The sequence below is a fragment of the Oryctolagus cuniculus genome, chromosome 14 (assembly GCF_051225735.1).
Source record: "Oryctolagus cuniculus isolate XC-2025 breed Fujian yellow rabbit chromosome 14, ASM5122573v1, whole genome shotgun sequence".
NCBI lineage: Eukaryota > Metazoa > Chordata > Mammalia > Lagomorpha > Leporidae > Oryctolagus > Oryctolagus cuniculus.
Window position 1 is genome coordinate 84,494,343 of NC_142880.1, and position 72,089 is coordinate 84,566,431.

The 72,089-nt window shown below is 39.7% G+C and overlaps 1 long non-coding RNA gene across 10 annotated transcripts; it reads left to right on the plus strand.

Moving 5' to 3' along the window:
• The first annotated feature begins 11,974 nt into the window (after positions 1 to 11,974).
• Positions 11,975 to 34,853, plus strand: LOC149122417 (uncharacterized). 10 transcript variants are annotated; one of them, XR_016220199.1, is made up of 6 exons: positions 11,975 to 12,604; positions 26,777 to 27,025; positions 28,017 to 28,132; positions 28,674 to 28,835; positions 29,459 to 29,583; positions 33,608 to 34,849. It is a non-coding gene; the product is annotated as an uncharacterized LOC149122417 (long non-coding RNA). The 10 variants fall into 10 exon arrangements; XR_016220198.1 differs by lacking the exons at positions 26,777 to 27,025; positions 33,608 to 34,849 and adding exons at positions 30,141 to 30,241; positions 30,950 to 31,143 and having other exon boundaries at positions 12,108 to 12,604; positions 28,674 to 28,786; XR_016220195.1 differs by lacking the exons at positions 26,777 to 27,025; positions 33,608 to 34,849 and adding exons at positions 30,141 to 30,241; positions 30,950 to 31,140 and having other exon boundaries at positions 12,108 to 12,604.
• The last annotated feature ends 37,236 nt before the right edge of the window (positions 34,854 to 72,089 follow it).

Below are 72,089 nucleotides of genomic sequence, written 5' to 3' on the forward strand. Positions count from 1 at the left end.
TAGATCTCCCAGAATGGGGGAGTTTTTTATGGGCTGCTTCTGATATTAGCCCCCAGAAGCTAAGGTGAATTCTCCTTGCTCATGTAGAGTGTGTGAGCATAGCTGTGGGTTTAATGCTTTAACTTCCTACAGTTGCAGAATGCAGGGGATCTGTCCTTTGCCACACACATTGCCCTGACTATGCCTATGATGCTTTCTGAAAGGGAGGAGTAAGAGATAGCTATTATTTTCTTCTGACATCACTGTTTTAGTGAGTCTCATCCTGTTGCACTAAAGGTTTCATTTTTTTTCCAGAAAATATTTGTAGAATACATTACTAGAGAGAATGCTTTACACAGGGTAAGAAATATTCACATATTTCCACATTTGGTTCTTACCAAAACTTTATGATATGATTGCAGATGTTGAATCAAGTCAAATTGCATGAACTCATCACTGCATTCTATTTAGCTAAGGAGAGAATGTGAGTTTTGCTTCCACATCTTCTCAATGCATAATTACAAAATAATTTGTCATCAATATTGCTTCAGTAAGTCTTTGCTTCATTTGTTTTGTCAAATATAAAGATCTATCCCATTGTTTTATCTTTACTCATTAACTTCCTCTCTAATAAACTTGATTACATGTTACTTCTTTTAAAACAAGCTCCATTAAATTATTGACAGACTCCTCAATATTTACAGTCAGCTGAATAGATGCATAGCAAGTATTTTTTTTTATTTTTGTAAGATTTATTTATTTATTTGAAAGGCAGAGTGTAGTTACAGAGAAGCAGAGGGAGAGAGAGAGAGAGAGGGAGGGGATAGAGAGTTCTCCCATCTGCTGGTCCACGCCCCAGATGGCTGCAATGGCCGGAGCTGTGTCAATCCAAAGCTAGGAGCCAGGAGCTTCCTCCAGGTCTTCCCACGCAGGTGCAGGGGCCCAAAGACTTGGGCCATTCTCTATTGCTTTCCCAGGCCATAGCAGAGAGCTGGTTCAGAAGTGGAGTAGCCAGGACTTGAACCGGTGCCCATACGGGATCCAGCACTGTCAGCAGTGCTTTACCCACTATGCCAAGGCTCTGGCCACCTAGGAAGTATTTTAAATGTTAGTTTCTAAAGATTATAGTTTATATCATTGGCCATTTATTCCATTTTCCCTAGTGGATTGCAGAAGTGCCTTAGAGCTTTTCTTTTGGTTGTATTAACACAGAAATATTTCTCAGACTCCTACTGAAGATTATGCAGTGCTCCATTTTCTCTATTATCACCTACTCAGACACTGTCCTTGGAAAATACAAACTGAAAAAGTGCTGGTGAGAATGGGACTTGGAAAAGAAATTGTAGCTATTGACTGGTGTTTAGCATTCTCACAGGACTTTCAATAGAATAGACTGTTCATAAAATTAGAAAACATCCTTCCATAGTTATTATCCTTTTACATTATAAGTGCTTAACCTCAACAAAACCTTATTTGGGTTCTTTTTTTCTAAAGAATGCCAGGGCAAAAGCAAAGCTTTCAAGCTTACTATGGAGGAAGGATATTTTAATTTTATGACTGATTTTTCCGATCATAAAAAAATAAGATGAACCCCGCTGGATACTTGTTTTAACTGTGAAAATATAAAGAAAACTAAAATCCCCATAGTTTCACCAAGTAGAGATAGTTATTAAAGCTTCCTTTCCCTTTAAGCAGCTCAGTGTCCTGTAGTCCTTCCCTCCCTACTCCTATAAAGCCAGAGCGCCCTTGAGACCTCCCTGAGACTTTGCTCATGCATGCGTAGCCATGACATCTGGTGCCTCATGTTTTCCACTCCATTTGTTCATTTCTTTTTTATTTGTAAAGGCAGAGAGAAGATTCCATCTACTGTCTACTCCCCAAATGCCCACAATAGCCAGAGCTGGGCCAGGCTGAAGGCAGGATTCTGGAACCCAAACCCATTCTTCCACGTGGTTAACAATGGCTTGAGCCATTCACCTGCTTCCTACTCAGTTATAGATTAGAAGGAAGTTGTAATTGTAAGTGAAGCTGGGACTTGAAACATCTTAAGCATCGTGCAAACACCAACCATCCATTCCTTTCTACTTTGCTGTTAGAAAGAAGAGAATGTATGCCTGGCAGTGCTATCAGACTCATGCTGTCTTTGAGTATGGAGCTGAGCAATTGGTGCCTGTAGATCATATTGTAATTGGTCGTTTCTGTTACGTTGTCTCTATGGCTATTCAATTTCACTTTACCTTCTAATCACTGTTCTTTGGGCCCACCCCTAGACTCACCCATGTAGTTTTTAGTGAGTTAATCGCCAGGGTTATTTTGAACACTTGGAAACATTACTAGCCCCAAGACAATATTGATTTAAAAAGAGTGTTTGGGGAATTTTATTTTGTGTATAATACTTTTAAAATTATCTTTTCATTACTTTACTGTTTTCTTATTTTTAAGAAAAAAGATGTATTTATTTATTTGAAGAGTTATAGAGAGTGAGAGAGAGACAAAGAGAAATCTTCCATCCACTGGTACACTCCCCTAATGGCTGCATTGGCTGGGGGTGGACCAAGCTATAGCCAGGAGCCAGGAGCTTCATCTGGGTCTCCTGTGTAGGTACAGGTGCCCACAGACTATGGCCATCTGCTGCTGCTTTCTCAAACATAGTAGTGGGGAGCTGGATCAGAAGTGGAACAGCCAGGATTTGAACCAGCACTCATATAGGATATGGGCTCTGAGGGGAGCTACTTAATCTGCTATGCCAAAGCTCCGGTCCCTGTTTAGTACATTCTTATTCCTAAAAGTGAACGTATGGTTCTATGTTATATGTCTTGACACATCCTGACAAATTACTTTTCTTATTATTTAGTAAGCACTCTAAATATTAATGGTAAAAAATGTGTTTCTCAAGCAAGCACTCGTGTAGTTTATTTCCTTTTAAAAGTCAATTTTTTTCAGATTTCATTGCACTCTAATTCTTTATCTGTTTCTTTGCAATATATTCCATTGCTTTTTTCAACATGGAAGTTCTTCATGTACTGTCAACAGCCTCAATTTTGACTTTTTTTAATATTTTTATGATCCTAAAATGGATTTCCAATTTTCATATGAAGTTATTTATTTACCTCTTTATTTATCTAAAATTTGGTATACTAAGTAAAAATTATTATAGAGTCTACAATGCCAACCGCCCTGGGCCACATAGCTAAAACTTAACTTACCTTAATTTCCCTGAAATGTTAGCTCTAATCATAAACATAATATGAAAGCTAAACTTTTTGTCATTAGCAGCATAAATCAATGAATTTAAATTGGTGAAAGACAAATCAGCTTAAATAGCTGTTTGCCTAAAGTAGAATGTTAATGTGTAACAGCTTATAATGAAAAAGATCAAAATGTTTTCTCCTCTATGCTTTATAAACCATGTTGTGAGGGCCAGCACTGTGGCTTAGTGGTTAAAGCTACCACCTGCAGTGTCGGCATCCCATATGGGCACTGGTTTGAGTCCCAGCTGCTCCACTTCCAATCCAGCTCTCTGCTATGGCCTGGGAAAGCAGAAGATGGACCGAGTCCTTGGGCCCCTGCACCTGTATGGGTGACCTAGAAGAAGCTCCTGGCTCCTGACTTTAGCTTAGCGCAGCTCTGGCTTTTGCAGCCAACTGGGGAGGGAACAAGCAGTGGAAGACCACTTGCTATCTCGCTTGCTTGCTCTCTCTCTCTGCCTCTGCCTCTCTGTAACTATGCCTTTCAAATAAATAGATCTTAAAAAAAATGCTGTGGGTATTGAAGGGGGTTTCCTATCATTTTCTGTTTGAGGTCATTTGATTAGCACACTGTTCATTTATATATATATAATACACTTCTAAAATTAAATTTTGATCTTATTTTTGATATGTATATGTTATAATGGGGATTTCTAACATGATTATTTTAAAATTCCCAAACAGATAATTATTCTAGATTGAATTATTAAAAAACCCAATTAGATTACTTTAAATCATTTGCTTTGTTTATGATATAAACCAGCAAACTTGAGTTCTTTGCATAATTAAGACTACAAATGTTAATACAGTTTGCACACACTTGACAAACACCAACTGGAATTTGAATTATTGCTAAGAAAGGATTGTTAGTCCATGATAGTAATTCAACCCCTTTAATGATTTGATAATTAAAAGTTGTGGCAACCCTGACATTATAGCTGGGAGAATCATAAAACTGCCCTAATTATTACTGGGTGGTAAGGTAATATAAATGAAAATAAATTCAAATGCTTGGATTTCTGTATAAAAACAGAATCCAAAATACTTCCTTTTAGTATCTCAATGAATAGAGTCAAAAAAAAAAAAAAAAAAAAAGAACAGGAGCTGGCACAATAGCATAGCGGGTAAAACTGCCACCTGCAGTGCTGGCATCCCATCTGGGCACTTGTTGGAGTCCCAACTTCTTTGCTTCCGATCCAGCTCTCTGCTATAGCCTGGGAAACCAGTAGAAGATGGCCCAAGTCCTTGGCCCCCTGCAGGGGGCTGTTGCAGCCAATTGGGGAGTGAACCAGCAGATGGAAGACTCTTTCTGCATCTGCCTCTCTGTAACTCTGCCTTTCAAATAAATAAGTAAATCATTTTTTAAAAAAATAACAGATAAAAATTTGTGAGTTTTATAGTCCTATACATTCAAGCATTTCTCTGAAGTCAATTAGATGTGTGAATGCTACAGTCAGGTAGGTGTGATTTCTGAAACATGTATTTGCATATTCATTCACATGTTCTTTTCAGTTCCAAGAGTCTGTGTGCGTGATCTAGCTAGGGATTGCGCCATTAACATTGTGGATTGTTTATTTTCTATGGCATTTTAATTTCCAGGAACTTTGGGCACATGCCAAAGAATAGGACTGGGACCATCTAGAGTCTTGATTTGCAAATTCTGAGGTTGGACCCAGAGATTTGCAGGGTTTCCTAGCTCCCCAGATTATTATGAACTGTGAAGTGTGGTAGGATTCATTTTTAAGAGACATTATTTGTTTCATTGACTGTATCTCATTTCTGATAGCTATTCTTTATATTAATTCTTGTCTTTTTTGGCTGTGCTTTATCTAGTATGGTAAGACTTATTTGAATCCTTTTTATTTCTAATTTCAAAATGTATCTTTTTTGCTTTTTTCTAAATGAATTTTAGAATAATTTTCTCATGCTCAAAATAAAACATCTCACTGAGAGTTTCATTAGAATTTAATTCACTTAGATTGGTACAATTCATCTTTGAACATGTCTGCAAGGTAACTGGTCTCTGTTTTGTCAAAATCATTCTTACTTTTGCAAGTAAGGTTATTTTCTTTGTAAAGAACTGTGATATTCCTGTGTATGTTTTCACTAAAACATATCAGTTAAGATAACATATAAGTTATGTTATATTCTTAGTTGGTGTTGTGAGGGAGATTTTATTATGTATCTTAATTTATGTTGGAATTGGGTATTACTACCTTATGGTAAAATGATTAATATTTGGCTATTTCAAGTCTAAGCATTTAACATTTGGTAAACAATTGGAATTGATTTTCAATTTCATTCCTTTGTGCTTTGTTGGATTTCTACATTCAATAGTTCACATGTGAAAATTCTTTTTTAGTTTATACACACATACTACTTTTCTGGATGCAAAGTCTTGGATACAACTTCATTCCCTGTTCTGGTCTCTTGGATGTGTTCATTTCTAAAAATTCATCAAGCTGTATGTGTAATAACTATGAAACTCTTGGAAGTAAATTTTAAGAAATATCCCTCACCACACTTTGTACTCCTGTGTTTCTGAATACCTGGGAACCCACTAGCAATGCAGACTTCTGTGTCCAATGCTTCCTAGGCTGAGGTTGTGAGTGGAGATTTGAGGGATGAGCACTACACACTTGATTTTGTTGGGTGGTTGGGTTTCAGAGGAGAAACCTGAGATTACTGGCTTTCTGCTTCCTGTGCTGCTCTGACCTGGGCATTGTGCTCTGTGGGTAGCTACAGAAAGAATGGGAGGCACAGACTGTGAGAAGCTAGTGGCAGATGAAACTGAAACTCTTTTTTTAAAAACTTTTATTTAATGAATATAAATTTCCAAAGTACAGCTTATGGATTACAATGGCTTCCCCCTCCCCATAACGTCCCTCCCACCCGCAACCCTCCCCTTTCCCACTCCCTCTCCCCTTCCATTCACATCAAGATTCATTTTCGATTCTCTTTATATACAGAAGATCAGTTTAGCATACATTAAGTAAAGATTTCAACAGTTTTCACCCACATAGAAACATAAAGTGTAAAGTACTGTTTGAGTACTAGTTATAGCATTAAATCTCAATGTACAGCACACTAAGGACAAAGATCCTGCATGAGGAGTAAGTGCACAGTGACTCCTGTTGTTGACTTAACAAATTGACACTCTTGTTTATGGCATCAGTAATCACCCTAGGCTCTTGTCATGAGTTTCCAAGGCTATGGAAGCCCCCTGAGTTCACCAACTCTGATCATATTTAGACAAGACCATGGTCAAAGTGGAAGTTCTCTCCTCCCTTCAGAGAAAGGTACCTCCTTCTTTGATGACCCTTTCTTTCCACTGGGATCTCACTCGCAGAGATCTTTCATTTAGGTTTTGGTTTTTTTTTGTTTTTTTTTTTTTGTTTTTTTTTTTTTTTTCCCCAGAGTGTCTTGGCTTTCCATGCCTGAAATACTCTCATGGGCTTTTCAGTCAGATCCGAATGCCTTTAGGGCTGATTCTGAGGCCAGAGTGCTGTTTAGGACATCTGCCATTCTATGGGTCTGCTGTGTATCTCACTTTCCATGTTGGATCGTTCTCTCCCTTTTTTATTCTATCAGCTAGTATTTGCAGACACTATTCTTGTTTATGTGATCCCTTTGGTTCTTAGTCCTATCATTATGATCAATTGTGAACAGAAATTGATCACTGGGACTAGTGAGATGGCATTGGTACATGCCACCTCGATGGGATTGAATTGGAATCCCCTGGTATGTTTCTAACTCTACCGTTTGAGGTAAGTCAGCTTGAGCATGTCCCAAATTGCACATCTCTTCCCTCTCTTATTCCCACTCTTATATTTAACAGTGATCACTTTTCAGTTAAGTTTCAGCACTTAAGAAGAATTGTGTATTGATTACAGTATTCAACCAAAAGTATTAAGTAGAACAAACAAAAAAAAAAATACTAAGAGGGATAACATATTAAGTTGCTCATCAAAAGTCAGGGTGAGGGCTGATCACGCCACCGTTTCTGAAACTTTTAAGAGTTTTCTCAGCATTAGCTGAACCAGAGGCTACTGTGAGTGGTATAGATCACAAAGGGGACTGAGCCTTTTTCTTCCTACCTCCAGACTGATGTGGTGCTGCTGCTGCTATATTTTCAAATCTGGAGGAAACCTGTGTGGATCATGATTGAATTCCTCAGTGCTAATCTATTTGTGTTGATTGAATGGAAATTCATCATGATCTCTTGCAAATAACTTTCTGTCTTCAGAGCCTCCACCATGCCATGCTCTAATCTGTACTTTATTGAAGCATTGGACAATTGAAGAAATACAACCCTGGCATCAGACTAAATTAGAAATTCCAGAAAATTTTTATAACATCTTTCTAGAAAATGACAGCTTATTAAACATGTCAGAATGGTTAACTTAAATAGAATTTAAAAGAACATGTATAGACATATATGGATACAGATATAAATATATGGTTTTGTATTAGTGAAAAAACACATTAGAGTCCTAATGCTTTCATTTCTCTTTTGTAAGACCATTAATATCTTTCAGCACACGAACTAGAATTAGAAGAAAGGTTTAAGTCAAGTTCCTACCTGCTTTCTGTGTAACCTTGGACAAGCCCCTTAAGCAGTCCCTTTCCTGCAAAATGAAGGTTCTAAACCCTTTAATATCTTTGGATGTTACTGAGATGTGTGATTTTGTTGTATAATGATATCCTGAGGCACTAAGAAATCATTAAGCATAAAAGAAATATAATTACAAAGTCATGCTTCTTGAAGATACAGTGCATTTTAGAAAACTGTCAAAAGACATTTAATAAATGGATTAACTTTGAGTTTCAAGTTCTTTTCAAATAGAATGCATATGCCTGGTTAGAAATTTGATAACACTTTCCTGTTCAGTTTTAGATCATGAGATGGAGACTGGAATTGGACTTCAAAAACATTCATGCTTTTCTTTATGGAAATTATATATCTGTATCTATCTGCATATGTGTGTATATATGAATAAATACTCATTGAAATATTACTCGAATCAACTCCTATTTAGGTCACAAGTTTAGCTCATCTGGAAGTCTCATTTCTCCCCTTGTTGAAAAAAAAAGCTGAATTTGCTATTTTTAATGATACTGAGTTAATAAATGAAGACATTCATTCTAAAATTAGAGGAATACAAAGTGAGTGCTAACCCTTAAGTCCCTGAAAATCACACATTCTAAAATATCCAAGCAAGTGTAGGAAATCAACATTAGTTTAGTGCACTGATTTCTTCAATATCCAAAGAAGCACTCAGAGAGGGGGACAATATGATGTTAAGAGGTGACTGCGGCTTCATGCCATCTCCTAAGGTGATAAGGATGAAAGGGGCCTCATTGGCTGAGAAGAAAGCAGGAAACTAAGAAGTGCTAAAACTGCACTGGGCTGTCTGGTGTTGAATCAGAAACAGAAATACATGTCTAAAAACACTGGAGTTGCTATCCAGTCATACAAAAGGGGTGAGCAACTCTTGAGGATACAAAGACAAGTAAGTCACAGACCTCAAAGGCTTAGGCATTAGATGAAAAAAAAAAAAAGTTAAATAAGAGCAAGGAGATAAATACAAAACTAAGTGCTGCAATAAAGTATTTTTTAAGATTTATTTATTTAATTGAAAGCAGAGTTCCACAGAGAGGAGGGAAGAAGGGAGAGGGGAGAGGGGGGAGAGGAGAGGGAAGAGGTCTCACATCCGCTGGTTCATTCCTCAATTGGCCACAATGACCGGAGCTGTGCAGATCCAAAGCCAGGAGCCAGGAGCTTCCACCAGGTCTCCCACACAGGTGCAGAGACCCAAGGACTTGGGCCATATTCTACTGCTTTCCCAGGCCACAGAAGAGAGCTGGATCGGAAGTGGAGCAGCCAGGACTCAAACCAGTTGCCCATATGGGATGCTGGCACTGCAGGAGGTGGCCCTACCCACTCTGCCACAGTGCCAGCCCCCTAAAGTCTTGATTAGTGAAGAAGTAGTAGTCTCGCTAGACCTTCATTGTTTGTAGAGCTCATTGATGTCAAATTGAAGCCTCAGTATGTCCCCAGTATGTCCCCTCAGTATGACCCCTCAGATTTGGACAGAGGGGTCCCTGACTCCAGCATAATCGGCTGTGCCACAATGCCTTCCCTTGTACTTTGTCTTTAGACAACTGGCGATTCCAATATTTTAATGAAGTTAAAAACAACTCCGCAGGTGGAATTATTGAAGGGAGAATTCAGTACTTACTGCTCCAGAGTGCTGAGGAAAAGAGTAACTCACATTGGCATGATTTTTGTTGACTTCCATCAAGAGATTCGTAGTTTTTCTCCTTGATTCATTTAATTTTCAGAAGATCCTGGGTCCCCCCCCCCCATTTTGTCCTAAATATTCATTTTCTTAAGTAATTTTCAGTTATCACAAATCTGACTGAAACTATCTTTGCAAAGTCTGTTTCATGTGTTGTTAAGAGGCATAAGGTCAGCTGTATGAAGTGAACCTTCAGTGCAGGGGCGGGAATGAGCTCACCACTATCATGAAATGAATATTAAAACCCTCAATGGCTTTCTAAAATAATATCTCCATGTCGGAAACTCTGTATGACTCTCAGCAATCTGAGATCTAATTAGGAACAGATTAAAATTTAAATCTAATAAAATTAATATGGCTGACCAAAACAATACATAACAGATTATTATAAGTCATAACATGCAAATTAACATTTGGTTTTAATTAAAAGGATCTTTGCTAGGGATTTGCCCACTCAGAACTTTAGAACACGCCTCTTAGGCTGTGCTGCTCAGGAAATGAGTCTCTCACTGTATAAGCTGCTGTGATTTTTTCTCAAAAAGTTTTTGTCGGTTCCCTTCCTTGTGAATCTCTGCTCAAGGTTACAAACGCTTCCCCTTATTTTCTCCATAGCATACATATTCTGTAGGGTGTAAATAAGTCTCAGACTTATTATTTCTACCCATCATATACTATGACTTCTCTCTAACCGGGCACACTTAATTTATACATATCATAAGATACTAGTCTATTTTGTGAATACTCCCCTCCGTTTACATCTTAAGTGTGATATCAGGACAGTGAGAGATGAAAGAAAAATTTTAAATGTGAAAGTGGTTTGCCAGTATAGCCCATTGCTAAAAAAAAAAAAATCAGAATTCATCTACAAAAGGCTGTTGTTTTCTGCTCTAAGATGTTTTCAGGCATTTGGAAAGGTGGGGAAATTCTCATTCTCTCTCTCCTCTTTCTCTCTTTCTGTTGCTCTGCCTTTCAAGTCAATGAACAAAAAAATTAAAATAATTAAAAATTAAAGGAAAAATATATGTGGATTCCTAGGAAAGTTCTTCCTAATACCTGCATTTGTCTCGATAGCTCACCCACAACATACACCTGGAGGGAACGAAACTGCCCTTGCCGCCCCCCAGCCAGCATCCGCGAGGCCCCTCTGTCACAGGCCCCTCCATTAAGGCTCTCTTGCCTCCATTTTGGAATTCTCCAGCTAAGTTCTAACCTGTGCTCCTAGAAGGCATTTTCCTCTGAATCTCCATCTTTGATTTATTTTTTCTTTTTAGCAATGGTTCTGGTTCTGTTGGGTTTGCTCCGTGAGAACTTCCCTTTTTTCCTACCAGATGTCTTCCAGCTCCAGTCTTGCTCCATGATAGAAGCCTTGGTAGCCACATAAGTGTCCCCTCCGTCTTCCTTGCCATGTCCCTGCCTGTCATTTAATGAATTAACCTTTCATTTGAGTAGAAACCTCTTTCCCTAGGTCATTGGTTGGGTTCTTTTTTCTCTATCTTTGAACTGGTCTCGATTCACCTGCAAAATCAAAGTGTATTTGCAATATGATGCTTTTCCCCTTTGTCTCTGAACAAGGCTGGTTCCTAGAGAAGGCGTCCCAGAGAGAGACAACCATTTTAAACTTTCTTCCCAACCTTTAGTTCTGAAGTGTCTCCATGAGGTTTGCTCTACTTTAGTTTAGGAAATGATGTCACTGTTTTCTGTTCTGTTGACTGATAAACCATGTGAGTCATGGGTGAACCCGCATTCTGAAGTCCTGAAATCCACAACTCTGATGAGGGTTTATGTGACAAATAATGACACCTGAGTTTAGAGAACAAGTGGTGACCATGTTGGGAGCACTTGAGGGTTCTATCGCTCAAATCTGAGTTAAGTACTAAATCTTCCCCTCCAGTGACTGGCTAATATCTACTCCAGCCCATGAGACTCAAAGTCTGGACTCAAATGCACCAAAGTCCCATTTCCTAATATCTTAAAGCATCTGTAGAGTTCATCTCTGCTGATTTTTGCTTCTAAGAGGCACTTAAATGCTCTTCTAAATAATCAAAAACTCACCACAGCTGTGGCTGCACTAGCAGCTGCGGCCAAGCTACTGAGACTGTACAGGTCAGAAGCCCTCACCTTTCCCTGTGATCCTGGATTCTCAAACGTGAGCCCTTGGGGTTGTTTAGTTTTTCCCTTAAGCTGCTTTCCTGTTCAATGTCCCACGTGATGAAGATTAAGTGGAATCACAGTTATCCCTTCTACCACCCTGGTCCTACCCGGCAAGATACAAGCATAAAGATAGCAAATAGACAGCAAACAATTTTTAACTTATTGTTGATGTTTAGGAAGCATCTCCAAACCTCAGGAAACATGATCAACCACACTGGAATCTGCTAATGGAATTAAATTGCATGCTGGCAGCTTTCTTCTCCTGACCTTTAACTGTAAAGCAATAACGAGGTTCTCTCCAAGCCTGCCAGACACAGAGTCTGTTTTACTCGAGTGGTTTGTAAACTTCACGTGCACCAAATCACCTGGAGGCCTTGCTGCAGTGGACACTGGGCCTCACACCTGGGCTGTGGGCCTGGTAGGTCTGGGGCAGGAATGGCTAATTTGCCCACTTAATGTGTTCTCAGGTGTTCTTATGATCGCACCTCGAGAGGAACTGGTTTTTCAGGAGAAAAACTGGAAGGGTAATGCTGACCGACCACTCTGGGTTACAGCAGCCTAGTGAGAGAGGTAGGTTTGGGTGGCTTTTTCGTTGTGATAAGCCTGGGCCCTGGTAGTGGCCAGCAGATACCCCATGCTATCCATTTCATCAACCTGGAGGTTTACTCGCCCTCAGGGATTGTTGCTGTTTTGAGGACCAGAGAAAAGTCAATTACCAGTTTCTCATGCAAAGTTAAGAGCAGGAATCAAACTTGAACTTGTTGTGCAGGAGCTAAGTGTGGAGGGTAATAGTAGGATATGGATTCCAGAGAAGCCAGAAAACCCTGTGAAGGAGAACATCGGACGACTCCTCCACGTTTGTGAGAGATGAGCACCAGAGATTGCTCCAGGCAGGAAAACTTGGCGACAGCGGGCTACAGTCCGGTGAGTAAATTTCTTGGATTGGAGTTTATTCACCTTGTGGTCTTGGGTGAGTTCTGTGATTTCTTGAAGCTTCTGTTTCCTTATCTAAGGTCTGGGAACAGTCTTCTCTCACAAGGCTCTTGGTCAAAGTTTGCTTTAAAGGGCTGAGTGCTGTGCTGGGGAAATTGCGGGTTCTACTTTGTACTTAGCAAGTGGTAGCTATTTGAATTCAACTATGTAAGGAGTTGGGACAGGTGAGTGACATAGGAGAAATGGGAAAAGAATCTGGAGGAGTCATCTCATTTTCTCTTAACTGCCATTATAAATGACCCAAGCAGCTATATGAACATTTGTTCAAGAAAAACAAAAGGAACAATGCTACATCCACGATACTTCCTAAAAAAAATGAGTTTTATAGTTTAATGCTTTTGCTCATGGAAACACATTGAGGGAAACCCCACTATACAATAAAATTCAGCTACTTATTTCCTTTAGGACTTTTGTTCCAACCTAATCAGTAAGGCAAGATGAAAAGAGATACTATTGTTAGGCCAAAATGTAGTCTAGTTGCTCTGCTTCTATCTAGTTATACTCCATGTACTATATACCCTGCCTGAAATTCAGAGTTGGCTGGGTCCTCATGGTTTCTTTCATTCTCCTTTAGAGACAATAATATTGGCAAAGAGAGTACAAGTCAGCAGTATTAGAACATTTGAGGTTTTGTACGGTATTGAGACCTTCTAGAAAAATGTGCAATTTTCTTTTCATGTGGAAGCACTGAACTAACAAAGGCATTTTGTTGTTAGAAATTTAAGTATAAGGGCTCTCGTACAGTGGAAAATCTGAGATATTATGCATGCTGCATGAGACAAAAAGAATTCTTTGAAACTTTCCTTTCAAAATCTTCAAAACCATGGAGTTGAACATGTTTTCACCTCCTTTCACTTTAGCTCACTTTACTTTGGTAAAGAGAGTATCTCATGCTCTGATTTCGTGACAGCAAGAAAATTAATTATAAAAACTGTAATGTGACTCAGTTTTCTGCCTGAGACAGTGAGGTTGTTTTTCACTTGCTGGTGTATTTGACTTTGTTTCCTATATGAAAATGAAGAGAAAAAAAAAAGTGAAACCTTTTAATGATTTTTTGTTTGTTTTACCTTCTCCCTCCCACCAAAGGCCTGGTTAGGAAATTGTGTAAGAAATGGTTGAATCTTGTTTACTTATTCATCTCTACCTTTATTCTTGTGGATCATGGGTATCTGCATTTCTAACTATGAAAATATGAATGAAATACATGACTTGGGAGCAACTCTTGACTTTGAATATTGACTTTACAATTTGGTGGTATTTAGTTTCCTTGTCAGTAAAATGAGTACTATGAGAGCTCACTAGTTTGTTATTTAAGGATAAAATGAGATAATTATGTGAATATATGTAATAATTCCTGGTGAAAAATATGCTTTTTCTGGGTATGCCTATGAGAGCACTTTTTCTTCAATTTTTTTCTCCCCAATGTTTTAGTACAGACCAATATTATAAATTGAGCTGTGAATGGGTTAATATTTCCAATGCTCAAGCATGGAAAACAAAAGCTGTTCTGAAAATTGCATTGTTATTTTTTGTACCACTAAACAATGAAATTATTTTTCAAATAGTAACAATGTAACCCAGCTTACAATTGGCAAAACTGAGCTCATTTTGAACTCACCTTTGAGACCAAATGAGAAATGTCTCTGAATTAAAATTCACAACATGAAGTGTGAGTTTTTGGTAGTGTCAGTGAGGTCTTCAGGACTGTTTCTGGCAACTAGAGTTATTTAGGTAATAAGATGAGAACTCTGTAAAAATTAGGTGGACTGAGGCCTTTGGTCCTTTTCCTTTTGCAACCACCATTAATCATTTAGTTACATTTTAAACAAAGCTCCATTTGCTTGCAATCCTGATGCAAATGATTATAAACTGCATTCCTGGAGTGAAGAGCTTGCTGCTTCGTAAAAAGAAAACATTTTAAAACAACTGCTGAATTTTCTTAATACCCTTTTCAACATTGCTTTTATTGTCTTTAATACCTGGGAATCAGCAAGCATTGAGGTTCACTTGCCTTCCTCATTTGCCCTGCTTGTTACCTCAAGCCTGGCTCTGGCACTGTGGAGCTGTTGCTATCCCTGTCCCAGCAGCTGCAGCGATTTGCATCAGTTGGCACTAGAGCAGCCAGTTCTGCTTCACAGCCTGGCAGCTGCTACTGGTGTTGTCACCTACAGTCAAGCCCTTTCTTTGTTAGAAATCTTACATAAACTCCGCTCCCAGAATCCTTCAACAAAGCATTTAAAACTTAAACACATAGCACGGCATTAATATATTTATAATTCGCATATTAATTACAAGTAAAGGAGAGAAAGGTGAGATCTGGTTTTTCATCACTTTCTAGTGTGGCCTTTGGACAACTGACTGATTTAACATCTCTCATGCCATGAATCCTTAACTCCCAACCTAAGAGAACACTAAGGACCCCACAGATTTTCTGTAAGGAATAGATAAGACATGTGAAGCACCTGGCATGTTCACAGTTGTTGATATTATGAGGTAGATCTATCATTGGTGACTGGTTTTGTCATCTGAGATGGCAGAGATATCCGTTACCAGGAGCTGGGTGGGGTTGGGGATTAGGGGATGGAAAAGAAGGTGGAAGAAGTTTATCACCCGGAAGTTTGAGAGTGGGGATTGGTGCTCTTGTTGGCTTGTTGGAATGCTCTGGATTAATTCAGCACACATAGGTAGAGAGTACTTCATAGGCTCAACATTGTCTAACAGACTGGGAGTGTATTAGTGGACAAAGCAGTTGAGATTTCTACTGACATGGGCTTATGTTCAATAGCTGGACTATGGCTGCTTAAATCTACTTAAACTAGAACTGTTCAAAGGAAATGGTCAAGGAAAAGTCTATCTCTAGGTATCAGAGAAGGGACCATTGACCCCACTGACAGGTAAGTCGCGGTACAATTCCGTCACAGGGAGGTTAGGGGGAGTGATGAGGAACAAGGAAGAGGAGTAAAGAAAGTTGAAGCCTAGAAAGAGTATTGAGGCTCCCAGTGAGATCTCAGTCCAGCTCTTGGGAAGGATTGCAAGACTGAAGGTAAGTGGGCTCCTGTACCTCTCTGCTCATCATTATGTGGAAGCAGCAAGACATGGCCACACAGAAGGAACTTCCTAGAACACAGAAATTGCACTTGGAATCCAGGTAGGATATTCAGGTAATGTGATGTTTCACAAGCATTCAAGGTCATTATGCTGGAATTTCTCTGACTCCTCTAGACCTTGCTGACTTCCATCTTCCTGGAACACCCACACTGCTGTCTTTAAGGTGTACCTTTACATTTTAGCTGTATTGCATCTCACACTGCTCTGTGTTTCATGATATAAGTTGTGATGCTTCCAGACAATTATAAAATTAATCGGGCAATGGTCCATGCTACATTTTTATACCACATAGAACTTGACCCAGGTGAGCATAGAAAAGACTCTGGGTTAACACTGATGGATGATGGACTAGTGGAACTGTCCTGGTGCTGTAGGTAGAAGTGCCCTTAAACCATCTCTGCCACTTGGGTAGTGCATTGGATTCAAAAGAGCGTCTCGAATGACTTCTTCACTCCCACCAGAGCTTCTTTCCAGCATGTGGAAATGCACTGTGTGCATTTACACTAATATTCTAATGATACCTAATGAGAACGTATGAGCATAGCTTATAATCTAGGCTTTCAAAGATGCAAGGAAGAAAATACACATTGGGGAAGGCATGGGGAAGGTGATGGCAGTTTGAATCATTGCCGTTTGATACTCAGTAAACCAAAATCAGCCTATAACTTGTATTTCTGTCCACAATCTATGATTAGGCAGGAGATATTTTTTTAAAAAAAATGTTTGCAGTTTACATTTATTCTCTTAAACCTTCTGAATGCTTTCCATGCAAATTTTCTTGAAAATTTGCATGAGAGTTCAGAAGGTGTTTGAAAAAATTTGAGTTCAAATACAGTGGCTTCTTTGGTGCTCTTGGAAATGGGGTGGGTCAATACAGCTTTGTGCTACATGTTGTGATGTCACATTCTTACTGTAGTTCTAAGTTTGAACTGCTTAAATAGTATTCTTCCATATTCTATGCTGAATGAGCAGCAGAACATTGATAATTTGATTAATGTGACGTTGAGATACCTTAGATGTAAAAATATTCTCATGCTCCTGGGATGAGGAATGAAGTTATGGGTGACATTTGAGTTTCAACATAGCCTTTCTACTGCTATCTTTCTCACCAAAGTGATGGTTGTATACTCATGTCAGGTTTAGCTTGATTTATGGGGGTACATTTTTCTTTTTCACCAAAACTCTTTGGATTCAAAGATGCTGTGATACATGGGTTTTCTTCATTAATTTATGAGTCCTGCATTAGTTCCCTGCCCCCCCCCCGCCCTGCTTAGTTTTGAATCATGTCAACAAATAAATGCCAGGTGGGAGGTCTCAGTCTTGTATTATCGTGTTTGCTTGAATTTACCCATGGCTCTAACTGGGTTTCCTAAGCATCATTTATCTAACTCTATAAATTAAGAATCTTCCTAACATAGGATGGTGGGCACATCCTTTTTTCCTTTTATTATTGAAAGAAGGCATGTCACCACTATAACTTTAAACAATCATTTAATTCTAGGTTGTTTCACTACCCAGAAGGAAATAAAAATTAACTCGAGTTAAATATTTGACTTCAGGGAACTTGTTACTTTTGGTGAACTCTGCTTTCCAATGCCAGTGCTTTTACTAATTGAGTTTGTGCTTTCACTTCTCTAAACCTTGTTGCATTTTAACAATATTAGGGAGATAGTTCTGAGTATTTTGATCTGGAAACCCTCCTATTCCAGTTTAATATCCCATACCACAAGAACACACCCTAATTAAACAATTTTGCAATTGTAGAACACTTAAAAGTTTGCAAATTTTTTCCCGTTGATTCTTAAAATTGCCTCCCCACCACTTAATGTTTGTGTTATATCCATTTTGAAGATAAGGTAAATGAAGATTTGAATTGACACAAGTCATAAGTGAACAGAACATATCTTTATTGAAATGGAAAAATTGGTATTAATCTGCTATTAACAGTAAAGCTACTATTTGTTGCCTAGGTAGAATACGGATGCTAGTGATAAATTGGGATTGCAATGAAATAGAATGATTGCACTGTTATTTTTATTATATTCTGTGGATTTAAATGGCTTACAATCACTATTTTCTCTTGACAGCATCTCTATATAAGATAATTATTTCCATCACCTTTTTAGTAATAAAGTTTGCTCATTGAGAATTGAATTTAAATGTTTCAAAGCTTAAGGGAGGTGTAATATTTTAGAGAGCACACTCTATGGAGACTTCAGATCTAGTTGTAAACTAAATATCCTTGAGAAAATTACTTGAAGTTGCAAATATTTATAAGAAGAAAAACTGTTTAACTTCAGTGAGAAAAAATGTATTTCAAAAAGAAATATTGCATAAGGCCCTTCATAATGCTCCAGTAAAAGTTATTACAGGCCCATATAATAAAATAAATGGGTACAATTTCATGTCTGTTAGGGTTCTCTAGAGAAACAGAACCAATGGGATGTCTATCTGTATATAAGAGATCTTAAAGAATTAACTCATGTAGTGTGGGATCTAGTTTTAAATTTGTAGAGTTGGCTGGCTCGGTGGATAAAGATTCCAGAAGAGTTGATGTTGTAATAATGAGCTGGAAGTCTGAGGTGAGGCAGAAAGCTGGGAACTTGGGCAGTATTTTAATATTGTGTTGGGGAAGACTTGCTGTTTGGGAAATCTGCCTTTACTCTTAAGGCTTTCAGCGGATTGGATGAGGCCCACTCACACTGTGGACAGTACTTTGCCTTAGGTAAAGTCCATTGATTATAAATATTGATTACATCCATGACTGCCTTACTAGCAACATCTAGACTTGTGTTTGACCAAATAACTGGGTGTCATAACCTAGAGATGACACATAAAGCCACCACACTATAGAATGTGCTTGGTGTCAAGGTCACTGCTACACAGAGTGCTATAGTCACCTGAGTTAATATACTGGGAACCCATTTTATAATCAGTTGAGATTGAAAAATCATAAGTGGAGGGCAAATGATAGGTAAAAGCACAGCATCAGCTAGAACTGGGCATGCTGACCAAGAATAGTTGGTAATTAGACAAGAAGGCTAGCAGACAGGATGATCTGGCAGTCAAGGTGGACAAACATACTGTGATTCCTTCGGAAGTGCTTCAGTGTCTAGTGTCTAGTGCAAATCAGACAGCCTTTGGGGATCAGAGGACTCTTCCTACAGAAACATTACTGTAAGGTGAAAGCATATCTCCCAAATGAGTTCCTTCAACTCAGCGATAACAACAGAATAGTGGAATTCATTCTTCCTCAGCAACTGCTGTATCTGCCTTATTCTCAGGAAACTCGGGCAGCTCAGCTGTGCAAGTGACAGATTATCTTTGCTTATTTCAGCCACATGTGAGATAGGACTGTTGTGTGGAGGGAACTGTGGGAGCGTTCCACTTCCCATTTCCTGTGGAGCATTAAGAGAGCCTTGCCAAGAAGATAATTCCAATACTACATTTGTAAATGAGAGCCTAATGAAGAGCCATATGTTAACTGTTATGAGTATTCATCCCAGATGCTTAGAGGGATCAATGCCATCTCTTTGGTGATATATATTTTAGAAATGAAATAAACATGTACTAGCTACCCAAGCCTTATAGAAAAATGTTCTCAGACATTTGTGAGTATTTATAACTGGCTGTTAGCATTGGAGTCACTCTACTCTGAAATGATGTAGTCTGCAGAGGTGTAAACTGGCTCCAGATTATAATATCATTACATTTTTTATTTTTATTTTTTTAACTTTTCTTTAATAAATATAAATTTACAAAGTAAAGCTTTTGGATTGCAGTGGCTTTCTCCCCCAAAAAGTTCCCTCACACCCGCAACCCCCCCATCTCCCACTCCCTCTCCCATCCCATTAACATCAACATTCACTTTCAATTATCTTTATATACAGAAGATCAATTTAGTATATATTAAGTAAAGCTTTCAAAAGTTTGCACCCACACAGAAACACAAAGTGTAAAGTACTGTTTGAATACTAATTATAGCATTAATTCACAATGTACAGCACATTAAGGACAGAGATCCTACATGGGGAGTAAATACACAGTAACTCCTGTTGTTGATTTAACAATTGACATTCTTGTTTATGGCATCGGTAATCACCCTAGGCACTTCTCATGAGATTCAAAGGCTATGGAAGCCTTTTGAGTTTGACGACTCTGATCTTATTCAGACAAGGTCATAGTCAAAGTGGAAGTTCTCTCCTCTCTTCAGATAAAGGTACCTCCTTCTTTGATGGCCCGTTCTTTCTACTGGGATCTCACAGAGATCTTTCATGTAGTTTTGTTTTGTGTTTGTTTGTTTGTTTGTTTGATTTTTTGCCAGAGTGTCTTGATTTCCATACTAAAATACTCTCATGGGCTCTTCAGCCACATCCAAATGCCTTAAAGGCTGATTCTGAGGCCAGAGTGCTGCTTTGGATATCTGCCATTCAGTGAGTCTGCTGTATATCCTGCTTTCCATGTTGGATCGTTCTCGCCTTTTTAATTATATAGTTAGTATTAGTAAACACTAGTCTTGTTTTTGTGATCCCTTTGACTCTTAATCCTATCATTATAATCAATTGTGACCTGAAACTGCTCAATTTGACTAGTGGGATGGCATTGGTACATGCCACCTTGATGGGACTGAATTGGAATCCCCTGGCACATTTCTAACTCCACCATTTGGGGCAAGTCCAATTGAACATGTCCCAAACTGTACATCTCCGCCCTCTTATTCCCACTCTTATATTGAACAGGGATCACTTTTCAGTTAAATTTAAACACCTAAGAATAATTGTGTGTTAATTACAGAGTTAAACCAAGAGTATTAAGTAGAGAAAAAAAATTAAGAGGAGTTTATCAACAGTCAGGGAAAAGGCTGATCAAGTCACTGTTGCTCAAAGTGTCCATTTCACTTCAACAGATTTCCTTTTTGGTGCTAGGTTAGTTGTCACCGATCAGGGAGAACATATGATTTTTGTGCCTTTGGGACTGGCTTAGTTCACTCAGCATGATGTTTTCCAGATTCCTCCATTTTGTTGCAAATGACTGGATTTCATTGTTTTTTACTGCTGTATACTATATTATAGAGCACATATGCCATAATTTCTTTATCCAGTCTACTGGGCATTTGGGTTGATTCCAGGTCTTAGCTATTGTGAATTGAGCTGCAATAAACATTAAGGTGCAGACGGCTTTTTTGTTTGCCAATTTAATTTCCTTTGGGTAAATTCCAAGGAGTGGGATGGCTGGGTTCTATGGTAGGGTTATATTCAGGTTTCTGAGGAATCTACAGATTGACTTCCATAGTGGCTTAACCAGTTTGCATTCCCACCAACAGTGGGTTAGTGTCGCTTTTTCCCCACATCCTCACCAGCAATCTTGTTGTTAGATTTCTGTATGTGAGCCATTCTAACTGGAGTGAGGTGAAACCTCATTGTGGTTTGATTTGCATTTCTCTGATTGCTAGTGATCTTGAACATGTTTTTATGTGTCAGCCATTTGGATTTCCTCTTTTGAAAAATGTCTATTGAGGTCCTTGGCCCATCTCTTAAGTGGGTTGTTTGTTTTGTTGTTGTGGAGTTTCTTGATCTTTTTGTAGATTCTGGTTATTAACCCTTTGTCTGTTGCATAGTTTGCAAATATTTTTTCCAATTCTTTCGGTTGCCTCTTCACTTTCCTGACTGTTTCTTTTGCAGTGCAGAAACTTCTCAATTTGATGCAACCCCAATTGTTAATTTTGGGTTTAACTGCCTGTGCCTCCAGGGTCTTTTCCAAGAAGTCTTTGCCTGTGCAAATATCTTGCAGGGTTTCTCAAATGTTCTCTAATAATTTGATGGTGTCAGGTTGTAGATTTAGGTCTTTATTTCATGTGGAGTGGATTTTTGTGTAACGTGTAAGGTAGGGGTCTTGCTTCATGCTTCTGCACGTGGAAATCCAGTTTTCCCAGCACCATTTCTTGAATAGACTGTCCTTGCTCCAGGAATTGGTTTTAGATCCTTGATCAAATATAAGTTGGCTGTAGCTATTTGGATTGATTTCTGGTGTTTCTGTTCTGTTCCATTGGTCTATCCATCTGGTTCTGTACCAGTACCATGCTGTTTTGATTACTGCCTGGAGTATGTCCTGAAATCTGGTATTGTGATGCCACCGGCTTTGTTTTTGTTGTGCAAGATTGCTTTAGCTATTGGAGGTCTCCTGTGTCTCCATCTGAATTTCAGCATCATGTTTTCCAGATCTGAGAAGAATGTCTTTGGAATTTTGATTGGTATCACATTGAATCTATACATTACTCTGGGGAGAATGGACATTTTGATGATATTGATTTTTCCAATCCATGAGCATGGAAGGTTTTTCATTTTTTTTTTTGGTATCCTCTTATTTTTCTTTAAGATATTGTAATTTTCATCGTAGAGATCTTTAACGTCCTTGGTTAAGTTTATTCCAAGTTATTTGATTGTTTTTGTGGCTACTGTAAATGGGATTATTCTTAGAAGTTCTTTCTGAGCCATGGCATTGCCTGTCTATACAAAGGCTATTGATTTCTGTGCATTCATTTTGTATCCTGGTACTTTTCCAAACTCTTCTATGAGTTCCAATAGTCTCTTAGAAGAGTTTTTGGATCCCCTAAATAAAGAATCGTATTGTCTGCAAAGAGGGATATTTTGACTTCTTCCTTCCCATTTGTATCCCTTTAATTTCTTTTTCATGCCTAATAGCTCTGGCTAAAACTTCCAGAACTATATTGAATGGCAGTGGTGAAAGTGGGCATCCCTGTCTGGTACCAGATCTCAATGGAAATGCTTCCAACTTTTCCCCATTCAATTGAATTCTGGCCATGGGTTTTTCATAAATTGCTTTGATTATATTCAGGAATGTTCCTTCCTGACCCAATTTGCTTAGAGTTTTCATCATGAAAGGGTGTTGTATTTTATCGAATGTTTTCACTGCATCTATTGAGATAATCATATGGTTTTTCTTCTGCAGTCTGTTAATGTGGTGTATCACATTGATTGATTTGCGAACATTGAACCATCCCTGCATACCAGGGATAAATCCCACTTGGTCTGGGTGGATGATCTTTCTGATGTGTTGTTGCATTCTATTGGCCAGTATTTTATTGAGGATTTTTGCATCTATGTTCATCAGGGATATTGGTCTGTAATTTTCTTTCAATGCTGCATCTTTCTCTGGCTTAGGGATTAAGGTGATGCTGGCTTCATAGAAAGAGTTTGGGAGGATTCCCTCTTTTTCAATTGTTCTGAATAGTTTGTGAGAAGAATTGTAGTTAGTTCTTCTTTAAATGTCTGGTAGAATTCAGCAGTGAGTCCATCCAGTCCTGGGCTTTTCTTTGTTGGGAGGGCCTTCATTACTGATTCAATTCTGTCTGTTTTGGGTCTTTTAATTTTTTCTGTGTCTTCATGGTTCCATTTAGGTAGGTTGTATGTGTCCAGGAATCTATCCATTTCTTATAGATTTCCCTGTTTGCTGGCACACATGTCTTTGTAGTAATTTCTGATGATTCTTTTTATTTCTGCAGTGTATGTTGTTATGTTTCTATTTTCATCTCTGATTTTATTGATTTGGGTCTTTTTTTTAGTTAATTGGGCCAATGGTGTGTCAATTTTGTTTTTTCAAAAAACCAGCTCTTCATTTGGCTGATGTTTTGTAATGGTTTTTTTTTTTGGCTTCAATTCTGTTGATTTCTTCTCAGATTTTAATTATTTCTCTTCTCCTACTCACTTTAGGTCTGGTTTGCTGTAGTTTTTCTAGATCCTTTAGATGCACTGAGCTCATTTATTTGGTGCCTTTCCAATTTCCTGATGTAGGCACCTATGGCACCTATTGCTATAAACTTTCCTCTTAACACTGCTTTTGCTGTATCCCAAAAGTTTTAATATGTTGTGTTGTTATCCTCATTTACTTCCAAAAAGTTTTTGATTTCTCTTGATTTCTTCTATGACCCAGTGTTCATTCAGGAGCATGTTGTTCAGTCTCCATGTGTTTGCATATGCTCTAGGGATGCCTAAGTTGCTAATTTCCAGCTTCATTCCACTGTGGTCTGAGAAGCTGCATTGTGTGATTCCAATTCTTTTGAATTTGCTGAGGCTTGCTTTATGGCCTTTTATGTGGTCAGTCCTTGAGTAGGTTCCATGTACTGCTGAGATGAATGTAAATTCTTTAAGTGTAGGAAGAAAAGTACTGTAGATATCTGTTAGATCCATTTGGGCTATACTGTCTATTAAATCTGCTGCTTCCTTGTTGATCTGTCTGGTTGATCTATTTCTGAGAGTAGAGTACTGAAGCCCTCCAATACTACTGTTTTGGAGTCTAAGTCTCCCTTTAAGTCCCTTAACATATCTTTTAAATAAACTGGTGCCCTGTAATTAGGTGCATATACATTTATAATAGTTATGTCTCCATGTTGAATTGAACCCTTAAACATTATATAGTACCCCTCTGTCTCTCAACATTTTTGTGTTAAATTTTATTTTGTCTGTTATTAAGATGACTACGCCAGCTCCTTTTTGGTTTCTGTTGGCATGGAATATCTTTTTCCAACCTTTCACTTTCAGTCTGTATGCATCTTTGTTGGGAAGATGTGTTTCTTTTAAGCAGCAAATAGATGGGTTTTGTTCCTTGACCCAATCAGCCATTCTGTGTCTTTTAACTGGAGAGTTCAGGCCATTAACATTCAATGTGACTATTGATAAGTAGTAACTTTGCCCTGCCAATTTCCCAAAGATATTTCTAATATATGCTTTGAATGTCCTGTGATCTTTTACTGGGAGGTTTTCTTCCTTTACCTTCTTTCATGTTGATGGCCATGTTTCTGTGTTTCTGTGTATAACACATCTTTAAGCATCTTTTGCAGGGCCGGATGAGTGGTGACAAATTCTTTCAATTTCTGTTTGCTATGAAAGTTCTTTATTTCACCTTCATTCACAAATGAGAGCTTGGCAGGATATAAAATTCTGGGCTGGCAGTTTTTCTCCTATAGTACCTGGGTTATATCTCGCCATTCCCTCCTAGCCTGTAGGGTGTCTGATGAGAAGTCTGCTGTGAGTCTAATTGGCGATCCTCTGAGAGTAATCTGACACTTCTCTCTTGCACATTTTAGAATCTTATCTTTATGTTTCACTGTAGTGAGTTTTATTACAATGTGGCATGGTGAGGATCTCTTTTGGTCCTGTTTATTGGAGGTTCTATGAGCTTCCTGTACTTAGATGCCTCTTTCCTTCTCCAAACCCCGGGAAGTTTTCTGCTAGTATCTCACTAAAAAGGTCTTCTAATCCTTTCTATCTCTCCATGCTTTCAGGAACTCCTAGAACCCGAATGTTGGTTTTTTTAATAGTATCCTATAGATTTCCAACAATATTTTTTAGATTTCTAATTTCCTCTTCTTGTCTTTGATTTGACTGTATACTTTCCTGTGCTCTGTCTTCTAAGTCTGATATTCTCTCTTCTATCTCACTGATTCTGTTTTTAAGGCTTTCAAATGCATTTGTCATTTTATCTATTGAATTCTTCATTTCATTTTAATTTCTCTTCAATATCATGTTCTACCAGATTCCTCATTTCATTTTGATTCCTCCTTAATACTTCATTTTCATGAGAGAGATTTTCTACCCTATCCAGTAAGGATTTCTATAGTTCATAAATTTGTTTTTGATAACTTCTAATTGTTCTTATCATAAATTCTGTGAAATCCTCACCTTGCATGTTTTCTATCTCATCATCTTCATAATCTTGTATTGGAGTGTCATGTTCATTTGGGGGAGTCTTATGTCTTCCTTGTTCTTGTTTCCTCGGTTTCTGAGTTTGTTGCTTGGCATTGTGGAGATATTATTTGCTTTCTTCTTCTTTTTTTTTTTTTCCTCGCTATGGTGGCTTTTCTCATTATTCTGACTGTAGATTAAGTGGACTGTCTGCTTTTGGTGAATCTTTAGAGGCATCTGGTGGGTGTGGCCAGAGCTCTGTTCAGTTCTTCAGAGTTAAGGGTGTGCCAAAGGTGACACACCCAGGTTTGGCATGGTAAATCAATCTCTCTCTCTCTCTCTCTCTCTCTCTCTCTCTTTATTCAGAAGGGAAGTAATTCTGCACAACTGAGCTATTCTCCTTGAAGGCAATCAGTGGCTGAGTGCTAGCCCCTGTGGGTATAATATTCATCTGCTCTGTCCCAAGGACCACACAAAGGATCTGTTCTGTCCTCAGTGTAAGCTCAGATTCCCCTGCAATCTCCCACTGGGTTGCTAAGGTTACCAAGTTTGTGGCATTTCCCAATGAGAGAGTACATCTCAGGCACTCCATAAGTTCTCCCATACACACTCCATTTTTTTTTCATAGTCCCAGTTCATAAACTCCACACATTCACTAGGTCTTAACCTCCTGTTATTTCTCCCCACCAGAGTCAGGTTTTTCTGCTTGGCTGAGGGCAGGCACAGCCCTGAGTGGCATAGCTTTTACGTATGTCCAAAATGGCACCTGCTCTTTGTCTTTCTCACCTTTGTAAGGTGAGTGGAGAGAGAGAATCGTTCTGTACCGGTCCCTTTTATTTTTTTTTTCTCCTCTATAGTTTGCCTGGTGAACTTTCCCCCACAGGGCTTCAAGCCTCGTTCCCTCTAGGCTCTTCCTGCCACTTTTCTGCCAGTGTCTCGGGCTACTGCAGTTTCGCCTCACCTCCCTTTCCAGCACTGGTGCATAGACTCGGCAGCTGGGGTCCTGAACCATGGGTGCCCATGTCCTCCACATAGGTCCACCGTGTCCCATTAGTTCCAGAAGAGTTTCCTCTGCAGTTTTTTTCCCTAACTCTTCCCTTGAAACTACAGTATCTCCACTTTTATTAAACTATCTTTTCCTGGATTATCAGCGTGCTCCCTCCTTATTCCCCCTTCTTGGAGGACTCCTCATTACATTTTTTACAGTAAGTTTTCCATAGACCAGTTACTCTAGGAAACTAGATGTATGTATATACATTTAAAAACTTTTTGAAATATAAACCTCTATCCCTAGGTTGAGAAACAGTGTTTAGACACTGGCATGCTGACATGATGCTGTCCATGTGGGTTATCAATACGCAAAAACCTTTAAGGAAATTATGCTGCTGAGAATTTGTGGGAGAAGTTTTGATTGAAGCCCCTCATCTTCAAATCCATCCAATTGTGTTGAAGGGCAGACAGATGGGCCCCTGGAGAGTTGTATGGACTGGCTTTGAGTACAAAACTTAAAGTTTCATACTGAGAGACATTCTGGATGACATTGGTAAGAGTGTGCAACAGGAAGAGATCACACTGCCAGACAGGAAGCCAGAGAGCAATTCAGAGGATAGGCTCACTGTGGTGTGAGGTTAATTGACCAAAGTCCCAGGGAAAATACCCTAATGCCTTTAGAAGGCAGCATCCACAATACCTAAGAATCTTCCAACAAATCTGAACACAAGCAGACAAAATCTAGAAACCTTTATAACATTCCTACAGATACATATGTGGAGAAGTGGGCATAAAATAGGTGAGAGGAACTGATCGTCTGCTGATAATCGTCTTGCCCTTCTTTGGAAACCTCTGAGTTCTATCAGCAAAGAGGTATGAAATACCAACAGCATGCTACTGATATTAGTTGGTGCTCATTTCTCTGTTCAAAACTCAAGTAGGAGGGAGGAAAATTGTCAAAAGAAAATAATTATATATGTGTATATATACATAATTACATATATAACATATATATTATATACATGGGATAAATATTTACATGTCTATATATAGATAATAAAATCTTCCTTCTTTCACTTGAAAAAAATTCAAAATAGGATAAAGATTTTAGAGGTTCAATATTAAACTGCTCAATGTTTATTTCATTCTATTTTATCTGTGGTATGTAAATCCCAAGTGGGATTCTTTCCACTGCTTCTTGCTTCCACATTCTATGTATCAAAGCTGGAAGCTAGCCCAATGCCAAATTATCTACCTTGCATTTCAATTTATTTTATTGTAGTGAAGTTAAAACAGTAATAGGTAACATTTATTTTACTTTTGTTGTAGCCCTTATATAAACTCTGACATAGCTATTATCATTTTTTTCTGTATGCTTAGGAAATTAATAGTTAAAATTAGATTGAATGTTGTGTTGTAATACCTGAAGCTCTTAGTTTTTGCTGCATAGCTACCATTAAGGTTGTAGATGCACAGGAAGAGGATAAATAGTTGCATTAGTGGATGAATTCCTGTATCCAACTCTAATTTTTTTTTTTTTACAGGCAGAGTGGACAGTGAGAGAGACAGAGAGAAAGGTCTTCCTTTTGCTGTTGGTTCACCCTCCAATGGCCGCCGCGCTGCGGCTGGCGCACCGCACTGATCCGAAGCCAGGATTCAGGTGCTTCTCCTGGTGTCCCATTCGGATGCAGGGCCCAAGCACTTGGGCCATCCTCCACTGCACTCCCTGGCCACAGCAGAGAGCTGTCCTGGAAGAGGGGCAACCAGGACAGAATCCGGTGCCCTGACCAGGACTAGAACCTGGTGTGCCATCGCCGCAGGCGGAAGATTAGCCTAGTGAGCCATGGCGCCGGCCCAACTCTAAATTCTTAACCAATACAATGTACTTGGAACAATTTTTAGTTGGTTGTTGTGATGTTCCTTAAATGATGCTACATTTCATTATTACAATTAAGTGCTCTTCAGTGTGTAACCCAAAGTTGGAGATTAAAATGTAGCAAATTCTAGGGTCTGGTTTATTTTCACCTGTCTATTTCAACCATGCCCAAATGTTCCATGGGGAATTTGAAACTTGGTTTGACAGGACCTATTACCAACCTCTGAACTTGAGTGTGTAGCACTGGTTACTTGCTTTAAATCCTAGAATATTTCTATGCTGACAAAGTCTCTCAAGTAACCTTAGAACTGCTCCCATTCTCCAGATATTTAGAATGAGAACCTTCCAAGGTGTGTAATAAAGTTGGGAAAGATTTGGGTGAGGAGTTTGCTTCTGGGTCTGCGAGCAACGTAACCTTGAACTTCTGGAAGTCAACCAGTAAGTCAAACACAGGGGAGGTCCTGACAGCAAATCAACCCTGGTCACGGTGAGTCCAGTTTCCTTTCCCAACCTCACAAGGCAGTTCTGAGCTTTAGACTGGCATCCATGTACTAACCAGGAAACACGGTTTCAGAGATGTCTGCTTCACCTAGAAACCCCCTTTTCGTCATCCTAGGTCATCTTCATCCTGTTACTTCTCCCCTGGCATGGGAAGAAGCAACTCTGCCCTTGACAAATACCCAGCTCCATAGACATGGGGCATCTGACCCCTCAGACATCATCACCCACTATTCCAAGCCCCAGAGTTTATTGGCTTCTAGGCAAATGTGAAAGCAGGGCTGTGGTCGTTTCTGTCTAACCATTAGGAATAGTCACTAGACACAATCCCTCTGGGGCATTTCCGTGGACTGAATGTGTTCCCCCAAACTTCATGAGTTGGAAACAATCCCCTGTGTCACAGAGGTAGAATACAGGGCCTAAGGGGAGTCATTTAACTCAGGAGGCTCTGCCCCCAAAACACCACCTGGGAAAAGGGCCCAGGAGTGGAGCGGTTCCTTCTGCCTTCTGCCATGTGGGGATGCAGCTAAAAGCCTTCACCAGTTGCTGGTGCCTTGACCTTGGGTTTCCCAGCTGTCAGGCCTGTGAGAACTAAATTTCTATTCTTTACAGATCACCCATCCATGCCTCTCTCTGATAGCATGAGTGACAGGTGAAAACAACCCTGAAGCCATGAGCTTATGAAACATCCCCATTTTCCTCCATTTGAGTCCTTTCCCTCCTGAGGAAAGCAAGGGGTGAGTACTATCTATTTCTGAACAATCATTTCCTATTTCTTAGGAATTCCCCCTCCTTTTTTGAGATTTCTCCAAAAATATTTTTAATAGTTGTTCTCAAACCCTTAAAATCTTAGTCATACTGTTTATTCTCAAATATGCTTTTTCTATGCTAGTTGGAAATTGAACTGACTTGGCACCATGCTGACTTTTCAATTGACTTACTGTGCCCAGTTTAATTATAGCAATTTTTGAATAGGGTCCAATCGTACTGGCTTTAGGAATGACCCTTCCATTCAGTACTTGCTATGTAAACAATGGAAAATGATTCTATTCTTAGTCTACAATTTGGGAAATCCATGAGTATGGTGTGGACTACTTTTATTTGTTTAAAGATTATTAAGCCACTAAAGTGAGAGGCAGTTTGTAACGGCAAATGACAAACTATTATCTTAAAGCAAACCACTTAAATAAGAGTCTACAATAAATCATTAAAAGAGCCCTAAACATTTAAGCAAACAACTGAACAATATGACCATGAAAACTTTTTTTAAAAAAAAGTTTTATTTTTTTGAAAGGGAGAGTTACAGAGAAAGAGAAATCTCTTTCAAATGTCCACAGTGGCCAGGGCTGGACCAGGCTGAAGACAGGAGCCAAGAGCTGCAACTAGGTCTTCCACGTGAGTGCAGGGGCCCAAACACTTGGGTCATCTTCTGTTCCTTTTCCAGATGCGTTAACAGGGAGCTGGATCAGCAGTGGAGCAACCATGACTCAAACCAGCCTCCATTTAGGATTCAGGCGTTATAGACAGCAGCTTAACCTGCGCCACAATGTCAGCCCCAGCAGGAAAACTTTTGATTAACTGGAATGGCCATTATTCAATGATTTTAACAAGACTGATTAAGTACCTAAGTGCTCCATAAGGCATACGTAGGGAATCACGGGAGAAAAATGGGTGCTCCTAAGGAGTGTATCAAGTAGAGACATATGAGTCTTTCATTAATGCCTGTAGCACAAGGTATGACTGCCTTACCTATGGGACAAGCTTTGCTTTGTGAGCACAGGGTAGAGAGGGGTCACTTCTGGTTAGGGAAATACAAAGCTACAATCAGTGACGACATTTGTCTTCAATAGGACATAATGCATGGAGGACTATTGTGAAACGAAAGAAAACATATTGCAGTTCTGTTTTGCAAAATGGAGTGTCTCAAGTCTAGAGCTGGTGAGAGCAATATGTAACAGAAATGGAGGGACAGTGTTGGATGTTGGTTGTATTAGACAGTAAAGGACATTATTTATTCATTCAATAAATACTAATTGAGCAGTTCTTGCAGACCATGTTTGAGAATACAGCAGCAAAAGTAATTAGACATATTTCTATCCCCAGGGAACTGATAGACAAGAAGACAGAAAAAAATATATACAGCAAACAAGGATACGGCTATATGAATAAATGCAAGGATAACAGAAAAGGAATCCTTTGAAAGTGCTATTTTCACCTTGATCTGAAGGATGTGTGACAAAGGAGAGATGGAGAAGGCACAGGGCAAGGCATCCCAGGCTAAGATGAGTATCTGGAAAAGGACTCAGAGCCTAAGAATAATTTGAGATCAAAAATAACATTTAAGATTATACAGATTCAATATTAAAGTAAATGAAACTACCATTAAAACAAACTCATTGGTATAAAGTGAACAAATTTCAAGGGTTTCATATTTCCAAATTCAGAAGCATAGTGATACTTCACACCCTACTATTCACCTTATATGAATAAAAAATTGTTAAAAAACAAATAACAGAAAGCTGCAGAACCAAGTTGATAGTTATAATGGAGATTTTTATGACCATAAAGTACAAAATAGTTTAAAAAAAAAAAGAAATGAACTCATTTAAATCAACATTCTTCACTGAGGAACTTATAAAGAATGGCATTGACATTTCAATATCAGTATATACATTTTATTTTTGTTAATGGTTTTTCCTCCTGGTCCTAGCTATTTGTTTAACAATGTATCTATTTTCAAAGTTTCTGTCAAGTGAATGTGTGGCAACTTGAAACCCAGAAAAAAGAGTGATCTGCCTTATTTGTAAAAAGGTTATAATAGGTCACAGGGCCAACGTTTTGGCATAGCTGGTAAAGCCACCTATGACTCCAGAATCCCATACAGGCACGGATTTGAGTCCTGGCTGCTCCACTCCAATCCTGCTTCCTGCTAATCTGCCTGGGATAGCAGAAGATGGCCCAAGTCCTTGGGGCCCTGCCACCCGTGTGGGAGACTCGAAGAAGCTTTGGACCAGCCCAGGACCCTTTTGCAGAGTTAACCAGAGGATGAAAGATTCTCTCTCTCTCTCTCTCTCTCTCTCTCTCTCTCTCTCTCTCTCTCATTCTGCCTTTCAAATAAATAATATTTTTTTAAAAAAATAGTAGGTCATAAAAGAATCTGGGTTAGTTGTAGAATTTTCTCAGAAAAAAAAAATAAATATGCTGGAAAAGTTGAAATTAGTAAAATCTCCTACTCTGATATAAATTGTGATTTAAATGAGTTATAAATCTGTACCAAAATGTATTTCTCTGAAATAAGAGAAAGGCATATATGATATTGCTATATCATTCAAAGTTCATCCTCAGAATATTTATTGAACACACCTGCTTTTGAACACTGCACTGAACTCTGGAGATACAGTGGTTAAGAATTTAGAAGCAATCTTTTTTTCTAATGGAACTTATATGATCATGGAGGAAACTGATAGTGACCAAACACTTGTAAAAACAAATATAAAATTGTGATTGCGAGAGAGACCATCAAGAAGAGGCACCATAGAACTAATGGAGCATGTAAGGCATTTGATGTTGTCAGAGAGATCAGGAAAGCTTTTCTTCAGGAAGGAATAACTGATTTGAGTGTAAAGTATGAGGATGATATGACTGGGCATAAAGGGGAGGAAGTAGCCTTTACAACACAGTGTTCAGGAGCTGTAAAGGCTCAATGGCAGGATCTAGCATGACAAAGCAGAAGAACAAAAGAAAACCAGGAATAAGCCAGAGGAGACATGGATAGACTATACAGAAAGTACGTAGTCAACACAAGAAGCTGTGGTCACTTGGGCTAGAGTATTGGTCAAGTCAAGATGGAGAGAAGCAGGGAGAAAACAGATAGCTCTTTCCAATCACATCTCAACTTTTGAGTGTGATCCATGTCCCCAGATCATGAACTTGATCAGTCTTCCTGTGCTTCCTCCGTATCCTATATTGCCCTTGTCTAATGGTGGAGAAGCCCATGTCACTATAACCAAATCTAGAACAGCTGGGGTGTGGTGAAGAGAATGGAGATACACATTACCCTTGTCTAATGGTGGAGAAGCCCATGTCACTATAACCAAATCTAGAACAGCTGGGGTGTGGTGAAGAGAATGGAGATACATGGAGTTAGAGTGGAAGTTGGGGCTGACTGTGAAAAACTGAGTTATTTTAGTGCCTTTTGATGTTATTTTGAGGGAAATAGGGAGTCAACAGAAGTTGTTAAACTGGGAAGGCATAGTCACGTTTTATCTTTTAATATATAAAAGTTTTACTTTACTGTTGAACAGTGAGAAGTACTAGTAGCTTTTCACCATGGAAGTCATTTGTTTTCAGGAAAACTACTCTGGCAACAGAAAGCCTGATGGTTTGGAGTTGGAAATAGGGAGGAATCTGGAAACCAGAGATTGAAGTGAAGTGCTCCGTGGATAGTTTAAGAGTGAGGTGACAAGCGATTGAAATTTGGTAGCGATAATGAAAAATAAGGAATGAATATTCAGGGTTAGTTTTCCTTTAGAAGCTTACACAGTTGTTTGGCAGGGTCTTAGAATCAGCTTGCTGAAATGTGATTCTTAAAACTAATGAAGTTTAAGATAATGCATGTAAGTACATGCACTGTGTACTTATACTATATGTTTACGTGCTATGTACTTATAACTACATCAAGTTATCACTGCAAGTCTAATTCTAATGGTATGGAATAAATTCGGCATGTTCACTGTTGTTATCATTGATGTTTTTGCACAGAGAGGTGGGCTGAGATGAGTTAGGATGGAAGATGGAGTTTTGTGGATTCTGCATACCTTCTACTTGTCAGAAAAAATGTGAGTCCAGAATTCAGGAGCAAAAAGACTTAATGAAGTGACTTCATGGGTAAAGACACTTTAATGAAGGAAGACCTGGGATAAGCAGCAAGTGCTTTAGTCTTCAAAAGAACTCACTTCTTTTCATCACAACCAGTGCTCAGAAAACTTCCATCTGGCTCTGAGCTGCACCACTGCACCTGTCCCACTATCCCAGCCAAAGGTTGCCCTTCACATCTGATTAAATGAGAAGTACTTTCAAGTGTCAGTGTTAAGCATGAAGGCTTCCCTGGGCTCTCGAGAGCAGCAGAGACTCCGGGGCTCTTCACAAGGCTCCTCTCTAGCCCTTGCCTGTGCTGTAGGCAAGGGCCAGGAGGAGTCATAGCCCCAGCTTTCCAGCTGGGATTCACCCTCTTTCCCATCGCCAGGGGTCCCCTGCGAGTAACTTTACTGGTATCCCGAGAGCAGAGCAACTAGCTTTTGACAAAGGGTTCCTGAGCAGAAATCCAGTGCTGGGCAGAACATCCCCATAGGCCTTCTGTGGGCTACTGGTCCTATTTCCTATCCACTGCTGCACAGCAAACAAGAATTTGCCTAAGAAGATTACCTTGGCAGGCTTTCTCGTTGTTAGATATTTTTTAAATCTGTTTTAAAAGAAATATAAAATTATGCTTGTATAGGGAAAACTACTTCACAGGCTCAGTAATTGCTATCCATTTACAATGCTGTAATGCCACAGGAACTCACCATCAAAATGATGGGGAATGAATCTCCAGGGGAGAGTCCAGTGAACTTCGTTTGTACTCCTTCTGCCTGAATAGTCCAACAAAGATCATGATGGTAACATTTTAGGTGTAAATTTGGATGCTCCCTTTCAAAGATGGAAAAGAAATTTCAAATGCCTTGAATGGAGACAAATCTTTGTCACAGATTACAATTGCAGAGAAAAATGTGGTTTCCCATAGTCAAGAAAAAAATAAACAAATCCTGAGTTTGAACCCATTCTATTGCAGTAATATTCTAAAATACATTTAGTTAACATAACATACAAAATACATAGTCTTTTCATGACTAAATAGACTATATAAAATATGCTTTCAGAGATATGTAATTAAAATTGAGTTATATATATGAATTGCTACTTCTCCAGGCTCAATCGTATTTTATTCTTGTAGTGGGCACTATTCCAAGAAGATAGAATTTACTCAGAATTTCTCAGGGCTGGACCTTATCTTAATGTTTTCCCTATTAAAAGTGCTTTTTTTATTTTTATTTTTTTATTTTTTGACAGGCAGAGTGGACAGTGAGAGAGAGAGAGACAGAGAGAAAGGTCTTCCTTTGCTGTTGATTCACCCTCCAGTGGCTGCCGCGGCCAGCGTGCTGCGGCCGGCATACCGCGCTAATCTGATGGCAGGAGCCAGGTACTTATCCTGGTCTCCCATGGGGTGCAGGGCCCAAGCACTTGGGCCATTCTCCACTGCACTCCCTGGCCACAGCAGAGAGCTGGCCTGGAAGAGGGGCAACCGGGACAGAATCCAGCACTCCGACTGGGACTAGAACCTGGTGTGCCGGCGCCACAAGGCAGAGGATTAGCCTAGTGAGCCGCGGCGCCGGCCTAAAAGTGCTTTTAAATGGTTCTCTGATGATGTTCCCCACATAGAAAGAACCTGTTTCTAAATGTATACCTATGCAAAATAGATTCATATTTAAATGTATATATATAATTGCACATGATTTAAATTTAACTTTTAACATGTATCAGTGTCAAAATAGTTGATAGACAACTCCATTAGATGAGTGATAGAAATATTATAGTTTGTGTGAGAAACAAATCTAAAAATAACTTCTTATTTGTGATAAAATGATTAAATGCTCATCCACAATAGATCTCCTTAATAAGACTGAAATAAATCAGCTTTGCTTTCTCAATGCAGGGAATTGCTCTTACTTTCCTTATGCAACAATTCCAATTAGAAGAACCTCCCTCAGATACCAGTTGTTCAACAGCCTCCCTCTCATTGCAATCACTTTGATTAAAGGGCTATGGCATCTTCTAGCTTTTATGATCGTAATTTAAAGGAAAACTATATCAAACCTCTTCTAAAACATCGAACATTTTGTATTTATATTCTTGACAAAGATGATATTGGAAGGAAGATTTTATGTTCTTTTATAAAATGTTACTAAAAATAGAACTGAAGACAAAACTTGAACTTTTTTTTTCCTTCCAAAGGGAGGGTAGAAATTATATTTCAGCTTCTTTCTTTGTCAGGTAATGATTAAAAACTTGACAAGAATAATGAGTTTTTGTTAGGTTTTGTGTTAATTTTAATAGGATGATCAAATAAGAATTGTTATTTCCAGCATTCAGAGAAAAATAAAGCTGCTTCATGGCAATAGTATTGCTATAATTCATAGCTCGGGCTTCAGATAGCATTAATTCAAGGTTGTATATGATGCAAACTGCCCAGAAAATAGCAAGCACTGAGAAAAATCCATTCTCGGTCACGAACCGTTGGTTCGTCTGTCCTTTCAAACATTCATGCATTCAGAAGGCTACTCTCCGTTTATCTAAATACAGTAAGAGGCACGAGAAAATTACAGTGGCGATCAGGATGTAGTTTCTCTCCACAACAGCTATGGGACAAGGCTGATGTATTAGTCCACTTGCTGTTACTTTAAGGAAATAGCTGAGAAAGGTAAACTTTACAAAGTGAAGAAGTTTGGGGCCTGCGCTATGGCACAGCGGGTTAAAGCCCTGGCCTGAAGTGCCAGTTCTAGTCCCGGATGCTCCTCTTCCGATGCTATGGCCTGGAAAAGCAGTAAAAGATGCCTCAAGTCCTTGGTCCCTTGCGCCCACATGGGAGACCCAGAAGAAGCTCCTGGCTCGTAGCTTCAGATCAGCGCAGCTCCAGCCATTGTGGCCATCTAGAGAGTGAACCAGAGGATGGAAGACCTCTCTGTCTCTACATCTCTCTGTAACTCTGTTTTTCAAATAAATAAAATCTTTAAAAAACAACAGCCGTCGCTGCGGCTCAATAGGCTAATCCTTCACCTGCGGCGCCTGCTGGGTTCTAGCCCTGGTCGGGGCGCCGGATTCTGTCCCGGTCACCCCTCTTCCTGTCCAGCTCTCTGCAGCACACTGGCCGCAGCGGCCATTGGAGGGTGAACCAACGGAAAAAAGGAAGACCTTTCTCTCTGTCTCTCTCTCTCACTGTCCACTCTGCCTGTGAAAACAACAACAACAACAACAAAGTGAAGAAGTTTATTTAGCCCATAGTTCTGGGAGTTCACAGCATGGCAACAACATCGGCTCAGCTCTAGTGAGGATCTCCTGGTGGATGGTGTCACGATGGCTGCAACATGCGTGGCAAGAACTCACATCTCAAAAGCCCAGAGGTGCAGTGCCCAACAATCCCTTTCAAGGGTATGGCCCCAGTTGATCTAAGGATGTCCCACTAGACCCCACCTGTTAAAGGTCCCTCCTCCCAAAATCAACACATGGAGGACCAACATTCCAACACATGAGACTCTGGACAAACTCAAACCACCTCCAAATCAAAAAAGCAGATTTAGGAAGAAAATAGCAATGCATTGTGAAAAGTGCCTCCATGGAGGTGTGAACAAATGTTGATGTAGGACACAATCATTTACTCAGTGGGAATGTCAGACTTGCAGGGACAATGATTTTAGCTCTTACAGAATTCCTTAGTGTGTGTTATTCTCTCAAAAGCAAACAAAGATATCATCTGCCTTCCCAGAATTTTTATTATTGTGTAGAATTTATGTCTCAACAATATTAGATCTCCCAGTTTTTAAAAGAAGCTTGACACCCAGATTTTATAATATTGGCTGCCAATCAATATTTTTAAAACCTCCATTTCATTTTGATTTATTTTTTAGGTTTTATTTATTTACTCATTTTACCTGAATTGCTGAGCAACAGAGAGATATTCCATCCACTGGTTCACTTCCCAAAAGCCCACAATAGCAAAGGCTGGGCCATTACAGAGCCAGGAGCCTAGAACTCCATCCAGGTCTCCCATGTGAGTGGCCGGTACACAAGAACTTGAGTCATCACCTACTGCATCTCAGATTGCATGTTTGTAGGAAGCTGGAATTGGAAGCAGAGTAGCCAGGACACCCCCATCAGATACTCCCAATTGGAATGCAGGCATCTCAGGTGATGTCTTAATTGTTATACCAAAAGCCCACAACCAAAATCTCATTTCGTAGTTCAGGCAACAACAACAAAGCACCATAACCTGGGTGGTAGGCTTAAGTGATAGGAATTAATTTTTCACAGTTCTGGAAGCTGGAAGATCAGGCTGTGGTGTCAATATGGGCAAGTTCTGGAGAGGGCTGTCTTCTGGTTGCAGATTGCCAGCTTCTTGCTGCATTCTAAAGTGGTGCAAAGAAGATAAGAGAATTCTCTGCTGTGCTGTCCCTTTCACAACGGCATCAGTCCCTTTCATGAGAGTTCCATAATCAGACCTAAACTATCTTTTAAATGCTCCATCTCCTAATCCTGGGAGTAGTACTTCCAGGGATTAGTACTTCAGCAGATAAGTGTTTTGGGGGGACACAAACACTCAGCCACAGCATCCTGTGTTGCACAGAAGAAACACCTATGGACCATGTCTGCCCACTCACAGTGCTGTGCAACCTCTAGCTTTTCAATTCACATTATAGCCCTTGAAGATGATACATGGGTGAGACCTCATCCACTACACTGCATGGGTTGTTTGTAGAATAACAGTCATGAGACATTAACAAATACATTTCTTTTCCATATGTGAGAAGTTGATTGAAAAAAGCCAAGGTGCTCCAGCAATGCAGATTTTGGAAAAATATGGCCTCTGGGAAGATAACGGTTACTCTCATTTGCAGAAGCTTAAAACCTCTGTTAGAATACTATTTCACCTCCCAAAAATAGTGTTTTAGATGCCCTAAATGGACAAAGAGTCAAGGTAATTCCCAAAACTGAACATTTAACTTCTTTCCAAGCTACAGCCAAGGTTCACTGGGAGCTATTCATGGGAGCAGCGGGCCAGGTCTCTGTCAGTCTACACAGCCATCTGATTCATGTTACTTTTCCATTAAATATACACTGTCCTTGGGAACTTAAACACAGCTCCAGCTCGGAAGTAACCAAGAAACATGATATTTAGGATAATACAGCTTCATGAAGAAAAAAAATCATCCAAATTTTCACTAATTGTTATAAGCAAAGTAGATGGAGTGAAAATTCCTAGTCTGATTACTCTTCAGTGCTCAATCACAAGAAAGGTAACAGCTTTGCTGTTTCATCATTATTAATTTCTTAGTCTTTAGAGAGGACACATGAAGGAAAAAGAAAAGCGGAGAATTAGAATCTTATCAAATGAAGCATAATCCTAATAATGTCCTTGGCCCGCTCCTCTGGAACTTAATTCTATGATTTTTGCAGAGTGTTTCAACATCTCACTCAGACAGCTGTTGCTGGAAGTAACAAGTCGAGAAAGTGGGTTCTGAATCACATGATCAGCACAAAATTGTGTTTGTGCAGAGAGAAATTTCAAATCCAGCTATCACGTCTTAGAAAGCTGTAAATATATTCAACGTGGGCAGGACTAGAGAATTATTTTGCTTGCCTCTCCTTTGAAATCTCAGACTTTAAATCTGAAGACTTCAAAAAGTAAGGAAAACAAAAGCAGGATTCCAATTTGTACTATAGAGTTATCTTCTTTCTGATTAAAATCACTGAAAACGAAGCTGAATGTGAATCTTTCTCGGATGATTGATGACTAAGAACTTGGTAGATACATACTATTCACTAAATTTGTGACGATAGTGTGGGGAAAGAGACTCACTTCATTTACTGCTAATGGACCATACTGCCATACAAACCTTAGCAAAGGCGATGTGCTAATGTGCAGCACAAAATCTTTACGTCTATACTTTTGAACACAAGTCCACTTTCAGGAATTTATTCCATAGATGGTATTTAATTATTTATTAGCACTAACAATAAAAAACAATTTGTCATCAGTAGTGAACTGATTAAATAAGTATTGGTGAATCCACACAATGGTGTGCTCTTAAAATAATGTGGAAACTTATATTTTACAATGTGAAGAATTATGATACGTTGTAAAAGTGTCCATAGGATATTGTAAAGTGTGAACAAAGCATCTTTTAGATTAGGATATATATAAAAACAGGAGTAAGGGACAGCATGCCTGCTACCATGTACTGCTTAATATTGCTTTCAATGGTGGACCATGTATAACATCGTGAACCAACAAGATCATATCACCTAGTGAAACATATGGATTGTATGTTTTTAAAAACAAACACTGGAAAGACTAGAAAAATAATACAAACATGTAAAGCATAGCTTTCTAGAGGTTGGAGAGGGAGAAGAGGAGAGCCGGGCAATTTTAGTTTCACTTTACTTAAGGCAATGTTTGAATGTTTTTTAAAGCTTGTGTAGCCAGCTTATGCAAGATGATGGATTTGACCAATGACAACAAGAAGAGAGCAACATTTTTCTTCTATTACTTTCTTCAAAATGACCTGTGGGATTTACCGCCTCATCCCTTAGCAATCGTCAGTTGCTTTTGCCAGCATTATTAGCTATTTGAATGATTTTGTATATCCAATATAGTTCCAAACTTTCGTGTCCCATCCTAATAAATCTTCTTCCTCCCCTGCACAATTCTGATCTCTGGCATAGGAAGCAAAAGAGACAAAGAAGGGACCTACTCTCCTTATACTCCCCTAATTTTACTTTCTTCCTTCTAATCCCTATGCTACTTCTCTTTCCCTCAAGTATCAGCAAAATGGGAAGAGGGCTGAGGCAAAAGGGACAAAGCAGTTTCCCCTGGTTTATACTGTATCCTCTCTCTGGCTCTCCCTGCGGGCATGGCAGCCATCTGAATGCTGCTCCATCACACTGAATGGATTAGACTCTCACAAAGCAAGAACCAACACACCGTCCTTGGCATTGACCCCTCCTGCTGAATCTCTCAGTCACTTCCCTCCCTAGTCTCAGCTTTTGCTCTCAGTGTATACTTAGACAATTTCTGCCATTTTCCCTCAACACCTGCAGGGAATTATCTTGGGTGAGATCTTAACACACCATTCAAGCCTAGAACGACCATTCATCATGATTTCCTTAGCATGATCTCAATTCATATCTGTTGTTCTGGCACAATGGTTAATACTACCCCTTTCATTTCCCAAACTGTCCTGGTTTCAATATTAAATCATATGATCAATTATGAGTTGTATCTAAGTAAAATTTGTCAACAATAGTCCTCTATCAATATTAAAATTCTTGATTTCTATAATTGCATTGTGGCTATATAGATGCATATTCTTGTTCATAAGAATAGTTACTGAAGTAGTAAGGATTAAAGGACATGAAGCCTGCAACACACTCTCAACTGGTTTGGAAAAAACTGATAGTCTAATGGAACACAATGATGCTTCCATCAATGATAGACTGCATATACCATAACAGTCAATAATATAATATCACCTAATGGCATCCTAGCACTCTATAACATTTGCACATTTCTCAGAATGTGTCCTCTCATTGAGTGACACATGACTATAAGGGCTGTATGAAAAGAGAAAAGAAAAGGGCAAAGGTAGTGAAATAAAAAACGACCAAACAAAACAGATAAAGCGTATTTAGCAAAATGTTAGTGATTTTTTTAAATCTCAGTAAAGGAATACAAGAGTTTATAGTCTAGACTGCAATTTTGTGGTAAGTCGTAAATTATTTCCAAATAAGTTTCAAAACACATCTTATGATTACACTGCTCCTGTGCGGCTCTCTCCTACACTACCCATTAGGCACATAGGGAATTCCTACAGCTCACCCCAGGTACCCTCATCTCATTCTGCCATCCAGGACTGCTTTTTAACCTTGCCAGCCAAGAATCATATTATTTCTACTCTTTCTGATCTCAAGGGGACATATGCCAAGCCCTCTCAAGTACCTCTTGGCCAGCAGCAGAAACAAGGTGTAGAATTCTCTTCAGATCACTGAGCAGGCACCAGGAAAGCTTGAGGCCAGTCTCTCTTAATGGATTTGCTTAGATGGCAGGAAGTGTTCAATAGTGGAATATCGAGGCTGGTGCTGTGGCATAGTAGGCTAAGCCTCCACCTATACTGCTGGCATCCCATATGGGTACAGATTCATGTCTCAGTTGCTCCTCTTCTGCTCAGCTCTCTGTTTGTGGCCTGGGAAAGCAGTGGAAGATGGTCCAAGGGCTTGGGTCCCTGCACCTGCATGAGAGACCCAGAAGAGGCTCCTGGCTCCAGGTTTCAGATCAGCTCAGTTCCAGCCATTGCAGCCATTTGGGTAGTGAACCAGCAGATGGAAACCCTTTTTCTTTGTCTCTCCCTCAGTCTGTTACCCTACTTCTCAGATAATAAAATCTTTTTCAAAAAGTAGAATATGACAAGCTGGCGCCATGGCTCACTTGGCTAATCCTCCACCTGCGGCGCCAGTATCCCATATGGGCACCAGGTTCTAGTCCTGGATGTTCCTCTTCCAGTCCAGCTCTCTGCTGTGTATCAAGAGGGCAGTGGAGGATGGCCCAAGTACTTGAGTGCCTGCACCCACATGGGAGACCAGAAGGAAGCACATGGCTTCTGGCTTAGGATTAGCACAGTGCTGGTCATAGTGGCCATTTGGGGGTGAACCAACAGAAGGAAGACCTTTCTCTCTGTCTTTCTCTCTCACTGTCTAACTCTACCTGTCAAATAAGTAAAAAAATAGAATATGACAATATTTTCTCTTTTTAAAAATTCTTCTCTGAGGACTCCTAAATCGTCTTTTGCACAAGCCTGTGGAAATGACGTACCATGGAGCAACTGGGCGCATGTCAGCAAAGACTGTTGGTATGTGTTTACCCTCCTTCCTCGGTTGCAGCTTCAAACAAATGTTCAACTAAAGTCAGCAGAGAAAAGCTCCATTCCATAGCCTATTACACACTTATGATTTCAGTGGCAGAAATGTTGCTAACGATATTTTGTGTTTTCTTTGCAGTGTGGCACAAAACAATGAGTAAAAGCTGTCTGTGTTTTTCTCAATATTTTCTTTGTCCTTGTTTCACAAAGACGGGTAGGTCTTTCCCTTAGCTCAGTGATGTGAATTCCACCTCCCTTTCAGCTCTGTTGGAGAAAAGCTGACTTCACTATTGGGATTCATAAAGAAACAGGAAAGGGAAGTGTATTCTTATATACGTGAAAAGTGACACTCATAATTACAGAACAAAAAAGATGTTTTAAGCAGATAACAAATCATTTGCTGGTACTCAATCATATCAAATAGATTTTTTTACATTTAGATTTGTTTTTTATTTTTCATTGTCAAATAATAATTATTGTGCAACCACTGTGGGTTTCGTTAAAAAAAAAAAAAAACTAGAAATAGACTTGCCATATTATCCAGCAATCCACTACTGTGTATATACCCAAAAGATATGAACACATTGTATCAAAGAGATACCTGCACCACCATGTTTGTAGCAGCACTGTTCACAGTAGGTAAGATATGGAATCAACTATGGTGTCCATCATCAGTTGAACTGGTTAAGAAAATGTGATATGAATACACAATGGAATATTATTCAGCTATTAAAAAGAATGAAATTCTATCATTTAATCAAAATGGATGCAAATGAGGACATCATGTTGAATGAAACAAGAAGCATACAGAAAGACAAATACTACATGATCTCCCTTATATGTGGGAGCTAAAATTTAAAAAGAAAAAAAAAAGAAATGCCTGTATGTATCAGCTCTGACACAAATATAGTTTTGTCAAACTTTCAATTATATCAAACTCAAACAAATGGTTAAGAATTATGTTACATTAGTTTTAGTAATCTGTAATTACTTTAAAACTTCCTGTTTATGAATGAAATTGACATTTTTTCATTTGATTATTTTTATAGCTTTACCTATATTCCTAGCGAACTGTGGTCTTCCTACTTTTTACTTGTTGAACTCTTCATTTAGTCAAGCAGTAGGCCTTTGACTATAATATAAGTTAAAAATATATTATTGGGACCAGGGTTCTAGCAAAGCAGATTAAGCCACTGCATGTGAAACTGGTATCTCATAAAGGCACCAATTTATGTCCCAGTTGCTCCACTTCTGAACCAGCTCCCTGCTAATGGTTTGGGAAAAGCAGCAGAAGATGGACCAAGGGTTTGGGCCCCTGCCCCCAATGTGGCAAATCCAGATGAAGTTCCTAGCTCCTGGTTTCAGCCTGGCCTGGCCCTGAGCTTTGCAGCCATCTGAGGAGTGAACCAGCAGATGGGACACATCACATGTCTCTCCCTCTCTCTCTCTCCCTCTCCCTCTCCCTCCCACCCCATAACTCTGACTTTCAAATAAATAAAGAAAATCTTTATATTTTATATTATATATAAATTTATAAATATAAATATATAATTATTTTGTCTCATGGCTAGCCTTATGGCACAGTTAACTAAGCTGCCGCCTGTAATACCGGCATTCCATATGGGTGCTGGTTCATGTCTCAGGTGTCCCACTTCTGATCAAGGTCTCTGCTAATTTGCCTGGGAAGGCACAGGAGAATGACCCAAATGCCTGGGCCCCTGCACTCATGTGGAAAACCTAGAAGAAGGTCCTGGCCACTGGCACTAGCCCAACCCTTCCCCAGCACTGTAGCCATTTGGGAAGTGAACAAGAGATCAATTTCTCTCTCTCTCTCTCTCTCTCCCTCCCTCCCTCCCTCCCTCCCTCCCTCTCTCCCCTTTCCTCCCTCCTTCCCTCCCTCCCTTTAAAATAAACAAATACATATTTAAAACAAAAAAAATCTCAAAAATTTTTAAAAGAGAAAGGATTGGAGGAAGGGATGAAAGGAGGGAACTATTATTATGTTCTTAGAATTGTATCTATGAAATACATTGAATCTGTTCTGTTTGTATTAATATCACATTACCTGATAATTGATGAATATTTCATTGCAGTAATTATAATGCAGTGACCCTGATAACCTAATGTATTAATAAATTCCTTTTTAAAAAGTATGTTATGTTATTTATGGTATAGAAATTGATGCTATGATACATACATTGTTGAGTGACTAAATCAGGCTAATTGACATGTCCATCAACTCATATACTCATATACATTTCTTTGTGGTGATAACATTTAAAATCCACCTGCCATTATGCTAGCACTGTAATATAAGGTCACCACTCTCTGGGTCTTAAAATTGGTTATGAAAACTATGATTCTCCATATATGAGAATATAATTTTAAATGTGCTTACTCTTGTACTGACTCTGTTTGCCTAGTTGAGAATGGATCAGTCTCCCTTGATATTAGTAATATATTTCATTCCTTACATGGCTTGAATTTTAGTGCCTTAACTTGAATTTGAATACCAACGGCAAGTAGCTTCCAAAGCAACTTGAGTTGGCAGCAGCAGCTTCAACAGCCTAAAAAGCAGCCCCCCTTTTTCTGGACACAAGCAGGATCATCAAGCATTGGTAGTCTGTGCAGACTAAACCAGCATCATCAGCAGAGGTGGACCAGTTGGCTTTAGAGCCTCTGTAAGAGACAGCTGTGACGGAGGATAAACGGCAGGCACCATGTAGAGGATGAATCAAGAGGATTCATTTCAGACACAAGAATTGAGAAGAAGAGAGGGATTTTGAAGTAGTCCTGGAACATCAGTTGTAGGACAAGAAGAGTTAGGAGAGGTGAAAAAGCTGAGAAATGCTGTGTGTGCAATGGATTCTGAGGCTCGACTTTGAACCTTCGGCTATTGAATCTATATATATGCATTGCCTTTATCAAGTGGGATTTTCAAGCATCTTTTGTTTCTTGCCCTAGAAGAAATTTGAAGAAGTTTGTGGCTACAAAAAAAAAAAAAAAAAAAAAAAAAAAAAAAAACCTAGCAACTGCTCCAGTGCTCTCTGCCTGAGGCAGAAATGAAGCAAGAAGCAGAAGGAGCACAGAGAAGTCACTGGATTTGCATCCCTGTTTCAACTCTATGGAGAGAGAGAAAGAGGGAAGTGTTATATTAGAATTGTATCTATAAAGTGGGTTGAATCTGTTCATTAAATGCATTAACTTTGATCAGCTCAATGAGTCACCTCAATTCTGTAAACCTCCATTTTCCCATTAGCGAATGGATATAATAACAATCCTGATGAAAGTACTTCAGTTACTGTTAAACCCACATTAAGTAATTTTGTGATTTACATATGTATATGTGTGTGTTATTTTCCTGTGAATTTCATGCTCAAAAGAGAATCCCAGTAGTTTTCCTAAATAAAACTAACTAGAAGGGGTGTTCCCCACCGCAGTAAGAATATAACAATGCCGCAAAGCCTAGAAATACCATCCACCATTCCTCACCCCACAATGGGTAATGCATAGCTAGGTAGGTTTTAGTCAAGAACAAACACATGGCTATTTTTCCAGGTCAACTCATAGAATACAATCAATAAGACTCCTGACAGCCAATAATACAGCAGAAGAAAATGATTGGAAAATGATGGATAGCTATTTAGAATTCAGTTGTGGAGCAGCATTTGTTGCAGAAATTAGGAAGTTGCATGGGATGCCTGCATCCCATATGGAAGAGCTTGGGATCAAGTCCCAGCTCTGCTCCCTGATTCCAACTTCCTATGAATATGCACCCTAGGAGTTTGCAGGTAATGTTTCAAGCAATTGGGCCTCTTCCACACACATGGGAGACCTGGACTGAGTTCCTGGTTTCTGGCTTCAACCTGACCCAGTTCTTGCTATAATTGGTATTTGAAGAATGATCCAGAGGGGACAACAGAAGATACCTCTTTCTCTCTCCCTCCCCTCCTCCCTCCCTCCCTCCTTCTCCCTCTCCCTATTCCTTTCCCTCTCACTCTAAAATAAATAAGTTTTAAGTCAGTTGAGACTCAGAGGAACTGCTTCCTAAATTCTTGCCAAGTTGTAATATTATGAATAATATCCAGGTCTTTTGCTTTAGAACAAAGATTTCTCTTACATCCCAAAACCCTTTCACATTCACATTGTAACATAGAAGAAGCCGTAAAAATGTGAATGTCCTAAATATTATTTCTTTTGTCAGCATTTGGGGGAAAATGCTATTGAATATCTTTAGCCTCCGTCCATATCTATGCAAAAAAACACAATCAGAGACATGAAATTCCCTCTCAGGGACGCTCTGGAGGGAGATTTCTGCATTTAATATTATTTATCCAGGAGGTGATCATATTGTCACAGGAAAGCCAGCAGATGTTTTCTCCAGTAGTTTATCATTGTCAGTAGGCCTTTGGTGCCAGCAACAAGGACTTTTACTTCTGCTGTCTCTATTTTTTAATACAATTCAACAATACTGTTTCTACCTATGGACTTTTTAGGCAAGTATGCCAATCTTATAGGTGAATCCCAAGATTTCTAACCCCTATTCCATTTTCCAATCTAGGTTTTCAAAAATAAAATGTTTCACCATTAAGAGTAAGCTAGTTGTGGAATTAGGTTAACTAGATTGCATTGAGAAAGGGTAAGTTCACGGGCATTAAACAGGAATAAAACACTTCTTCAAACCTTTCAGACTTCCTCTCCTTCCTGGACTGCTGACACTGCTGGTGTTTCTTTTTGCACCACACTCCTCTCCCTTTTTGTGACAGAGACAAAAAGACGGACAGAGAGTATCCATCTGTTGGTTCAGTCCCCAAGTGTGAGTCAGTAGCTGGGAACCCAATTCAGGTTTCGGGTCTCCAGGTCTCCATGTCTCCACCATGGGAGTCAGAAACCCAATCACTTAAGCCATCACCACTCCCTCCTAGGGTCTACATCAGCAGGAAGCTGGGATCAAAAACAAAGCCAGGACTTAAACCTAGGTACTGAAGTATGGGATATGAGCATCTCAATCAGGTAGGCAAAATGCTCACAAGATAGTATTTTTTAAAGAAATTTATTGTTTATTTATTTGAGAGTCAGAGACAGAGAACACCCATTGTGCTGGCTCACTCCCCAAATGCCCACAACCACTAGTGCTGAGCCAAGTCAAAGCTGGGAGCCTGAAACTCAGTCCAGGTCTCCTACATGGCCAGTAAGCAGCTAACTATTTGAGCCATCACCTGCTGCTTCACAGGGTCTGTAACAGCAGGAAGCTGGAATTGGAAATGGAGCCTGGACTCAAAGCCGGTCACTCTAATATGGGACATGAACACTTCAACCTGTATCTTAGCCACTAGGTCAAATGTCCATCTCCTCGTAGTATTTCTCTACTAATAACTCAGAGCAGCAGCTAGACCAGGACATCATGTTTTTATTACTGTTATCATCTATCCTCATGAGCTTTAATCAAAACTAAATTGCCTTCATTTTATCTTTTACCATTAAGATGTATAATGTCTGTAAGAAGCAGCACAGTTTACAGCTAAAAACACAGACTCTTTAGAGCAGACTGCCTGGACATGTAACTGGTAAAGGGGTACTAGGCATAGGAATAGGTGAGCACAATTTCTGCCAGCCCTGCCTTCTAATTCTACCCCATTACCTATCAATCCAGTAGCCCACCTTCCCTTGATGCATCTGTGTTTCATCTAGGACCAGCAAGTAGGAGATGCCTTGATGGCCACATGGAAGTTAAGCTCCATGTGAAGGCGCCATAAAACTCCTAGAAAACCTCATGCTCACTGAATCCAACTGGACTCCACCCTGCCTGTCCATTCAATTAGATACCACCTGCAACTCCATAAAAGCCAGTGTTCCATGAGGGAATGCCCCTTGTTTTGGCCATTGGCATCTGGCCCTTGCTTTTGGATCCTTCTGTGACCTCCTCCTGCACTCTCTCCTCATGGGCAACTCTGACCCACTCAGGAGAGATCTCTATCCATACGTAGTTGCCCACTCTCTTATATGAATGTATACTTGCTCTTTGACTCTTAAATGATTCTTTTTTGAAGGTTTTTATTTAATGAACAAATTTCATATGTACAGCTTTTAGGGATATAGTGTTTTTTCCGCACATTCCTTCCCTCCCACTCCCTGTCACATCCCACTTCCCACTCCGTCTCCCATTCCATTTTCCATTAAGATTCATTTTTAATTGACTTTATATACAGAAAACAACACTTTACTAAGAGATTTCAACTCTTTGCACCCACACAGATACACAAAGTATAAAGCACAGTTTGAAGACAAGTTTTACCGTTAATTCTCATAATACAACTCATTAAGTTGCTCTCACTTGTACATTCTATTTATGGAAACCTCCGGTTGCAGCCAAGTAACAAAAGTTGTGGGTAATCTGAGGACTCACTATTTATGAATGATGTCTGAAGGGAGCAGGCAGTCCTGTGGCATATGCAATAACTCCAGGGAGATAGAGTCAGAATCAATGTGAATTATGGAATATCCTGCTGGTCACCAAATAGAATCACTTGATATGGGGAAAGCACCAGTACCTTTGGTGTCAGAGTGAAGTAAGGAGGACTGAGTGAGAGTAAAAAAAAAAAATGTTTTGTTCTTCCTATACATAATGATCATCAAGGAGTGTCCCTATCTTACAGTTGCTGTGGGAGGGTACAGCCTAATTTTGGTGGGATGTCTAGCTCCAAGTTGTAAAACACACTTGTAACAAAGATATAGAAGCTTATTTTTCCTTTTGATAAACTTAACTAGCAAATACAAGTGAACACCCAAATTACCAGGTGAATTAGAATAAACTATGTGTAACAGATGGTTCTCTCAAGCCTTCTTATCTGAGGACTATTTTATTTTAAGAACATACATAGTGGCCGACGATGTGGTGCAGCAGGTTAAACCCCAGCCTGAAGCACTGGCATCCCATCCTGGCTGCTCCACTTCCGATCCAGCTCTCTGCTATGACCTGGAAAAGCAGTGGAAGATGGGCCAAGTCTTTGGGCCCCTGCACCCACGTGGAAGACCCAGAAGAAGCTCCTGGCTCCTCAGATAGCCACAGCTCCGGCCGTTGCAGCCAACTGGGGAGTGAGCCAGCGGATGGAAGAAATTCTTTCTGTCTCTTCCTCTTTCTGTAACTCTGTCTTTCAAATAATTAAAAATAAATCTTAAAAAAAAAGAACATACAAAAAATAAGGCACATCTGCTTTGACTATATTGAAAGTTTGATGTTTCTAATGGCCCATGAATCACATGACATTCTAGTATAATAAATCTTTGGTAATAAAACACTGTTCTTTCTCTTCTCTATTGTGGAGAAGTTTTCTGATTTGGCACAAGTTTTGGTTGCTTGTCTGTTTTAAATTATAAGTCTCCAACACATATATGTCACTTCCAATCTCTGTTTTCATTTGTAAAATGATTTTTTATCACAATGTCTTAGATGGAAAAAAAAAGAGTTAAGTATTATCTTTCCCATAATGTATGGTTGTTAAATGAAGATATCAAAAATTCTCAAATGCCATTCTTTTATACTTTATTCATATTTGGCCTTTAATTTTGATAATAGTGAATTTTACCTGAGTTCCAAGGTTCAAGAATTGAGAAATGACTCAGAAATCCCCCCATTCTTTTGTGTCAAAGGAAACAGCTCACTGCAAAGAATTACTCTCTCCTACAGGACTTAGGGATGCCCCTTTTTACTTATAAAAAGGTCAGCCACAGACCCTCCCAATGAACATCTTTTCCCTCATCAACCATTAAGCTGTCCTATTTTGTTCTCAATGGTCAATCAGAACAAAACGCCTTTTTTTTAAAGATTTATTTATTTTGCTTGAAAGTCAGAAATCAGAGTTACCCAGAGAGAGAATGAGAGGCAGAGAGATAGGTCTTCCTTTTGGGTTAACTCCCTAGTTGGCCACAATGGCCAGTGCTGCGCCGATCTGAAGCCAAGAGCCAAGAGCTTCTTCCGGGTCTCCCATGTCGGTACAGGGGCCCAAGGATTTGGACCATTTTCTACTGCTTTTCCAGACCATAGCAGAGAGCTAGATCGGAAGTAGAGCAGCCGGGTCTCGAACCAGCACCCATATGGGATGCCAGCACTGCAGGCAGCAGCTTTACTCGCTATGCCACAGCACCGACCCCAGAACAAAACACTTTTTAACCAAACTTTAGTTAAGTTTCTCTCCTTCCCACAAGCTCCTGCAACTTGACCAATCCTCAGCGTAAGCCAATACAAAACCATCTTTGAATGACCCCTACAGTGAACAGGCTGAACTCAGAATAAAACTCTGACCCCTTCACTACAGTGCTGTGCATTAAGCCACTGTTCATGAAGCACCTACGATGCTGCCACCCCATAAGGATGCCTACTCAAGTCCCATCTGCTTCACTTCTGCCCAGTTCTATAGTAATGTAGCTGGAAAGGCAACAGATGATGGCCTGAGTGCTTGCACCCCTATAACCCATGTGAGACACCTGGATGGCGTTCCCGGCTCCTGGCTTTGGCTTGGCCCAGCCCCTGCCATTGCAGCAAAAACAGTAGGTTAATGGATCTCTCTCTCTCTCTCTCTTCTCTTCCTCTCTTTACATAACATTGACTTTCAAATAAATAATCTTTAATCTACCTTTCAAATAAAAAAATAGAGAAATGTAAATTGTCATTCAACTCTTCAAATTTGTTTTTATTTTGATGACCATGATTATTTTCTTGCCTTCTGAAACAACTGTTTCTTTACAAAAAGATAGATTAGTGAAATGTTTTTTCAGGACATGTTTTATCCAAACTGAAAGTTCCCTCTAGCTATTATTGAGTTTGTCCCATTTCCTGCATAGATGTATTATATTTATTGAGTTAGTTGAACACTAAGTAACAGATAAAATCCATCTTATAAATCAAAAGAAAATAACTAGTTTACTAAGACATTAATTTTTTTATTATTTCAAAAATATAGGTAAGTATCTAGCAACAACAACAAAAAAGCTATGAAACTCAAATTATATAGAAGAGACGCGGGGGTATTTGCAGTACAACAGGAAGTGTGGATGAAGCAGAGAGAGAAAATGTTCTCACTTATTAACATATATCCAAATCACCAGTGGATTTCAACATCAATTGCTAGGTGCCACTTCCACAGTGTCTGATTTAGCAAGTCTAGGTGAGGGCTACAGATTTGCATTTCTGGGGCTGGCATTGTGGTACAGAGGATTAAGCAACCTCCTGCAAGGTGTAATTGATTCCAGTATTAGCTTCTCTGTTTCAGATCCACCTCCCTGCTAATGTCCCCGGGAAAGAGCAGATGATGACCTAGGTGCTTAGGTCCCTAACGTCCACATAGGAGACCTAGATGGAATTCCAAGCTTCTGGCTTTGGCCTAGCTCAGCCCTGGCCATTGTAACCATTTGGGGAGTGAACTAGAAGATGGAAGGGCTCGTTCACTAGCTCGCTCTCTCTTTTTTCTCTTTGTGCAACACTGTCTTTCAAATAAGTAAATAAATCTTTTTAAGACAATTTGCATTTCTGAAAAGTCCCAAGATGCTGGTTTGGCTACCACATCAGTGATTAGAACATTCCCTCTTGTTAATGTGTGAATTCATTCATTCATTTAACAAACATTGAAACATACCTTGGGCTGCTCTAGTGCTGGGGATGTAACATTGAACAAAACAGATTCAAATGTTCACTTAATCATTTTACACTGAGGAAGACCAGCAATAAATAAGTAAAATATATGTCATGTTGGTGATAAGAGTCAAGATGGGAAAATGAAGTAGGGAAGGGAGATGTTAGGCACTGCATTGGGTATGGTGGTGAAACTTAGGGGATCAGGCAGGAAATTCTCCCTGAAAAGAGGCTTTTGTTTAAAATCTGAAAAAAAAGTGAGATTTGTCCATAAAACATCCTGAGGAAAATCATTTAAGGCAAAGGAAAAGGAAACAGGAGGATCAACGTCCTAAGAACAGAGAGCTTGGGAGAGTTGAAAGTTTCTAGGGTGGCTTTGTCAGGTAATAACAAAATGATGAAGGAGAGAATACTATAAAATGAGGCCCCAGGGCCAGTGTTGTAGTATAGTGGGTAGAGCCACCACCTGTGATGCCAGCGTCACATATAGGCACTGGTTCAAGTCCCAGCTGCTCCACTTCTGATCCAACTCCCTGTTAATGCCCTGGGAAAGCAGGCTCAAGTGCTTAGGTCCCTGCACTCATGTGGGAGATCTGGATGAAGCTCCTGGCTCCTGGCTCTGCGCTGGCTGATGTAGCTATCTGGGGAGTGAACCAGCAGAGGATGAGATCTACTTTCTGTTTTCAACACGGTGACACTCACTGTATCTTAAGAACAAAGGAAAGAGGTCAGAACAGAGTCAGAACCACCAAGGCAGAGTCTACTGTGATAAACATCCCACTATCTTCTACTCTCCAGAGACAATGGTCTCAGCTCTGCAACACGTGCAGCGAGACACAGTTAAACCCCTCCACGATGCTCAACACGGGGCCAAAACATCAACTGTACAAAAATATATGATCATGCTTCTGTACATTCATGAAAAAACAAATCACAAAAGTAAGGAAAGCTTATATAATGATTGTACCCAGGATTGGATAGGTTCCAGATTATCACAAGACGATTACTTCCCAAACCTCCTGTGGCTTCCTGCAAAAGGAAAGAACTTCAATTCATCTTCCATACCCTCAACCTGAGGGTGACCCTTAACCCTACTAAGTTGAGTAGAGATCAAAAGTCAAATTACCAGGACGGGTTTTTGGCCTAGCAATTAAGAATTAGTTAAGACACCCACATTCCATATCAAATCACCAAGTCATAGCTCCACTACTGATACAGCTTCCTGCTAATGCAAACCATGGGGGACAGCAGTGAGACCTTACAAAAAGTCACTTCGCAAGTTCTTTTTTCACTTCATATTTGCAAGAAGTGTCTTGGATTTGGTTATTGTGTGGATTCTTCTATTTAAAGCATTTTGTGTATATGGGATGCATCTGTCATAAGATGCAGAGCAATAGAGTTCCCATACCAATTACTTCCAAGAAAGAAAAAGAACCAGTTTGTGTTCTTTAAGGATTCATTTACAAATGCATGTCTTACAGAAACTAAACAGATTCCAACTAGTCTAACAAAGATAAAAGTCAACAATAAGAAGGTATATAGAGAACTTGAATAATAAAGTCAGCAAGCTGTAAAATAGTACATTTTATTAGGTTAATAGGAGTTAAGTGCTGAAACTTCTGAAAAATGACCTATGCAGTTTAAGAAACCCATATCCATATAAGAGCGCCCGGGTTTGAGTCCTAGATCTACTCCATATGCAGGCTTCCTGCTGAAGTGGACCCTAAGAGACAGCAAAGGACTGGTCCAAGTAGTTGGGTTCCTGCCACTCTTGTGGACAACTTGAACTGTGTTGTGGGCTCCTGTCTTCAGCTTGTCCAAACTCTAGGTGTTTGGGGCATTTGTGTGTGTGTCAGGGGGAGAGGGAAGACCAGCATATGAAGTGTGTTCTTTCTCTCTCTACCTCTCTCTCTCTCTTGCTCTCTCGCTCCCTTCCTCATTCTCCCATCTCTTTGCCTCTCACATAACTAAAAATAAATTTTAAAAACAATGACAAAGAAGACTATTCAAAAGCATTAAAATCTGGGAGAGAGATCTTCTTTAAACCTCATTTGCAACAAAAAGCAGGAGAGTTATTAAGTGCTGGAGTGAGCACAGAAAGTAATAGAGGAATTCAGGCAGAAGATTAGTCCAGGCCACCTGTGTTTGCTAACTGGAATTTGTCCAAGTTAGGCTCCTGCACTCTCACAGACACTAGGGAATGGGAATGTTAAATTCTTTGATGATTACATTTCAAATGCTTAACTCCCAGGTCCTTGAGAAAGATATTCCTGAGCTGTAAAACTGGCAAGAAGGGAGAGAAGATTTATATAGTAAAGGGGCAGAGAAAGAGTTTATAATTGCATGTTTTCTAATAACTTGGATTGTAAATGCCCTACGCTATAAAAATAGGGAAGCCAAGGGTAGGGATACAGATAATATAGATACAGATAGAGTAGAGAGAGAAAGAGTTTTTGTATTTTTCAGATAACATACATTATTTATATTGGCAAAATTATGTTTAAAATATCTTGTAATTGGCAACAAAAATAATATAGTGGTATAGTCTTCAAATTTTGATATTTAAAGTCTGCATTTCCTTCACTCAGCCTAATAGACATTTGACTCCTTTTTCTTGCAGCATGACTCACAGTAGCCAAGAAATGGAAACAACCTAAGTATCTACCCCTTGATGAATGGATAAAGAAAATATGAGAGTCTTTCTCTCTCTTTCTCAATCTCTCTCTCTCTCTCTCTCACACACACACACACAGAGAGAGAGAGAGAGAGAGAGAATGGAATACAACTCAGCGACAAAAAGGAAAAAAAATGTCTTTTTACAATAAAATGGATGAAACGAAGTCATCTTCAGGGACATAACCAAAGGACAGACAGACAAGTGTGACATGATGTCACTTATATCTGGAAGACATAAATGCTGATCTCATGGAAATTAAGAGTACACTGGTGATTACAAGAGACTGGGAAAAGTAGAGCGGGGAAGAGGCAAGGGAAAGGTGATTTAATGGACACTAAATTATAGTTGGATAGGAGTGAGATGTACTGGGGTAATCTGTTGCAATGTAATGTTACAGTGGGTAAATGTGTTGTGTATTTCTCCTTCAGAAAACTAAAAGGAAGGATTTTGAATACTTTTAAACACAAAGATTGTTAAAACTTCGAGGAGATAGGTTTTGGTCACCCTGATTGTATACATGTATGGAAACATCACAGGGCAACCAATAAACAAATATAATTTTATGTGTACTTATTAAGAATGTAAGATAAAAAATGGAAATAAAATCAAAGGAATTGTAAGTATACAATAAAAAGAACAACCAAACATCTTAACTAGTTGAAAATCATATTACTCTCTCTTAAACTAACCCTTGAAGAAAAAGAGAAAAATCATAACAAATTCAAAATTTTCTAGAAAGCAATTAAAAAAAGAAGTGTTAAGACAATTACAGATACCAAGAAATAAATGTTTCATTATTTAATAACAAAGACTAAAGAAATAAACTGAGTGTTCAAGAAATTGGAAGAGTGAAATACATCCAAAATAATAAAAAGACATAACTCAAAGATCAAAAATTTTATGCATAAAAATTTTTAAACTAAAACACAGCATGAATTAAACCAAAAAGAAGTTCTCAATAAAGAACAATAAAAGGGCTATTAATAGTAAATATAGTTAAGAAGAGAGAGAGCAAAACTACCAGGTGTGAGAAACATGCAGTACAACAAAATGATAGCTGCAACTGGATAGCAGCTATATAGCTCATCGACATAGGATAGCTTATCATGTGCTCACTAAGGTACAATGTTTTGTTAGGAAGAATCCAGCTCCAGATGTGATGCTTCATTCCTGACACCCTTTAGCCTGAGCCCTCCCTCTTGTTTTTCTTCACATGTGGGCAAGCTGATAAGGAAACCTGAGCTCCCTTCCTTGGAAGGTACCTGCAGGAAGTTCAGACAACTACCTGTTGACCACACCTCCCAACTACAATGAAGAACTCAGGTCATTTCCATCCCTTGCTCTTTGAAGCATTTATAGAGCAGTGTAGAAGCCCTGTCCTGCTTTTCCTAGAGGGCTTCTCTGTGGGAATAATACACCTTCACCACACTTTTTGGTGTTTTTGAGAATGAGTATGAGTGTGTGTGAGTGTGCATGAGTGTGAGTGTGGCATCACTCATCTTGACAAAGGAATCAAATTTCACATAAGGGTCTACTGTATTTCTGCACAGTGGTTACCTGCAGTATTGTCATAAGGACAGAAACAGATTGACAGAACAGACATTTGTGATGACTTATTTTTGGAACAAGTGCCAGGGCAATTCAAAGGTGAAATGGTAGTCTTCAAAAAATGATACTGGGACATTTAATTATCCATTGGTCCCTGGACTATGAAGATGTCCATGAAGACTTAAGGGAGAGTATGATCCATAGCTTAGAGACCCTAGACTTCAAATATGACATCACAAATAGACAACGGAGTATTTTATTGTTCATTCTGGGAAAGGAATAAGTGATTGAAATTTCATGGAGGTATAGCTACTTACTAAAACATTATAGGCTGGCACTCAAAAACACACTGAGTAGGCAACTAAAAACATCTGCTATGTGCAGTGTGCCAGGTCAATTTAAGAAACAGAAAGAAACAACCATATGCCATATAGATACAGGTATATAGATTTAACTATAGATATAGATACATACATAATACAGACACTTTTTAAAGACCCCAGTAAAGATACAAAAAGATACATATGAGGTTGTAAATATTGGTAACATAAAAATTGTGGGAATAGTAGCTAGGGTGGGGAGAGTATTTGTTTTTCTTAAATGTACCCACCTTTGTACTTTTTTATAAATTTTTTAAAATATGCATATGATACATTTGAGATTTTTAAATAATGAATAGGGAAAACTATTCAATGTCTTTAATCAGCAAAATAAATTGAATATAAACAAGAAATAAGTTTCAAATGTATACAGAACTAACTGAATGAGATAAGAAACATTGGTATGCGTGTTCTAATCACGGAAGTGCATGCGTTAAATAAAGGACAATGGAGCTGCCAGCTGCATCCCATACAGGTACAAGTTCTAGACCTGGCTGTTCTACTTCTGATCCAGACCCCTGCTAATGGCCTAGGAAAAACAATGGAGGATGGTCCAAATGCAGGGGCCCCTGCACCCACATGGGAGACCCAAATAAAGCTCCAGTCTACTGGCTTCAGCCTGGCTCAGCCCCTGCTGTTAAAGACATTTGGAGAGTGAACCAGCAAATGGGAGATTGGTACAATTTGGGACATGCTCAATTGGACTTGCCCCAAATGGTAGAGTTAGAAACATACCTGGGGATTCCAATTCAATCCCATCAAGGTGGCATGTACCAATGCCATCTCACTAGTCCCAGTGATCAATTTCTGTTCACAATTGATCATAATGATAGGACTAAGAGTCAAAGGGATCACATAAACAAGACTAGTGTCTGCTAATACTAACTGATAGAATAAAAAAAAAAAAAAGGAGAGAACAATCCAGCATGGGAAGTGGGATACACAGCAGACTCATAGAATAGCAGATGTCCTAAACAGCACTCTGGTCTCAGAATCAGCCCTTAAGGCATTCAGATCCAGCTGAAAAGCCCATGAGAGTATTTCAGGCATGGAAAGCCAAGACACTCTGGCAAAAAAAAAAAAAATAATGGGTCATCAAAGAAGGAGGTACCTTTCTCTGAAGGGAGGAGAGAACTTCCACTTTGACTATGACCTTGTCTAAATACGATCAGAGTCAGCAAACTCAAAAGGCTTCCATAGCCTTGGCAGCTCATGACAAGAGCCTAGGGGGATTACTGATGCCATAAACAAGAGTGTCAATTTGTTAAGTCAACAACAGGAGTCACTGTGCACTTACTCCTCATGTAGGATCTTTGTCCTTAACGTGCTGTACAGTGTGAATTAATGCTATAACTAGTACTCAAACAGTATTTTTCACTTTGTGTTTCTGTGTGGGAGCAAACTGTTGAAATCTTTACTTAATGTATGCTAAACTGATCTTCTGTATATAAAGAGAATCGAAAATGAATCTTGATGCGAATGGAAAGGGAGAGAGAGCGGAAGGTGGGAGGGAAGTTATGGGGGGGAGGCATTGTGAAAAAAAAAAGCAAGGACAAAAACAGAATTATTAGAGGCACAATGCAATCTTAAAAAAAATGTGGAATCAACCTACTACCAATTAAAAGTAAAAATCTAAGCAGTCACAAGTGACTTCCAAATTTGTCTGTAGATTTCCTTTCTTCTAGATTTCAAATTTTGTACCCAGTCTCGAATTTCACCCTGCAGACTCTCCCTTTTCAGTAAAAAAAAATGAATCTGCAATAAAAACTATTATTTTGGTATTTAAACCCAAACCAGTCATGCCAAATAGGATCTAATGTTAGAACAAGAGATAGACAGCCACTCTTTGACATCTCGTTCTCTAGTTCCAGAAATAGGCACAGCTCCTGTCCCTTCCAAAGAAAATAAAATCCCAAAGAACACATTCCAGGTGAGTCAGTCTCAGACATCTGCCTTCTCCACCCTAAGGACTGGATGGATCATATTTGCTTCAGTTTTAGTTTGGAGGCTGAGATGTGCCTGACATAGAAGATTACTATAGCTGGGGAAAATGAGGGTCCTCCAATTCTCTGGCTAGAGAAAATCTACACAGAGATCGTGCATGCTCACCAAGCACATGGCTGATTATCTGCTATCAAGAGCTTGTTTAAAAATGCTTTCTTCTCCCTTCCAAATACTCACTTCATAAAGTTATGTATTTTATATTACAAACGGGAAACATTTCAAGATTCCAGGGAAGTGCTTCCTCCCTAGAACAGGAACGTACTGTCTGCCTAAATGTGTCATGTTCCAACCCCTGTCAGGAAATGATCAGGTTATCATGACAAAAAGGTTCAGGGAAGAAATTAAATGCCTCTTATACAATCAGTCACCAATTATAGTTTATCAGCAGGACAGCAGATGTGAAATGAGCTTCTTTTGATTGGTATTCCCTGGGAATCGCTCAGTGAGACGAAAGTCCTCTAAGTGAACAAATAAAACTCCCGCTCTGCCTCTCTCCACAACAGCTCAGCTGGCGGGTGATATGACCACTACAGCACCCTTTTTAATGGTTGTTTTTTTTTCCAAAGGAACCAAATTTATTTCTCTGAGTTGTGGATCAAAGCTCAGGCATTTATTCTGTTCAGTGGTATTATTTCAGGATTTATAAAGCTTGCGTCCTTAGATGGAACCATTTTCTGAACATCTGACAAACTCATCACTGGGGAATATCTGAAGTCATCTTGAGAATGTTGAAAATCAAAACCAGGATGCTACAACATACTTTCAAGAATACATTGTCTGGCCGGCGCAACGGCTCAATAGGCTAATCCTCCGCCTTCAGCGCCGGCACACTGGGTTCTAGTCCTGGTCGGGGCGCCAGATTCTGAACCAGTTGCCCTTCTTCCAGGCCAGCTCTCTGCTGTGGCCCGGGAGTGCAGTGCAGGATGGCCCAAGTGCTTGGGCCCTGCACCCCATGGGAGACCAGGAGAAGTACCTGGCTCCTGCCATCGGATCAGCGCGGTGCGCCGGCCGCAGCGCGCCGGCCCCGGCGGCCACTGGAGGGTGAACCAACGGCAAAAGGAAGACCTTTCTCTCTGTCTCTCTCTCTCTCACTATCCACTCTGCCTGTCAAAAACTAAAAAAAAAAAAAAAAAAAAAAAAAAAAAAAAGAAGAATTAGGTATCTTTTTTTGGAAACAGCCTTCATTTATTGTACTGAGAGAAGTTTTGCGTAGTGAATTCAGCCTAGTCAGTCAATGTCAACAGGTGGATTTCCATGTAATGAGGTGATGTGGTTTTTTTGTTTGTTTGTTTGTTTTAAAGATTTAATTTCTTGAAAGGCAGAATTACAGAGAGGAGAAACAGAGAGAGAGAGAGAGAGAGAGATCTCGCACACACAGGTTTACTCCCCAAAAATGGCCACAATGTTCTGCTGGCCAAAGCCAGGAGCCCCAGAATTCCTGATCCCCCACAAACCTGCAAGGCCCAAGTACTTAGGCCATCTCTGCCTTCCCAAGTCCATTAGCAGGCAGCTAGGTCAGAACTGAGCAGCCAGGACTCCAACTGATACTCTGATACAGGAATATGATGCCACAAGTGGTGGCTTAATCATCTGCACCACAATGCCAGCCATGGCAATTTGTGTTAAAGCCTAACCCTAGGTTAATACCATGTCTTCCCAAAAGTCTGGTGGAGGATCACCTGCAAGGCAGAAGGAGTCAGTTACTCAAGAGTAAAGAGAAGTGTACGCAGCTAACCACACCTTCTCATCACTCCAGCTGCAGCAATGGTGGGAAAGAGACTTCTCACTCTTTATCCTCAACACTAGGACCTGCTTTTGCATTCATCTCCCATCTGAATCCTTTCAGGTTCCAAAGTCAGGTTCTCAAAGCATGGGCTACACATGAATGATTTTTGACAAGCTTTTGACTAACACATAGATCGCCTATTGATAGTCATAGATTTTTTCAATCGATATTAAAAGACTAGATACAATCACTACATGGTCATATGAAAACTGTTAATATAAATATTTAAGTAAAATAAGTGATTTAACTGAAAAAATATTAAGTAAATAATAATCCAAGTGGCCTTAAGATACGGCATACATGTAAAGTGATACTCAGATGACCTCACTGAATCCTAATGAGCCATCTTATTAATTCATGAATTTGGAAATTACACTTCCAATATGTGAAATTTGGGGGATCACATTCAGACCATGGCATGCCACCTCTTCTTCACCTTCTCAGAAGTGGAAATCATTTCTCTGGAGCTGTCAGTTAGCAAAGCTAATTAGGATTAGGTGAGGTCGTGAGAGTAGAGTCCCCATGATAGAGTCGGTGCCTTTTGTAAGAGACCCAAGCTAGCACGCTTGCTGTGTCTCATCCTATGATGCCCCAACCACATTTTGATGAAACAAGAAGGCCCTCACCAGATGCTAGCACCAGCCTTTAGAATCGAGTTAAATAAACTTCTATTTGGGGCCAACATTGTGGCATACTAGAGTAAACCTCTGCCTGAGATACTGGCATCCCACATGGGTGCCGGTTCAACACCCAGCCGCTCCACTTCTGATCCAGCTCCCTGCTAATTCACCTGGGAAAGCAGTGGAGGATGGTCTAAGTCCTTGGCTCCCTGCACCCATGTGAGAGACCTCGAAGAAGCTCCAGGCTCCTGGCTTCAGCCTGGCCCAGGCCCAGCAGTTGCGGACATTTGGGGAATGAAACTATGAATATAAGAACTCTCTGTCTCTCCTCCTCTCTATATAACTGTGCATTTCAAATATATTTTTAAAATAAAATAAATGCTTAAATTAAAAATAAACTTCTATCATTCATAAATTACCTTCTCCATGATAGTCAGTTATAGCATCAGAAAAGGGATCAAGAATATGCTTTTCCCTATTCTTCAATAACACTGAGGGGCACCCCTCAGAACGAGTAGTCAGGATTTAAAGTATTTATATTTTCTAAAGCTCCCTATGTGATTCAGATGTAGATCCAATGTTCTAGAAGCACTGCAATACAGACAGGCTCCAAGAAACAGTAAAGGAGAATGCAATCAGCTGCACACTATGTACTAAAGGATACAAGCACCAAGAACAATCGACATGACCAGGTAAGGAAAAAGTTAATGTTGATCTTACAAAGGAAAGGCTCCTATTTAAAAGAAAAATAAAGTTTTGACTCACCGTGTGATCTATAACATTAGGTAGTCCTTATTTCAAGAATCACACAGAAATCCTTCAGGCAAAACTCGAAAGGGGAGGATTCTATTGACTCAGTGGCATGGTGATGGATGGCTTAGATCCCATAACAAATTTGTCAAATAGAAAAACACACACACACACATATGACTTGATTCTATTTTAGGTTTTCCCATAGAAGCATTACAAAAAAGAAAAATCACAGTTAAATATTAATGCCCAGTTGTTCCTTCACATATAACAGAAGCTAGCATGACTCCTAATATTCAATTAACAAAATCAAGGCAGAAAACAAATGTTTTTGTTTCTCTTGTTCTGCTGTAAACTCAGTCATAGATATATAGAAGCCAGTACCCAGGTACAGATATCTTCTATGGGAAAACCTTGATGTATGTTCTTCAGGTATCAAAGTAGGTTATTAGAGGCTTTTTGCCTGTGGTCTAGTGAGTTTAAGAAAATCATAGACATGGGGCCAGCATTATGGCATGGTTGCTTAAGCTGTCACCTGTGGCATTACCATCCCATATAAGCCCTGGTTCAAGTCCAGGCAGCTCCACTTCCTATCCCCTTCTTTGCTAATGTGCCTGGGAAATCCACAGATGATGGCCTGAGTACTTGGGACCCTGTCAGCCACATGGGAGACCTGGATGGACTCCTGGGCTCCTGGCTTCAGCCTAGTCCTGCCCCAATTGTTGCAGCCATTTAGGGAGTGAACCAGCAAATGGAAGGTCTCTCACCCTCTCTCTTGTTCTCTCTGTAATTGTAATAAATAAACGAAACGTTTAAAAAAAATAGAACATTGTGATGTCACTTTACATGCATATGTAAATTTTAGAAAATAAAGGAGCTAGGGCTTTAATCCATAGACAAAGGGCTTGCTGATCTAAAAGGGTACAGAATAATTGCCTCAAAATAAGCATATTCAGGTTAATTTCTATTCAGTAGATTCTTCTTCTTCAAAAAGAGGAATCAAGTCCTTTAGTGTGTGGATGTTAGGGTCCAAGGTCATAAGAATGCTTTAGCATCAAACCTTCTGAACAACTCTTACTACCTACTTGTGTGGGTTCCATTTAATATATTGGCAAATCTTTCTGCCTCAATGGCAAGGCGCATTTGAGGGATGATGACAGATCATCACTTATTATTAGTGAGTACCCCCTATGTACAGCTCTCTGCTGGAATACTTGGATGAAAAGCCAGGAGTCACAAAATTGGAACTCCTCTGAGTAATTTTAAGGGAGCAAGTGTTTTAAAAGGCTTTTTCAGTCATTTTTCCCACAGGGCTAATTCATCTCTCAAGCAAATGGAAAACATATCTCAATGAGAAAGAGAGAGCCAGGTTATAAAGTGGGTTGTTCTGATCACACTAAGCTCAGCGGTGTCAGAGGCAAGTACATGGAGGAGGAATGTGAATGCTAGAGATGGTAAGCTAGTAAGGAATTGAAGATTCAAGAGCTTTGCAAGAGTTGACAATGTGAACTGAAGTTTGAAAGGCAATGTTAAAATGATGTGTTTTTAGAAATAACATGAATATCCATAAAACTTGCAAAAGGAGAAATTTGCAAAATAGTTCTCATTCTAAGCAATACAGATAACAATACATACATACAATACAATACACATAAGAAACATTTGAAGGGGCCGCTGCTGTGGTGTAGTAGGATAAGCAACAACCTCTGGGGCTGGCATCCCATATGGGCCCCAGTTCGTTCCAGTCTGGCTGCACCATTTCCAATCCAGCTCTCTGCAGGTGGCCTGGGAGGGCCGTAGAAGATGGCCCCAGTGCTTGGGCCCCTGTACCCATGTGGGAGATGCACAGAAGCTCCTGGCTCAGATCTGTTCAACTCCAGCTGTTGCAGCCATTGGGGGAGTAAAGCAGTGGATGGAAGACCTCTCTGTGTCACCTTTTCTCTGTCTTTAACTATGCCTCTCAAGCAAAATTAATAAATCACAAAAAAGAAACATTTCAAATTTTAAGGTCAAGTTTGCATTTACCGTTCAAGTTACAGGAACCTTCATAGTAAATAAATCATGCTGCATCAGCATTAATATTGCACTTCTTAATAAATTTCTTCTCTCATTCTCAAGTCTGGCTTGAGTATGGCTAAATAATCAGTTAAATAATTATCCAAGTACATGTTTCTTCTATATTTCTCCTATATAATGAGTATTAAGGAAATTTGCTTTCAGTGATAATATTACTTCCGTATTTAATTTTCTTATTATAAAAATTTCATTATTATTATATTATTTAAAGATTGTATTTATTTGAAAGGTAGAATTACAGAGAGAGAGAGACAGACAGACAGAGATATTTTCCATAGCTATTCATTTGCAAATGGCTGCAATGACTAGAGTTGGACCAATATGAAGCCAGGAGCCAGGAGCTTCTTCTGGGTTTCCCACCTGGGTGCAGGGGTCCAATGACTTGATCCAACTTGCACTGCTTTCCCAGGCTCATTAGCAGGAAGCAGGAATGGAAGTGGAGCAACCAGGATTTGAACCCATATGGAATACTGGTGCTTCAGGTGGCGGCTTTTACCCATTCAGCTACAGCTCTGGCCCCTCAAATTGTATTATTTTATTTTATCTTATTGAATTATCCTATAGTGAGCACTAATTCATGGCACTATCTCACTAATATCAAGATTCAGAAAAGGAAAATGACATTGAATGGAAATGGTAAATGTCTAGGCTAGTGACCTATGCTGATGATAGGTTTTGAAAAAGCTGCCATCAATAAGCATTATGGTTCTTAAATAGTTAGAATGATAAATGTGCTACACATATACTTAAAGAATTAACTAGATCTGATTCAAAATGTTCCCTGATAAATTAAAAAGCAAACATTTAATGACTTTACACTTTGAAAATCTCAGAGATAGTATCTTGAGGTTTAGATACAATAAAGAATGATCTTATAAATATAGGACCATAGTATACAACTTAAAATAAATCATGATGTGGCCACATTAAAATGTATTAGGTGAATGACACTAGGCAATGGGAATAATACCCATCCCTTTGTTCTTATAACCCCCTCATTTGCTGCATCATGACAGAAACAGCCATATTGAAAACAATGGCGGCTGGCACCGCGGCTCACTAAGCTAATACTCTGCCTTGCGGCGCGGGCACACCGGGTTCTAGTCCCGGTCGGGGTGCCGGATTCTGTCCCAGTTGCCCCTCTTTCAGGCCAGCTCTCTGCTGTGGCCAGGGAGTGCAGTGGAGGATGGCCCAAGTGCTTGGGCCCTGCACCCCATGTGAGACCAGGATAAGTACCTGGCGCCTACCATCGGATCAGTGCGGTGCGACAGCAATTGGAGGGTGAACCAATGGCAAAGGAAGACCTTTCTCTCTGTCTCTCTCTCACTGTCCACTCTGCCTGTCAAAAAAATAAAAAAAAAAGAAAAGAAAAGAAAACAATGGCCTCACGTGATGATGCAAAATGGTGGTTCTCGAAGTGGGGTCCCTGGACAAACAGGATGCGTATCGTCTTGATAGTTGATGAAATGCAGGTTCTCAGGCCTCACCACACACACTGAATTAGAAATTCTTGGATGAGGCCAAGAAAACATGGAATACACACCCCATGTTGAAGTTGATATTCCCTAAACTGCAGAACCAATGATCTATAGAGACTAAAGTCAATTTTCTGCTTTTAGTTGATCTCCTTTTTGGCTTAACATTAAGTCTGGGCTGGAGGTACATAAAGACTACGTTTCATAAGTGACTGTTTGAATACTGTGTCCCTCTCTCCACATTTCCCTTCTCTCTAGAGGAAACTGTAGTTATTAAAACAATATTACATCTTCTCTTCACTCTTCTTTTCTTCTCCCCATCCCTCCAGCCTGTCAGGTTTCCCCCCACTCAACATAAACCTTTCCCTTGAATCCGGTGTTTGGTGTGTTTTCTGGTGGCCTTACATTGGCGCCATGATGTGGATCCAGGTCAACCTTGCTCTCACCTCAGGGATCTGAGCTGCTTCAGGATCCTGGATTTGGGCCAGCCACAAAACACACCCCCGATTTCCTTCCATACCACCAAATGCTCCGTGATCTCCATCCTGAGGTATGATGGGACAAGCAGAGGATCCTCTCAGTGCGACTTTCTACAGGTTGTGGTTTTGTTAGGTAGGAAGTCAGATATGAGCTTATGTGTGTGTGTGACAAAGGCCTCAAGAAAAGACATCTATGTCCAGCATATGCATCTCCATCTCAAAGTCATCCCGATAACCTATCAGGGGCAGCCCAGTGTTCGCATCCTGCCCTGCCCCCTCCTACCTGATAACCTGCCAGGTAGGGGTCCCCGCCCCTTCTGCCTGACAATCTTCCACAGTCTTCCAGATACAGCCCAGTATCTGCATTTCAAATACCCTGCTCTGGATCCTGGGTTAGGACGGATCCTGGGTTAGGATGGCTCCAGCTAGGCTTCCTGCTGTCTGATACCTTCAGGGGAAAACTTAGATAGGAGCTTCTTAATAATTACATCCATAAAATCCTTTGTTTCAGGAGGAGATGTGTGACGACAAAGTCCCATCTCCTTAAAAACTGCTGGCCTCAACCAGATGGCACGCTCAGCCCTCTGCCTCTCTGCTGAGCTGCCCACCTGCCCTGGTCAGGTGTAATCCCTCCACTTAACCATGTAACCTCGCTCTCCCCTAGTCCGAGTGACTGGGCACTCTCTCTCAGGTTCTGTCTGGAGAGGTGCCCATCCATTCTTATGGATGTTCCTTCCCTAATAAACTTTGCTGCTTTTACTTTCCACTACTCTCTGTCTCATGCCTGAATTCTTTCTTGCATGAAGATAAGAACCTTGCCATTCACCAGTAACAGTTTTAATCAACTTCATCCCAAATTCATGGTACCAGGCACCACAACTCCTATGGCCTCGTGCCTCTACAGACTGTGTCTGGGCAACAGTGGGTGTGGGTGATGACTCAATCCTGTTTCCCTTCTGCAGGCTAATTCTTGGGCTCCAGTGGGTGCATGGGTGACAACCTCTGCCCTCTGTTCCCATATCCTCCCGTCAGATGGCATGATCTCAGAGATGCCTGATATCTGCCAATCTGATTCTAAAGGTCGCCACAAAAGCTTCTTCTTCCCGTGTTCCATCTGATTCTCCTCTCAGTTGTCTCCTACTTCAACAACTCAGTACAAATGGCTGCTTAACGACACATTTAACCCCAACATTATTGGAGTCTCTACCACTTCTGTGAGCATTTGGAAAAGTAGATTTTCTGTCTAAGCTTTCTATCTCTGCTAATGTTCTCTGGCTCAAACTCTTAACTTCCATAGCTTTCATAGAAAACCCAAAACTCTGGCTCTTACTGTCTCACTCATTGTACCTACTCCTCCCACCTGGGAATTCCAACCTTATCTTAGAATCAGCCCTTGTCCAAAGTCTACTAATTCTGCCTTATCTATGATCCTCTCTAACCCCCTCCTGGGGAAGCAAGCAAGTTTGGGAATAGGCTGTCTCCATGCCATCACCCTCCAGCCCTTGTCCTCCAACTGGTCTTTGCCCCATCCTGTTCCAATTTTACCATAAGAATAGCAAGGAAGCGGTGATTCCATCTTTCTGAGCTCCTAGTTTACTGCAAAACAAATTAGGTATCCCACCCTCTTGATGGCTCTTTTGTTTTATGATGAGCAAGCCAGACAGGATAATCAGGTCTTTTGATGGATTTTATCTCCACCTTATAATTAATATTTCCAGACATATCTCCTTTTCCCCTAATTGCCCCTTACTCTGTCACCTATCAGATCATCCTCTTTAAAAATCTCTCTCTGGGGCTGGCGCCATGGCTCACTTAGTTAATCTTCCACCTGTGGTGCCGGCATCCCATATGGGTGCCCGGTTCTAGTCCCAGTTGCTCCTCTTCCAGTCCAGCTCTCTGCTGTGTATCGAGAAGGCAGTGGAGGATGGTCCAAGTGTTTGGGCTCTGCACCCGCATGGGAGACCAGGAGGAAGCACCTGGCTCCTGGCTTTGGATCAGTGCAGTGCACCATCCATGATGGCCATCTGGGGAGAAAACCAACGAAAGGAAGACCTTTCTCTCTGTCTCTCTCTCTCACTGTCTATAGCTCTACCTGTCAAATAAAATTAAAAAAAAAAAAAATCTCTCTCCAACCAGAGGGGTGCCCATCTTCTCTGGTGGATGCCCTCTCCCATTAAACCTAACATAATGGGGAACAAACTCCAGTGGCCTTCTTGTCCTTGGCACACCAGCCCCTAGCCAACAGTCACCCGTGGGACCTGTCTGGCATCTGCCTGAAATTTCGTTTCAGGGGCAGTCCCAAGTGGCTGACTGTTGATAGATAAGGCATCATTGGTCTAAGGTGTTCTTTGGGTAAAAGGAAAACTAGACCCAATGCAATTAAAATCTAAAAAGATGTCTTTGGTAAATAACAGTCTCATGCATGAGAATTTGGTTCAACTGTAACTGGACACTGGGTTTAAAGGAATTTCTCCCTTTGCTTCTAGGAAGATCACTGCCTTTAAAAATGTTGCTTTGTAACTTGCCAAACTTACTTTGTGATTTGTTTTAACAGGTTTCTGATGATATAGCAATGGGTAATCAGTACTCATTATAGCCCCTAAGATGGATTTTGCCGTCTATGATTTAATGTCACTGATTTATAGATAGACTTTTATAAAAGGAAGTAAAATTCCACATGAATGTAATTTTGACCTTAGTTCAGATAAGGTATGATACAATATCAGCATCTTCAATCATTAGGTGTAATTGCTAAATGTAAATCGGGTAAAGCAAATGAGATAAATCTGTCTAAATATAAACATCAGTACTGTCAATACCTTATATTCTATGGAAAAACTATTCGGGTTTGCTAATGTTTTCATAAATTGTCCACATGAAAATTGTTCAACACCGCTTGAAAGTAACTTACTTAGAAAATGTCTTAATTTGGAGATTTCTAAAGGGTTATTTCAAAATGTAAATCAGGAAATCAGCAGATGGAAAGCAAAAGCTATTAGTCTATTTGGCATAGAACAAGAATCTGATCCTCTGTTAATGCATGAGGTTTTTGCAAGGCATATATGTTAGTAAATATTTTGAAATAATCTTAAAAATTTAAAACCTGCAGCATCTCCTTTTAGTAGTCTTTTTTTAAATCAGTGACTAACTTTGTCAGTTTTCTAGCCAGCTCCAGGAAGCTGTTTTCTCTTCCCTACTTCTGACTCTTAAAATTGTTCCAAGTTATGGGATAATTCCCTGTACTAACTAATTTGTTTTTATTTGAAATTCTTGGGATGACCAAAGGGACAAATTTTGTGTTTTGTTAAAGTAATCTATTGTGTTCTGTATTGTTCAGGAACACCTGAGTTTTAAAAGACTTATGGTTTGAATATATACTCATTCTAAAGCATTTGAGTAATCACTTTGTAACAATGATCAAATCTGGTCTATATTATGTCATGATGTTAAGGGATCCTATTTCTACCAGATATTTTAAAACTCCTTGGCATCCTTGACTATCAAACTTCCAAATTCCTTGGACTTTAATATTTTCAGCTGCACCCTTGAAATATCAAAGGATATATATCTCTTATCTTGTAGAGACACGAACTTATCAGGCTATTTGTGTTATATTACAGGTACTGTCAAAATGTGAAGTGATGATAAATTTTGTTATGATAATAAAAAAATGCTACTGATGCAAATATCCAAAAGTTAAAAAGTCTAATGATCTTGTGTTTCCAGATGTGATGGTTATCTTAATGAGAAAGGCCCAAAAGCCTAAAAGGGTTAAGTATTTTATAAAATCCTACAGGTGCTTTCAAAAATATTGCATGGAGTAAGAAAGTGGCTTTTCTTGTTGGTTAATGAGTCTGTATTTTAAAACATGGCTATTTAAAGTCTTTTGTCATCCACAGTTTGTGTTCTCCTCCAAACACTAAAAATCAAATTTGCTGCTGGTAAAAACTAAAACATTGTTAGTTCTGTGTTTAGCTGTGTCCTCCTATAGGTTCTGATGGACTTTCCCAAGTGACTTCTATTGTATTCAGTACTTTGGGATGGCTCTGTAAGCATTCAAAGCCAAAAACGCACTTTAGGTTCCAACTGAGATGAAGTATGGTTAATCGAGGTTACTGAGAGCAGAAAGTAATTCGAATCAATTGGCAATTTAAAAAAAAAAAAGTTAAAGATTTTAAGAAACTATTACTGAATTAGCTTTATTGTTCTATCATGTATGTTATGTTAAACATGTACACATGTTGTATGTCTACATAGGAAAATTTAAGAACTCTTTTTTTTTTTTTTGAAAGGCAGAGTTAGACAGTGATAGAGAGAGAGACAGAGAGAAGGGTCTTCCTTTCCGTTGGTTCACCCCACAAATGGCCGATATGGCCAGCGTACTGCGCCGATCCGAAGCCAGGAATCAGGTGCTTCTCCTGGTCTCCCATGGGGTGCAGGGCCCAAGCACTTGGGCCATCCTTCACTGCACTCCCTGACCACAGCAGAGAGCTGAACTGGAAGAGGAGCAACAGGGACAGAATCCAGCACCCCAACCGGAACTAGAACCCGGTGTGCCGGCGCCACAGGCAGAGGATTAGCCAAGTGAGCCATGGCGGCGGCCTAAGAACTCTGTTTTAATTGGCTTATGGATAAAATATTGCTCATAAATTTAAACTGCTAAAATTCATCAAAGATACATTGTAGTTCATGTGACCTTAATCTCTGTACCAGATGTTTTAAATTTGTTGACATGTTTGTACTTGGGTTTTGCTGGTCAAACGAGTTACACTTGTGTTAGATATTTAAGCAATGTTTCCAAATACATCTTAGAAAAAAATATGTTATCCATCCAATCTTTGTAATTTTTCCTTAAAAATTGAGGATAACCTGTCCTTTCGATCCCACTGATATTACTCAATTTTAGGCCTTCATTATCTTATTTTAATGTTCATACTCAACAGCCAATCTAAACATATAACCCTTTGCTCATCCCTCCCTGTAATAATATGTCCCACACAATTCTGATCTCTGGCTGAGTTTGCCCCTTCCTTGTACTCCTTGCAGGATAATCCAGACTCCCTGGCCTGGATCTCAGCGCCTTTATTATGCAGCTCCGCCCTTACTTTCGGAACTTTCCCTCTCACTACAGCTCATCAGGCAGTCTGTTCTTCAGGCACCAACAACGGCTTTGTCATTCCTGGAGCCTTCCAAAGTCTCCAAAGATGCAAAGACCTATGGTTACTCTCCCTGGCCTGGACAATTACAGTAGTAAGATAAACACAGCCATGGACTAGTGATTCCACAGATTCTCCCTCACAATTGTCTCCTGGATCTCTCTCCTCCTATTCAAGAAAGTTGGACCAATCTCATATATTAAACTGGCCCAAAGTCAGAAGGTCACAGTACTCCTCTTTAGTCTTACAGATACCCTCAATGAGATCTTCTATAGGAAGGGTTTCTACTTCTCTGCTAATCTCTCCATGATCCTACAACTTGGAATTTCAAGTTCTTTGGATAGAAAAGGTAGTAGACATAGAATGCTAGACCAGTGAGGAATATTTGGAGCCCCAGACATCAACTTTTGAAAAGTAGCATGTCACTAGAGAACAAAGAATAGCCCCAGCTAAAAGGGGCTTTTTTATGTGCTAAATTATAGCACACTTCTCATTGAAGGAAATTTTTCCACTATCTCATTAAATAACAAATTTTAAAATTTTTGTCATGCAAAACATTTCCTAGACATTTTTTGTAACCTGGAAAAGGAACCAATGTCCTGTAAATTATTGTATTTTAATTTTTCATTTAGAAAAGATGATATCTAAATCAAAGGCCATTTGCCCAACACATAAATAATTGTTATCTCTGAGATCCACATAATACCATTATTAGAAAAGCATTTGAGGGGCTGGTTCTGTGGCATGGTAAACTAAACTGCCTGTGGTACCTGTATCCCATATAGGCATCAGTTCATGTCCCAGCTGCTCCTCTTCCAATCCAGCTCTCTATGTCCTGGGATAGTAGAAAATAGTCCAAGTGCTTGCGCCCCGGTGCCTGTGTGGGAGAACTAGAAGAAGCTCCTGACTCCTGGCTTTGTTGGCTCAGCTCCGGTCACTG